At 36.6% G+C, this 64,129-nt stretch overlaps 1 protein-coding gene across 2 annotated transcripts; it reads left to right on the top strand.

Annotated features, from left to right (window-relative positions):
- The first annotated feature begins 22,093 nt into the window (after positions 1-22,093).
- On the top strand, positions 22,094-60,821 carry LOC6047062 (elongation of very long chain fatty acids protein). Of its 2 annotated transcripts, none has more exons than XM_038266816.1 (8): positions 22,094-22,666; positions 54,739-54,887; positions 57,546-57,653; positions 57,732-57,812; positions 57,889-58,051; positions 58,882-59,018; positions 59,079-59,234; positions 59,431-60,821. In XM_038266816.1, the coding sequence occupies exons 2-8, from the start codon at positions 54,747-54,749 to the stop codon at positions 59,638-59,640; spliced, it is 996 nt and encodes a 331-aa protein (XP_038122744.1). In that variant the 5' UTR covers positions 22,094-22,666; positions 54,739-54,746; the 3' UTR covers positions 59,641-60,821. The 2 variants fall into 2 exon arrangements, with proteins under 2 accessions (XP_038122744.1, XP_038122743.1); XM_038266815.1 differs by having other exon boundaries at positions 59,428-60,821.
- Positions 60,822-64,129: the final 3,308 nt, after the last annotated feature.

Genomic DNA, 64,129 nt, shown 5'->3' with positions numbered 1-64,129 from the left:
TGAAATAATGACACAAGGTCATTTACTAAATAATACAACAATCCCTCTCCCAACGATTCCCCTACACACACCACACACCATATTCTATAAATAACTCGAAGTGGTTGGTACGGTATGTCCCCACTTCTTCTTCTTCCCCTGATGATTCCATGAAATGTGGGTTCCGTTCATAGAATCTGTCTCTTGCGGTTAATGCAACGCAGTAGGCCGCTTTAGTGAGTGTAATACATTTCGGGGGGTTCTCGAAAGTACTGCAATCATTAATAATGACAAGAAAGAACTCAAGGCGTAATCTAACCATAAGTTCTTCCCGGATGCTTTCTTCGGACTGGCTGCGCTTGTGTTCGATTAGATTAGATAAAAAATGTTTAAAAAAATGTTCATGCAAAATATAGCAATATTATAAAAATCCATTTATCTACAAAAATTATTTTTTTCGAAAAACGATCAAATTATCAGTAAAATATTATTATTACAGCTAAAAATTTAAGAAACGTATCAAATACAATCTAATCTGAATTGTAAGCAAAATAACATGCTATTATATGGTTTGTTCCTCTTGCCCCAACGGGATGTTCGTCTTGCCCCACTAGTTGAGTAAAACGTACTGAAAATCAATAATTTTATAATCTATTTTTTATCGTGAAAAACTGGATTTTTTAGAAACTTGTTCTATCAAAGTCTTAGTCAAGACCTGGGACAAGATGACTATCAAAAAATTCGACAGATTTGTTTAACGTTTTTAATGGATTTTAACGAGCATTTCCTTAGCTTGCCCCACTTTCCCCTACATGGGCATTGTTTGGCCTACCCAGTACTTGTTTTAAAACAATTCTAGACACAAACTTTAATCTATTAACAATATTTTTCGATTTTTTAAAATATTTAATAACATATTTTTCATTTTAAGTGTTTTTAATAACCCAATGCGGTTTCAAAAACACCCAGGAAGCAAAAAAATTGGTCCAAGATAATTCCAGATTTAGTTTAAATTCTATCAATGTCTCCCGAGTTAGAGTTACAGAACATTGAAACAGATTTTTTTTCTCCAAAATTTATGTTTCTCATACAAAAAAAAAAAAAAACGATATTTGGAATTTAAAAAAAACTCTATAAGCGAAAAAAATTCATGTTTAAAAACTAAGGGGTACCAGCAGCTTAAGCAAAAAGAAAAGGGGTACCTAGCCAAGAAAAGGTTGAGAAACGCTGCTCTAGCGGGATCCCAATATTTACACTCACCCAGAAAAATGTTTTTAGAATCAGCTTGTACGAGGTTTGAATCAACAATTTTTTTGTTGAATATAATCAACGCAGATTTTACGTTGAAACAAACCTTGATTCTTTCAATTCCACAAAAGTCTTTTGTTGTTTTGAAAAAGCTGCTTTGACGTTTAGCGTTGATTCAACAAAAATCATGATTTTCAAATCAACAAAACGTTTTGTTGATTTAAATATGCCATATTTTTCTGTGTGTTTGTTTGTAGGACCTTATACACTCAACCCCCGGTGGTTGGTCACTTTTTTGTTTGACACTTTTTTAGTTTGTACCCCGTTGGTTGGTCAAAATCAAACTAAAAAGTGACGAACTGCCACTTTTTACACGGAGCTCACTCACACTATCAAAACAAACGTTTGGTAGTGTGTGTGAACTCGTTGTAAAAGGGGTGTCAAACTAAAAAGTGACCCCGTTTGTTTGACAACAGTTGGTGTCAAACCATCGGAGTTTGAGTGTAAACACAACAGTTTGTAAGAACGCAAGGAGCGGGCGCTAAAGCAAACTTTTATTTATCTCCGTTTAAGTTACCTCCTTAAGGCCCCCGTCTCGTGACTCGCGCGCGCGTGGTTTATCATTTTTCATATTTGTTATATTATCGTTTTCAAAAATCCAAACACATCACGATTTAGAGAATTTTCTCAGCTTTCTAACTACGGGTTCATTTTTCAAAAAAAATGAGTTTTTCTTCTCCATCGGTGCTTTTTAGTAAAATAGTTTTTCAAAATTCTGGGGTATTTCAAAATTTATCGCGATGACCTATACTTTTTTATACACCAAAATGTTCGTTGGGATGTGGGCAACATATGTCTAGAACATTGTTATAATTTTTGACCAAAATATATTGCCGTTTTTTAGTAAAAACTATAGCGCGCCATCACCATATTTTGAAAATATTGAAAAAGCTGGTTTTTACCTTGGAAGGCAAAAATCTCGAAATTCAAAGCGATGACCTATACTTTTTATCAATGGAGAATGTTCAGAAATATCCTAGAATCAATTTTTAGTACTTTGGAAAATATTTGAGTACATAAAAATATTTATTTTGGGCAAAATATTGAGAAAAATCTATTTTTTTCAAAGAAACTCAAATATATTCCAAGTATTTCGCCAATATCTCGAAATTCAAAGCGATGACCTATACTTTTTATGGATGGAAAATGTTCAGAAATATTCTAGAATCAATTTTTAGTACTTTGGAAAATATTTGAGTACATAAAAATATTTATTTTGGGCAAAATATTGAGAAAAATCTATTTTTTTCAAAGAAACTCAAATATATTCCAAGTATTTCGCCAATATCTCGAAATTCAAAGCGATGACCTATACTTTTTATGGATGGAAAATGTTCAGAAATATTCTAGAATCAATTTGTAGTACTTTGAAAAATATTTTAGTACATAAAAATATTTATTTTGGGCAAAATATTGAGAAAAATCTATTTTTTTCAAAGAAACTCAAATATATTCCAAGTATTTCGCCAATATCTCGAAATTCAAAGCGATGACCTATACTTTTTATGGATGGAAAATGTTCAGAAATATTCTAGAATCAATTTGTAGTACTTTGAAAAATATTTTAGTACATAAAAATATTTATTTTGGGCAAAATATTGAGAAAAATCTATTTTTTTCAAAGAAACTCAAATATATTCCAAGTATTTCGCCAATATCTCGAAATTCAAAGCGATGACCTATACTTTTTATGGATGGAAAATGTTCAGAAATATTCTAGAATCAATTTGTAGTACTTTGAAAAATATTTTAGAACATACAAATATTTATTTTGGGCAAAATATTGAGAAAAATCTATTTTTTTCAAAGAAACTCAAATATATTCCAAGTATTTCGCCAATATCTCGAAATTCAAAGCGATGACCTATACTTTTTATGGATGGAAAATGTTCAGAAATATTCTAAAATCAATTTGTAGTACTTTGAAAAATATTTTAGTACATAAAAATATTTATTTTGGGCAAAATATTGAGAAAAATCTATTTTTTCAAAGAAACTCAAATATATTCCAAGTATTTCGCCAATATCTCGAAATTCAAAGCGATGACCTATACTTTTTATGGATGGAAAATGTTCAGAAATATTCTAGAATCAATTTGTAGTACTTTGAAAAATATTTTAGAACATACAAATATTTATTTTGGGCAAAATATTGAGAAAAATCTATTTTTTTCAAAGAAACTCAAATATATTCCAAGTATTTCGCCAATATCTCGAAATTCAAAGCGATGACCTATACTTTTTATGGATGGAAAATGTTCAGAAATATTCTAAAATCAATTTGTAGTACTTTGAAAAATATTTGAGTACAGAAAAATATTTATTTTGGGCAAAATATTGAGAAAAATCTATTTTTTTCAAAGAAACTCAAATATATTCCAAGTATTTCGCCAATATCTCGAAATTCAAAGCGATGACCTATACTTTTTATGGATGGAAAATGTTCAGAAATATTCTAGAATTAATTTGTAGTACTTTGAAAAATATTTTAGAACATACAAATATTTATTTTGGGCAAAATATTGAGAAAAATCTATTTTTTTCAAAGAAACTCAAATATATTCCAAGTATTTCGCCAATATCTCGAAATTCAAAGCGATGACCTATACTTTTATGGATGGAAAATGTTCAGAAATATTCTAGAATCAATTTGTAGTACTTTGAAAAATATTTTAGAACATACAAATATTTATTTTGGGCAAAATATTGAGAAAAATCTATTTTTTTCAAAGAAACTCAAATATATTCCAAGTATTTCGCCAATATCTCGAAATTCAAAGCGATGACCTATACTTTTTATGGATGGAAAATGTTCAGAAATATTCTAAAATCAATTTGTAGTACTTTGAAAAATATTTTAGTACATAAAAATATTTATTTTGGGCAAAATATTGAGAAAAATCTATTTTTTTCAAAGAAACTCAAATATATTCCAAGTATTTCGCCAATATCTCGAAATTCAAAGCGATGACCTATACTTTTTATGGATGGAAAATGTTCAGAAATATTCTAGAATCAATTTGTAGTACTTTGAAAAATATTTTAGAACATACAAATATTTATTTTGGGCAAAATATTGAGAAAAATCTATTTTTTTCAAAGAAACTCAAATATATTCCAAGTATTTCGCCAATATCTCGAAATTCAAAGCGATGACCTATACTTTTTATGGATGGAAAATGTTCAGAAACATTCTAGAATCAATTTGTAGTACTTTGAAAAATATTTTAGAACATACAAATATTTATTTTGGGCAAAATATTGAGAAAAATCTATTTTTTTCAAAGAATTCAAAGCGATGACCTATACTTTTATCGATGAAAAATGTTCAGAAATATCCTAGAATCAATTTGTAGCACTTTGTAGCACTATTTTTTCAAAGAAACTCAAATATATTCCAAGTATTTCGCCAATATCTCAAAATTCAAAGCGATGACCTATACTTTTTATGGATGGAAAATGTTCAGAAATATTCTAGAATCAATTTGTAGTACTTTGAAAAATATTTTAGAACATACAAATATTTATTTTGGGCAAAATATTGAGAAAAATCTATTTTTTTCAAAGAAACTCAAATATATTCCAAGTATTTCGCCAATATCTCGAAATTCAAAGCGATGACCTATACTTTTTATGGATGGAAAATGTTCAGAAATATTCTAGAAACAATTTGTAGTGCTTTATCTCAATATTACAAAAAACTTAGCAGAAATTCAACAGAAGTTTGATTTTTTTTAGAAATAGATGAAAATGTCCTGTAATGTTTCAATTTCATAACAATTACTGAGATTTAGAAAAGGTTGCCAAAATTGCACAGAATTTTACATCTAAAAATTACTTTTGATTTTTCTTCAAGTGCATTTGCGTTACCTTGCCAAAACATTTTTTTTTTCAAAAAATGTGTTGCTCAAGCAATATATATTTGTCTCAGAAAAATATATTTGAACATATGCTTACATGCACTTTTCAAATAGAATTGCTATATAACATTTTTTTCCTATAATCTTACACTTTTTATTGACTGAAAAACCAATTATGCAAAATTGTATGTGTGGACAAATAAATTTTTTGATGAATGAGTTTCCCCAAACGTTGAAATTCCTCATGATGAATGTATACAATTATATGCAATGTTTTTTGCGGTATATTTATGCTACAAATGAAATCATTAATTAATCCTAACAGAAATAAATAATATATTTTATAGTAAATAATCTTCCAGCCAGAAAAAAAAAAATTGTTTTGAATAGAAAATAATGATTTCAAAAATCGTGAACTGCTTACACGAATTTGAAAATTTACACAGAAAAAAAAAAGTTGAATTTTGGAATGTTGAAAATTTGGTAGGTTGACTATTACTTTTTTTTGAGTAATATTACATAAAAAATGTGTAAAAATGTGAACCTGATGAATATTCATCAAAAACTGATGCAAATTCATGATTTTCTGGGGTAAAATTAATCATTTTTTCACAAAATCTGTCACCATTTCCTGATGAATATTACCATCATTTTTTTCAGTGTACGAAGAAACCTTTTGCTCGAATGTTGCAATATCTCCATACTAATGAAAATTATTCTTAGCAAATTTAAAAATTTTGCGAGGTATCATGTCAAACTTCACAGCAACTGGATAGAAACATGTTGCTGATTTGACGAGCTCTAGCTCGTTCAAGTACAATTATGGTCCAAATTCGCTCATCCTTTGTTCCTAATCATTCTTATGAAAATATTTCCAAATTATAGAACTCGAACTATACTCTCAAAATATATCTATATATTTCAATGAACCATTTAGATATATATTGTCCATAGCTAATATTTTTGTATGGAAATACTTTTGTGAAAAAAGGTCAGTGATTTAAATTTTGAGTCAGGCCGTTGCAAATATTTTGAAATTGAAAGCCATGGTATAAACATTTGAAAAAAAAAAAGTTTTTTAAAATGCATCTTCAACTTGCCCAGTTGTTTTGCAATCATTAGTTTTCAAAATATCAAATTTTTGAGGAAAAAAATCGCAAAAAAAAACTTGTTGCGGTACTGTTCGTCAAAAGTTGATTGATTCAAATAAATTTTAAAAAAAATTCATCGAAAAACAAGTATAGGTCATTGCTTTGAATTTCGAGATATTGGCGAAATACTTGGAATATATTTGAGTTTCTTTGAAAAAAAAAATAGATTTTTCTCAATATTTTGCCCAAAATAAATATTTTTATGTACTCAAATATTTTTCAAAGTACTAAAAATTGATTCTAGAATATTTCTGAACATTTTCCATCCATAAAAAGTATAGGTCATCGCTTTGAATTTCGAGATATTGGCGAAATACTTGGAATATATTTGAGTTTCTTTGAAAAAAATAGATTTTCTCAATATTTTGCCCAAAATAAATATTTTTATGTACTAAAATATTTTTCAAAGTACTACAAATTGATTCTAGAATATTTCTGAACATTTTCCATCCATAAAAAGTATAGGTCATCGCTTTGAATTTCGAGATATTGGCGAAATACTTGGAATATATTTGAGTTTCTTTGAAAAAAATAGATTTTTCTCAATATTTTGCCCAAAATAAATATTTTTATGTACTCAAATATTTTTCAAAGTACTACAAATTGATTCTAGGATATTTCTGAACATTCTCCATTGATAAAAAGTATAGGTCATCGCTTTGAATTTCGAGATTTTTGCCTTCCAAGGTAAAAACCAGCTTTTTCAATATTTTCAAAATATGGTGATGGCGCGCTATAGTTTTTACTAAAAAACGGCAATATATTTTGGTCAAAAATTATAACAATGTTCTAGACATATGTTGCCCACATCCCAACGAACATTTTGGTGTATAAAAAAGTATAGGTCATCGCGATAAATTTTGAAATACCCCAGAATTTTGAAAAACTATTTTACTAAAAAGCACCGATGGAGAAGAAAAACTCATTTTTTTTGAAAAATGAACCCGTAGTTAGAAAGCTGAGAAAATTCTCTAAATCGTGATGTGTTTGGATTTTTGAAAACGATAATATAACAAATATGAAAAATGATAAACCACGCGCGCGCGAGTCACGAGACGGGGGCCTTAACCCGATAAAAATATGTAAACTAACAGGCTCTCGTCACAAATAAACAATCAATTACAATTATTTTTTGTTGATTAAGTTCTATCAAATACATTTGTCCAGTGCACGGAGAAAAAACAGTTCCCAAAATCGTGAATAAGCGTTCATGAAAATGGGAACCTCGAACAAAGTGTTAAAATCCCATGGTACGATTTTGAAAAACGTACCATGAAATTTGAACACTTTGTTCGTGGTTCCCATTTTCATGAACGCTTGTTCACGATTTTGGGAACTCTTTTTTTCTCCGTTTGTGGTTAAAGCCTTACACACACATTCAAAACCACTCAGTTTTCGCCAAAACCGAACCTACTCAGAAAGGAGTAAATGGGACATCTGTCCGATTTTAGAGAATTTAACTCAAATCCGATCCTAACCAAGATGTATTGGTAACTAAGCTAGTGAGGACAATCTTAGTGAATGTACACTCAAAGTAAAAAGTATCCTTTTTTCAAGTTCACCCGTCGTCACCCTTTAAAAGGGTATCGAAAATGTACTGAATTTGACATACCCTTTTAAAAGGGTGACGCCGGGTGAACTTCAAAAAAAGGATAGAAAGTATCTTTTTTGAGGATTGAAAGTACCCTTTTGAGGGATACTTCTGACTTTGAGTGTAATCAACATGTCTTTGAATTCTGAGTGAAACTCGCCAAAATCTGACATCGCCTCACTTACTCATTCCTGAGTAGGTTTGGTTTTGACGCAATATGAGTGAATTTGGGTGTGAGTGTCACACACAGATTCGCTCAGCAATTCAAGACAGGTAATGAAGATTTTGACACGCATGTTTTTACTATGTAATTAATTTACAAAAGTTTTGTCACGTGCGTCTTTTCAAGCGAATAGTAGAATTTGTCGGTCTAGATGACAAGTAATATTGCTCAACATGCAAACCAGGTGCGATCGTTCAAAAGAAAATTGATCTTCGTGTAATGATTACAAAAAAAGATTAAAGACTTCTTCACAAAAAACCATCCAAAACCTATGTTTTGCTTGAGTTTGTGAAATCACAGTAATCGTTGTTTTTGAACTTTCAAAATCATCGTTATTATTTTCAACACCGATTGAGATGGAAGACTTATTGATTTGTGTTTCAATGTTGGAAGAATAAAATAATAACTGCATGCCGAGCGCATCGTAAAGAGTTGAACTTTATTCCTAATCGCGGTGACAGCGCTACACACAACACTTGTCGTTGCCATGACAGTTGAGCGCAAAATGATGCACCCCTCCTCCAGCTGAGCAGTTCTCTCAGATTTCGGTCATTCGATTTTTAATCCGACTGAAACTTTTTTGGTGCCTTCGGTATGACCAAAGAAGCCATTTTGCATCATTAGTTTGTCCATATAATTTTCCATACAAATTTGGCAGCTGGCTATACAAATATGATGTATGAAAATTCAAAAATCTGTATCGATTTGGTGTCTTCGACAAAGTTGTAGGTATGGATATGGATTACACTGGAAAAAATGACACAAGGTAAAAAAAAATTGGTGATTTTTTATTTAATTTTTTGTCACTAAAACTTGATTTGCAAAAAAAAAACATATTTTCAATTTTTTTTTATTTTTTGATATGTTTCAGAGGACTTCAAATGCCAACTTTTCAGAAATTTCCAGGTTGTGCAAAAAATCTTTGAGCGAGTTACAAATTTTTGAATCAATACTGATTTTTTTAAAAAATCGAAAAATTGCTCGCAAGCATTTTTCAACTTCATTTTTTGATGTAAAATTAAATTTGCAATCAAAAAGTACTTAAGTGAAATTTTGATAAAGTGCACCGTTTTCAAGTTAAATCCATTTTTAGGTGACTTTTTTGAAAATAGTCGCAGTTTTTCATTTTTTTAAATTAGTGCACCTCTGAAAAAAATATTTTTGAAAAGTTGAGAAAATTTTCTATATTTTGCTTTTTTGAACTTTGTTGATACGATCCTTAGTTGCTGAGAATGTTTCATATTTTAACATTGAAAATCGGATCATTAGTTGCTGAGATATCGACATTAGAAAATGGTGTGTTGTTTGGGTGGGACTTAGAAAACATCAATTTTCCGGTTTTAAAACCTTTGCATGGCAATATCTTAGCAACTAAGGGTCGTATCAACAAAGTTCAAAATGCAAAATATAGAAAATTTTCTCAGCTTTTCAAAATATTTTTTCAGAGGTGGGCAAACATGTGCTCTAATTAAAACAAATGAAAAACTTCGACTATTTTCAAAAAAGTCACCTAAAAATGGGTTTAACTTGAAAACGGTGCACTTCATCAAAATTTCACTAAAGGACTTTTTGATTGCAAATTTGATTTTACATCAAAAAATGAAGTTGAAAAATTTTTGCGACCAATTTTTCGATTTTTTTAAAAATTCAGTATTGATTCAAAAATTTATAACTCGGTCAATGATTTTTTGCACAACCTTGAAATTTCTGAAAAGTTGGCATTTGATGTCCTCTAAAACATATCAAAAAATAAAAAAAATAAAAATATTGTTTTTTTTTGCAAATCAAGTTTTAGTGACAAAAAAATAAATAAAAAAACACCAAATTTTTTTTACGGTGTATAATTTTTTATTCAGTGTAGTCCATACCCATACCTACTACTTTGCCGAAGACACCAAATCGATCAAAAAATTCCTTCAAAAGATACAGATTTGTATGGAAAATTATATGGACAAACTAATGATGCAAAATGGCTTCTTTGGACATACCGAAGGCACCAAAAAGTTTCAGTCGGATTAAAAAATACTAAAATTAAAATTTAAGAAAAAAGACCGATTTCGTAGAGAATTGCTCAGCTGCTTGTGGTTAGAGAGGTTAGCTACTTGCACGCATAATGTCACTTGATCAACAACTCCCGGAACCCATGCAGCAAAAGTCATTGCTTAAACTGAAAACTGGGTAAAATTTAGTAAGCGTGTGGCAGAAGACAACTCCAAAACATTTAAAAATATACAATTATAAAAGCAAGTTTATGACTTTCGCCTTAAACGGTGGGAAATTTACAGCCAGTACAGAGTAAATCAGCGACGGATGCAAGGGGCTTCTACGAACTGTCAAACCAATACAAACGCAGCGTTATTGTTATGGAACCAGCCTGGTACCCACTTTTTGGATCGTTTACCCCAAAAAAGTTTGAAATAGGGCAAATGTTACACGTTTTGTCACGCTCTATTGTTGGAAATTCAATTTATAAATAATTTTTGTTTGCCTATTTTTCGAAGAATTAGAGTTCGAGAATAATATGTTTGGGTGTTTGAATGGTTTAATTGACGATTCGAATGATTTAGCATATAAATAATAGGTTAATAACAGAACTTTCGGCATTTGTTGTATTATACTTTGTTGTGACTTTGTTTTAGGCATTGAGTGAAATAAAATAAAAATCAAGCTTTTTGTTCAACTGTATTCAAGTACAAAACCAGACAAGTTGAACTTTGAGATAAGATTGAGATAATGAAAACAGTACAATTCAATGTTTTATGATTTTTATTATTGAAATTGGGTACTAAAGCCCTGTGTAAATTTTTATGTACAACGGTAAAAACACGATTAAAAAACGATTTCTGATCACTTTTTTTCATTTTAATGCAAAAAAAAATTGACAAGACAACATTTTTTTCGATGGATCAACTATGGTCCCCTTGGAACGAGCTGTCAAGTAGGAGCTTTTCTGTCAAGAAGGACCGCGAGGTTTATTTTTCAAAATTGATTTAAAAATCCATTTTAAGCTCTTTATGGTCGTACAAAGGGTCATTGTACTCAGAAAAATAAGCTTTATCGCTGTGAACAATAATATCAGCAATCTAAGCTTCATTTTAGGACCCAATTGTTGTAAGAAACCTGAGGAAGTATTTTTCAATGCTTTTTATGAGTTCTTCTAGCTTCGTTTGATTCGGTCTCCTCGGTGCATGACGTACTCGGACGTGTCGTTATTCATTGAGGGTGAGATGCTGCCGGTGCACCGGGTGATACTGGCTGTTCGCAGCTAGTTCTTCCGGACGTTGCTTTAAGGTGGCCAGTCAGTGTCGAATCAGCACGAGATTCACTTGATCATTAATCAGAAGGCAAATGGCTGGTTTTATCGCGCGATTCTGATCACGGCCGAGCTGTTTGGAACCTGACCATCGTTTTTCATTCATTTCTGGAATTCGCCGCTGGAAGAATTCTGCAGCCAGAGAAGTTCCGAGCGCTTGCTGAGGACTGGAATTGCAGCTTACTGTTTCGTGAATCCTTTTCGACCAGGTACGGCTAATGCAGGTGCAAGTGCAACACAGCCGGAAAGATTTCGCTTGCCGGAAACATCTGAAAACATTGATTGCTGATTAATTTACATGCGCTATTGAAAAGTTACCCTGCTGCTGACGGTGTATCACGTATTTCTGGACAGCACTAGCTCATATTTAAATATGAATTACCTTTCAAAACATCGATATCCCGAAAACTTTTCCAAGCCGATCACGAATTTGATTTTCAAAACAATAACATTGGGCGGCCATATTGCTTGAATGAGTGCTACGGGAAATTTTGACAGTTCAGCCCCCCTGGACGGATGCTGTGGGGCACCGCAGGTTATTGACTTAATATCATCTCACATAATCGCACATCGGTTGACGCCGCCGGCTTGGGCATGGTTTAAAGCAAAGCCAACATCCCACTGAGAAATGTAACGATCCGATCAGTTTGATGGTAGAACGAAATCGGGTTGACCAAGGCCGATCGGGGCGTTACATTTCTTAGTGGGATGTCGATCGAGCTCAATGGATGCATTCAGGGTTTGTACGTTCTGGAGTAGAATTTTCCACTCGTTGGGTGATCCAAAATGGCGAAGGTAGACCGACGTCCGCCCGATATCAGTACAAGTTGTACGACCTTGCTCTGGTCAAAAGTGAAGATTTTGTAACTGGATACGTTACACGTTAAAACTTATCACATTAGTATTGAGTTTGAATCGCACAGACCACACACCTGAGTATGCTGTCGCAAGCCGTTTTGAGCAAACGTGAGTTGGTTCAAAATTTCGCGGCAATCAAAAACGTACCAAATATTGAATTCTTTGCTTGGTTTCCGAAATTCGTACGCACTGAACGTCGATCAGAATTCGAAATTGAGCAATGTAAGGGTGGCTACCAAACGAAAAAGAACGCACTGGAACATCAAGCGGATTAGTGCTCATAATCCGTGTAAATTGTACTCAACTTGAAACGACGCTGAGGAGGCTCGCTCAATGTGATGTGCGTACATTAATCATAATTGCGGTTTGCCTTATATTAGCCGCGCGGTCAGATCGAGTTATTACAGTTGTAGAGTGAACATTTTTCCTAGGGTTCATTGACCTGAAAGTCAATATCAAAACAAAGAACTGTCTTCAGTAAAATATTAGTGATTTAAACTTCAATCTACCACTCTTAGTTGAATTCACTCAAAATCGTTAAAATTTTACTTCAGTTTTAATCGAAAGTTCCTATGTTTTTCAGGGAAATTTGATTTCATCAACAACTCAAATGATCTCACTGGGTTCTTCAACTCGCTGGCCAGTTTCTGAAAGATTCTATCTAGAAAAATAAAAATCCTTTGGACTGCTTCTTCGCAACACCAGCTGCACGTTTATTGTGTTCCTGCGAGTTTCAATATCAGGTTTTTCCTAACCAGAGTCAAACTGGTTTTCTGGGTGAATGTCACTGCGAATCGTCCCGTAAGATAGTTCACGCGAATTTCTTCCCGCGGACTCGTTTTGCGACAGATTTACATAAAGAAACATCTGATGTTATTTTGGGATGTTTTGATCGCGAAATTTTCGCAACGTCATGCCTCGGAAACCAGTTGTGGACCGCGCCAAAAGTGGGTTAGAAATGGAAATTGGCTACATCCTCCAGTCGAGTTTTCTGGGTCTGTTTTTTTTTCTTTTGCAATTTATGCATCATCGTCATGTGTGCCATCGTAACACAATTCAATTCACGAGACAAACAGCAGGATTAAATCACAGTTTCGGATAAGGGACCCTATTATGGCACAGTTCAGAAGCAATAGAAAATTTCACAAAGCTTTCAATTTCCAACAATGAATATCCGATCGAAAATTGTTACACTCAAACCCCGGTGGTTTGACACCAACTGTTGTCAAACGAACGGGGTCACTTTTTAGTTTGACACCCCTTTTACAACGAGTTCACACACACTACCAAACGTTTGATTTGATAGTGTGAGTGAGCACCGTGTAAAAAGTGACAGTTCGTCACTTTTTAGTTTGACTTTGACCAACCAACGGGGTACAAACTAAAAAAGTGTCAAACAAAAAAGTGACCAACCACAGGGGGTTGAGTGCATTGGTAAACCCTATGAAAAACATTTTGTTTTCTCAATTTAATTTATCTTCTTTTCTCAATTCACTTATTGAGCTGTCAAACTTCAAAAATTCATACACGCACATTGAAAACCACTCATTTCGTGCTTTCTATTAGTTTAGGGCACAAAACTTTTGGAAACAAGAGTGTATCTCTCTCACACCTTATGCAAACTGTCATTTGAGTGACACTATTGTTTACAAAAGTTGTGTGCCATTTTGAAAGGTTTATTTATGTTTTTTATTTAAAGATCAAACCCAACATTTAGAAAGTTAATTATCTCAGCCCATTCAAAAGGTTACTCTTGTTTTTTTTAAATAATTCTGATATTATTTAAATAGAAAAGAGCAGAAAATGTTACAAAAGTATATTTGTTTAAGAATGAAAATATAAACAACATTTTCTGAGTTATTCCGTAAATAGTACTAAATTTTCATTAAATGCCGATATTTCTATTGTGAAAGCAGACAAAAATCAAAATACGAGCGCAACCTGTCAAAGCTGTTGCGCCACAGACTGATGTACACGCTAACGACAAACCACTACATTTTTGTTTGGCGCAACAGGTTTTTTCGCGCAACAGAAGTGTTGCGCACTTCGGTTTGGTGGTGCGCGGACAATAATTAATCCAATTATCAATGTCAAGAAACAGATGAAACTTTCGCAAAATTTTCCGATTTATCCGATAAAAATATTATTAAACTTTTAAATTCAACACTATCATTTGAAAAGGGCTCAAGATGTAGAACGAGACTCTTTTCAAACATTAGTTTGATTTTTTTAATAATATTTTCATTGGAAAGATCACAAAGTACTTTTTGATTACTGAATTATTGTTTATGGCGCTTATTTCAAAGTACCTATTTCAAAAATTAGTACTTCAATAGTAGTTTATGCAACAAGTTGCAAAAAGAAGATTTTTTCAGCACGAGTCGTACATTTATCCAACGAGGTTCACCTAGTTGGATAAATACGACGAGTGCTGAAAAAATCAAGTTTTGCAACGAGTTCCATACAACATTTTTTGCAATTTCGAAAAACACCCATTGAATGAAATTTAAAGTCGAATTTTCATGTATTTTGTCAATAAATCGTTAAAATCAATTTATTTTGAAAAGTGTTGCTATTCGATTCTGTTATTTTTGGTACAGAAAAGAAGGCTATTTCGTCGTTCAAGAATGACAGGAAAAGTAAGTAGTTTCACGACGGAATTTCACAAAATATATTTTTTATCTTTTAGAACATAGAAAAAACAAATATTTATTTTAAGATATTGTTTTTCGAAATTTCTCTTTGTTTTTGAAATAAAAAAAAGATAATTTTATAGAACGTGTTTATTTTTTTCAGAATTGTCGAAAACACCAAATTCATCGTTGTCAAAATACAGATTTTAGAATATTTATGTTTAAATGTTTGTGTGGACAGCTGTCAAATTTGTACGAAAACAGGTCTGAATGAACCAATCACGCCACGTCAAACGTCAAACGAACACAACATATACAATTCCCTAAAAGACTGACTTCTGGGAGAACTGATCTGCTGTAACTTCACTCATCCTAAATAACTGATTTCTGAGTAATTTTCACTCAGTTTTCGCGAAACCAACCCTATTTTTTTGTTCCCAGACATAAAACCCTCCAACTCATCTTTAACTGTGAAACAAAATGGGTGAAGCTAACACAACATTTAGTTTTTTTAATAAGTAGTATTTAAGGACAGCAACCAAAGAAGTTGGACACATCATAGAGTTAGAGTTCTTGATTAGTTTTTGATTTGAAAGGTAGGTAGAGTTTGATTTACGATTTAACAATGGTTTTCTGCCCATGATTTCATAAATGCCCCATATGCATTTTCATCGCGGTTGAGTTATTGATGCAGTTTGTTCAAAATCGTTTGCTCTTTCACAAAACCCTACAACATTAAAACTTAACACGTCTTAGGTGTGGGACAAACTTCAAATGAGTTTTTCTCAGCTTACTGTTTTTGCATATGGGACATTTATGCGAACATGAGCAGTTTTGTTCCTTGAGCATTGTAGACATTTGTATACGTTGAACGATATCTGATCATTTAATGGTAAAACACTGTTAGAAACACTTCTTGTTAGTTTTTCACGCTTTCTCTAGTTCTAACAAATATAACTTATTTAACTTGAAAAGATTGAGTGAAACAAACAGTGGCGAATGCATGTTTGGTTAAAATGAGTCAGTAGGAATCCCCAAGTATCATATCGAGAAGATGGATCTACTCAACATTCAAATTACTTCATGTTTACCCAATCGTTTAGCCGCACAGACAAATTGTCGAAAAAAAAATTAAATTTAAACGCAAACACTTGCACTGGCGTTTGCCTAGAACTGCTTGCCAGTGCAAAGATCCGACGCTCAAAAGTAGAGCAATTTTAAATAACGGCTTCTGTTTTCGAGCACATCATTCCAAACTCCAGAACAGATTGTGCGCAAAAATCGATGAAAATTCAAACAAACAAAAACAACTAACCCAAGTAAACAAAAGTAACAATTTACATCGAGCCCAAAAGGAGCGGTAAAAATGCCGCCGCACGATGACCCCATAAGAAGTTGCCAATTCACGAAGAAAAATTGGAAGTGTTTGCAAAACTTTCGGCGGCGACCGCACCGTAGCCAACCGGAGAGCCACTGAAACCTGGCGGTCCTCTTCTGACAGAAATGCAACCAACTAAAGGTTGTAACATGTGGCGTTTTCCAAATGTTTTGTGTCAGAAGCGAAACCGTTTTATCGATTCCTTTGAAGTCGTTTTGTTTGCAAAATCAGTCAATTTTGAATTTGAAAGAGAGTGACGCGACATCTACATGTTGCAAGGCAAACCAAAAATTTTAACGCGTCGCCATAATGGCGTTTGCCATAAAACCTCCAAACTTCAAACTTCCGATTCTTCACGTAGCCCAAATGCAAAGGTCATTCGGGTTCTCCGGAATCGAGAAGCTTCCACTGACCGGCACCGATCGGCATCGATTGGCACCGATCGGGGGGAGTAATTATCTACCATGATCCGGTAGAGGGGCGCCTAATCATTGCCAATGGCTGGAACATTCGATTTGAATGACCGAGATCGAACTACTTGGAGGATTGCGCTTGTGCGTCTTTATTGACGATTTTCTTTTCAGGTTGTTTTTACAACCGGAGTTCTTGACCTGGGAACTGAGTGATGAGCAGGCACATTGAGAGGATGTTGGAGGCGCGAAACTTCTGGATGCTGGCTAACACAAGCTGGAAAATTTATCGAAAAATGAAAAAAAGTTTTACAACTGACTTAAGTTCGACATACATTGAGTCAAATGAACCTATTATATACTTCATTACACTCTGATTTCATCATGATTAAGATAAGTGAACTTCGTCAAATTTTGTATTACTCGTAACATCCATGGAAATTGCAAGGATAGTCCTTAAAATACATTTACAAGAGAACTTCATCTCATTTGTTTCAATTACAAAGTATTCGTAATGAAAAATTATGAAACATGAATAAATTGTTACTTTTGACAACAATAAGTCTATTCATCATTAAAAGCATAAAAAGGTTGTGTAATAAAATAACGAAAACGTAAAGAAAATAATTTTTCTCAGGCCTTTCATAATTACATGAAATTGCAGATTTTTTTTTTTAATTTGACAATTTTTAAATTATAAGAAAATCTCTGATTTTCTGAATTTTGGATTTATTTTTAGAATTTATATATTTTTTCAATTTTTAAAACATTCAGATTTTATAGGGGAAATATACCCATTTTAATCACACTAAGCCGTTCGACCAATTCTCATCACATTTGCCGTTTTCCGCTATTAAATCAACATTTTCAGATGTATCAACAATAAATTTTCTAAATTTTCTAAATTTTCTAAATTTTCTAAATTTTCTAAATTTTCTAAATTTTCTAAATTTTCTAAATTTTCTTTTCTAAATTTTCTAAATTTTCTAAATTTTCTAAATTTTCTAAATTTTCTAAATTTTCTAAATTTTCTAAATTTTCTAAATTTTCTAAATTTTATAAATTTTCTAAATTTTCTAAATTTTCTAAATTTTCTAAATTTTCTAAATTTTCTAAATTTTCTAAATTTTCTAAATTTTCTAAATTTTCTAAATTTTCTAAATTTTCTAAATTTTCTAAATTTTCTAAATTTTCTAAATTTTCTAAATTTTCTAAATTTTCTAAATTTTCTAAATTTTCTAAATTTTCTAAATTTTCTAAATTTTCTAAATTTTCTAAATTTTTAAAATTTTCTAAATTTTCTAAATTTTCTAAATTTTCTAAATTTTCAGAATTTTTAAAATTGTCAGAATTTTCAAAATTTTCAGTATTTTAAAAATTTTCTGAATTTTCTGAATTTTCTGAATTTTCAGAATTTTCAGAATTTTCAGAATTTTCAGAATTTTCAGAATTTTCAGAATTTTCAGAATTTTCAGAATTTTTAGAATTTTCAGAATTTTCAGAATTTTCAGAATTTTTAGAATTTCCTGAATTTCCTAAATTTTCAGAATTTTCAGAATTTTCAAAATTTTCAGAATTTTCAGAATTTTCAGAATTTTCAGAATTTTCATAATTTTCAGAATTTTCAGAATTTTTAGAATATTCAGAATTTACAGAATTTTCAGAATTTTCGGAATTTTCAGAATTTTCAGAATTTTCAGAATTTTCAGAATTTTCGGAATTTTCAGAATTTTCAGAATTTTCAGAAATTTCAAAATTTTCAGAATTTTCAGAATTTTAGAATTTTCAGAATTTTCAGAATTTTCAGAATTTTCAGAATTTTCAGAATTTTTAGAATTTTCAGAATTTTCAGAATTTTCAGAATTTTCAGAATTTTCAGAATTTTCAGAATTTTTAAAATTTTCAGAATTTTCAGAATTTTCAGAATTTTCAAATTTTTCAGAATTTTCAGAATTTTCAGAATTTTCAGAATTTTCAGGATATTCAGAATTTTCAGAATTTTCAGAATTTTCGGAATTTTCAGAATTTTCAGAATTTTCAGAATTTCCAGAATTTTCAGAATTTTCAGAATTTTCAGAATTTTCAGAATTTTCAGAATTTTCAGAATTTTCAGAATTTTCAGAATTTTCAGAATTTTCAGAATTTTCTGAATTTTCAGAATTTTCCGAATTTTAGAATATTCAGAATTTTCAGAATTTTCAGAATTTTCAGAATTTTCAGAATTTTCAGAATTTTCAGAATTTTCAGAATTTTCAGAATTTTCAGAATTTTCAGAATTTTCAGAATTTTCAGAATTTTCAGAATTTTCAGAATTTTCAGAATTTTCAGAATTTTCAGAATTTTCAGAATTTTCAGAATTTTCAGAATTTTCAGAATTTTCAGAATTTTCAGAATTTTCAGAATTTTCAGAATTTTCAGAATTTTCAGAATTTTCAGAATTTTCAGAATTTTCAGAATTTTCAGAATTTTCAGAATTTTAGAATTTTCAGAATTTTCAGAATTTTCAGAATTTTCAGAATTTTCAGAATTTTCAGAATTTTCAGAATTTTCAGAATTTTCAGAATTTTCAGAATTTTCAGAATTTTCAGAATTTTCAGAATTTTCAGAATTTTCAGAATTTTCAGAATTTTAGAATTTTCAGAATTTTCAGAATTTTCACAATTTTCAGAATTTTAGAATTTTTAGAATTTTAGAATTTTCAGAATTTTTAGAATTTTCAGTATTTTCAGTATTTTCAGAATTTTATGAATTTTATAACTTTTATTAATTTTATGAATTTTATGAATTTTATGAATTTTATGAATTTTATGAATTTTATGAATTTTATGAATTTTATGAATTTTATGAATTTTATGAATTTTATGAATTTTATGAATTTTATGAATTTTATGAATTTTATGAATTTTATGAATTTTATGAATTTTATGAATTTTATGAATTTTATGAATTTTATGAATTTTATGAATTTTATGAATTTTATGAATTTTATGAATTTTATGAATTTTATGAATTTTATGAATTTTATGAATTTTATGAATTTTATGAATTTTATGAATTTTATGAATTTTATGAATTTTATGAATTTTATGAATTTTATGAATTTTATGAATTTTATGAATTTTATGAATTTTATGAATTTTATGAATTTTATGAATTTTATGAATTTTATGAATTTTATGAATTTTATGAATTTTATGAATTTTATGAATTTTATGAATTTTATGAATTTTATGAATTTTATGAATTTTATGAATTTTATGAATTTTATGAATTTTATGAATTTTATGAATTTTATGAATTTTATGAATTTTATGAATTTTATGAATTTTATGAATTTTATGAATTTTATGAATTTTATGAATTTTATGAATTTTATGAATTTTATGAATTTTATGAATTTTATGAATTTTATGAATTTTATGAATTTTATGAATTTTATGAATTTTATGAATTTTATGAATTTTATGAATTTTATGAATTTTATGAATTTTATGAATTTTATGAATTTTATGAATTTTATGAATTTTATGAATTTTATGAATTTTATGAATTTTATGAATTTTATGAATTTTATGAATTTTATGAATTTTATGAATTTTATGAATTTTATGAATTTTATGAATTTTATGAATTTTATGAATTTTATGAATTTTATGAATTTTATGAATTTTATGAATTTTATGAATTTTATGAATTTTATGAATTTTATGAATTTTATGAATTTTATGAATTTTATGAATTTTATGAATTTTATGAATTTTATGAATTTTATGAATTTTATGAATTTTATGAATTTTATGAGTTTTATGAGTTTTATGAATTTTAAGAATTTTATGAATTTTATGAATTTTATGAATTTTATGAATTTTATGAATTTTATGAATTTTATGAATTTTATGAATTTTATGAATTTTATGAATTTTATGAATTTTATGAATTTTATGAATTTTATGAATTTTATGAATTTTATGAATCTTATGAATTTTATGAATTTTGTGAATTTTGTGAATTTTATGAATTTTATGAATTTTATGAATTTTATGAATTTTATGAATTTTATGAATTTTATAAATTTTATGAATTTTATGAATTTTATGAATTTTATGAATTTTATGAATTTTATGAATTTTATGAATTTTATGAATTTTATAAATTTTATGAATTTTATGAATTTTATGAATTTTATGAATTTTATGAATTTTATGAATTTTATGAATATTATGAATTTTATGAATTTTGTGAATTTTATGAATTTTATGAATTTTATGAATTGTATTAATTTTATGAATCTTGTGAATTTTATGAATTTTATAAATTTTATGAATTTTATGAATTGTATGAATTTTATGAATTGTATGAATTTTATGAATTTTATGAATTTTATGAATTTTATGAATTTTATGAGTTTTATGAATTGTTTGAAATTTCCAGTAAATTTTATTTCTGCTAGAATGTTTAAATTTTTAATAACTGTCAAAGATTTTGGATTTTTCAAAATTTTAAATATTTTCAAATATTCAACATTTTTTATTTTCAGAGATTTTCAAATGTCCAGATTCTCTTATTTTTTTGATTTTTTAGAGCTTTGAAATTTTTATAACCTAAAAAAACAATTTAAGAAGTTTCATGATTTTTAATTTTTAATAAATGTATGAAACTTTAAAAAAAAATCTTAATTTTCATAATTTTTAGCAACATTAAAGTTTATAAAAGAAAGAATTCTAAAAACTTTAATGATACCGAACAAAACTACAAAATCATTGGCCTCAGGAAAATTCAAGCAAACCCAGATCAACTGACCAACGTCAGATTGAAAAAAGTGGCTATGTCAATCAATGTTCTTATCTAGAACTATAGTTCAATTATAATTGTTTAAATATAATTGTAACCCAAAGTGGAGTTTTGAACTGAGTACGTTTAGTGAAGTTGTTCGACTTACGTAGCCACCATTGCTTGTTTAAAACGAAGTCTTTTTACAGTCCACTAATTTACGTAAACCCAAATTCGAGTGTACCTGAAGTTGGCCAACTTCACGATCTTTATATGTGCCGTTTGTTGCACGACAGTCAATTTAAAATTCTTATTGATTTTTAATCGAAAATCACAAGCTTGAACGCACCCACTCTTATTTCATTACTCTATAGATCTTTAAACCAATTAATAAATGTCTCAATTTTCACCACGCGTTCGTTTCGCGCTCATCCAAGTCGCCGGTTAGTTTCGCTTTGTTTTGCTACGACGCCAATTTTCCACGCGTCGCGACGCCCAACGCAAGATCGCGATCGCCTTCGGATGTCGCGCAACACGCTGATCGCGAGTCGCGCGACTTCACGGCACGTTGCGCAGTATAAAACTTTGGTGCGACACGGGGCCCAAAATCACTTCTCGTTTATCTTTCGGCCGTGGCTCAAGTGGCTCAAGCTGAGGGCGTTCTGTTTCGATTTTTCCCCCATCGGCGTTGGGAGCTTTAATTTCATAATTTTGATGTTCGTGAAACCGAATCCCTATGAGTGTGTGCAGTTGTGATCGTGATCGTGCGAGACTCTTTTGTGGTGAAAAGTGAAAATAAAACACAAAAAGTGCTGTGAATCGAAGTGAAAGCTTTCGAAAAAGGACACTTCGCAGGATTGAAAGTCAGAAGTTTTGTGTTACACAAATATACACGTAAATCAGAGGAAAAACTTACGCCAAATGCAAGGATAGCAATTGTGTGATCGTTTCTGGTAATTTAAAATCGTGATAAAAAAACCAAAAGAAAGAGAGCAAGTGAAAAGTGAAGGGACTTTTCGCGGACGAAAAACTTCGAGCTGTTGGTGAGAATTAAAAATTCCAAAAGCAGATTTGTGGATTAATTTTGTTTGCACCGTCACCGCGAGACCACGCTGTCGTAACAGAGCCAAGCAACTTTTGGGAAGCTTCAAGGACGCACGATATCGCGAGTAGCGCAAAGTTGATTAAACAGGTGAGTTTTGAGGTGGATAAAAACGAAAAAAAGAGATTCATCTGTTTAATGAGTGCAAATTTTAGTGACTAAGTGACAAAGTTTATTGACTATCAGATCATTTAAATTTAGTTTTTTAAGCTGTAACATTTGTCTGCAACAGATATGTTTTCTTATTGTTTCGTATTCAATCTCTGTAAATTTAACAAGATTCAAGTAACATTTTGAAAATTAAGAAAAAAAATCAACGTTTGGAAAAATATTCAGGAGGGAAAAAAAACTATTGATAAAAATTAAAAATTTTAACAGGAAAAACTTGTACGATCAATTAAACTATTTAGAATACAATGTAAACGGTAATAATTTGCATTCATTAATTACAAAGGGCTTTGTATTGCGGGCCCACAGATCGGAAAAGACGTGAAACATAATGTTTCAATGTTTTTTTTTTTAATATTAATAGATTCTTCATTGCATTTTGTGATGTTTTTCTTTCGAGGTTTTGAAAATTATACTTTAAATTTAGTTTTTACTAACCTAAAAAAAACTAAATTTCACCTTCAAGAATAATTTTCAACAATTGTAAACAAAAAAGTTTCGCAAAATTCTTTACAGTTGTGTTACTGTGTTACTAATCTGTGGTGAGGATCTCCTAGTAACATTTTTAAACTTACAGGTTTTATCATAGTTCTGAAACCCCTCATACGGCCTAAATAGGCTTTTATGGCTTACTATAGGTTTTATAATGTTATTGCGCGTATTCCCGAAAAAGACAAGCGGCAAATCAGCCTCGAAACGACGCGCCGCACTTGTGGCAAATGCGCGCTGTCAAATCCCATGCCGCGCGTTTTGTTTTCGTTGATCTTCTTCTTCGAATCGCACGGCGTTGTTGCCGGGTATGTTATTTATTGCACCAAAAGTGCAGAAAATCGCTGGCAACAATGTTTGCGGCACATTTTTCGAGAGAAACGGACAGTACTAGGTTACTGATTAGAAAATAAAAAAATAAGGTGCTTCATTTAGTTGTAAATGGAAAAAATAGTTTTTTTTTTTAAAGTATTTTTAGTAGTTTGCAACCAATTGCACTTTTTTTTAATAACGTCTAGTTTTGGAAATCATTAGCTGTTTAGTTTTTTTTTTGAATAAAACTTGAAAAGGAATAAAAATGCTTTTATTTAAAATTTATAAAATAAAAGAAACCTTTTATATAAAAAATATACTTTTTTTTCTGATTTTTGATGTTTGTTCATCATTTTCCGTAAGATAACTAGACTTTTTTTTATTAGGTCCTATAAACATATGAAACACAATAGCCTATAGGATCTTTAAAATAACTCTAGATATACACTGCAATCATTTGATTTGAACTTTTTTTCATTTAGCAAAGCAACAAATAATGTCGAAAAAAATAATCAGTAAATTAATGGCAAAAAAGTTTTATATAATAAAAAAAAGTTATTAAAAGTATGTTTTATCCTAAACCTAGATGTATGGGAATCAAAAGATCGGAAATTTTATGCCCTTTCCGATTCCACATAGGTTGACTTGTGAATTGTGGACCGGTTCGGATGCCGGCGGATTTTCCGACGACGTAATTCCGGGTTGGTACGAAATTCCAACGAAAAATCTATTCTATCGATACTTATACCCCCAAAACGGTGTTATACCCACTCCAAAATGGTTATTTATCGTTTCTATGGTAATATATTGACATTTAGTTAAATTGGAAGTTTGCAAAATTAAGTTTAGATAAGTTTTAAATAGAATTTCCAGAGTTAGATAAACTTTTATACTAAGTAATTAGTAAACTTTATATTCAATCCAAATTATTTTTTCAATTAGTCAAGGATGCCTATTTCAAGTTGGGAGGCTGAATTTATGGTGGTTTGTTAACAATTAACATTATTAATGTTAATTTTTCGAAAGGTGTACAAACTTTTTTTGCACCTTTTTTATTTTTGTAATAGTATTTGTTATATAACTTTTTATAGAAATCTTCTTTTCATGAGCTTTTTGTAGCAAAATGTTCGGCATGAGTTTCTGAACAAAATATAGTACTAGGTTTCTGTCAAAATTTTAATTGTTTACATGTTTCATCACAAAATGTGCATAGTGCCCAAGGGGTGTAAATACTTTTTTTACATACTGTATGTGCAATTTTTTTCAAAACAAATTTATATAAACTGTTAGTACTAATTTTTTATAATTTTTTAAAGCATTTTTTAGCACAAATTTATCAATAATTAAATGGAATTCTTTAGATTGATTTTAAAATCAGCTAACAAAATGAAGTTTTTGTGAAGCCATTTTTTTGTTAAGTTAAATTTAAAATATTTTGTTTCAGTAAGCATTTTTAAGCAGTTTTGCTTATTAAATTTATATCGCGTTTTATAGTCTGTTTAGAAACAAAAAATGTGGAAATATAACTTAGGAAACTCATGAGAATGTGCAGTATTCTAAAAAGTATTTTTAGTTTTGAATGAATTTTTAATCATTTATTTATTTATTTTTTTATGCAAAAGAAGTTTCGATGTTTATTGAACTTAAATTGATACACAAAATTTTCTTCATTTTAAAAGAAAGTGTTTTTGTTCATACGAACAACCATTTTTAGTTTTTATGAAAACAATTTTAAATTTAAAATTAATTTTAAATAATGAAAACAACACTTTTTTCGAGCTTTCACATTTTAGTTTTTAAGGATAAATTCCAATGTTCTTAAGACAATAAAAGTTTAAAAGGTATTTTTATGTTATAAAAATACACTTAACATTGTTTTAAATAGCACAATTCAGAATAACATTTAACAAAAACATTTCTATATTTCTCACGATTTCTTTGTAAACAGTTTGCAATTTGGAAACCATAAACTTATCTTTAGCTACCTATTACATTTCATATTCTTTGCTTTGTTGATTTTGAATTCTATAAGAAATTCTTGCAATTGCAATTTTAACAATTCTCAATGAAATTGTCATCCCTCAATTGTTTTGCCTTCCTCACCTTACTGAGGAAAGGCTAAAAAAATCACTCGAAAAATGAACTTCTTAATTTGACCTCGTAGACCCACCTTCACGTATACCTATCGACTCAGAATCATGTTCTGAGCAAATGTCTGTGTGGATGTGTGTAGGTGGGTGGACAAAAAAATTGTCACTCGATTATCTCCGGACTGGATGAACGGATTTTGACCGTATTAGTCTCATTCGATCCGTCTTGGGGTCCCATAGGTCTCTATTTAAAATCAGCAGGTTTAGTTAAGTACTTCCAAAGGTTATGCTAAAAAACGATTTTGGCGTATGTCCGGAAGATTGTAAAAAGGGTGGTTTTTGCAAGAAACCCTATCATGTTACACATTTTCAGAAAGGTATGAAAAAGACCTTTCCAATGAGCCGAAAACGTTGAAGATCTGACAACCCTTTCAAAAGTTATTAGCACTTAAGTGTTATTTATACACTTTTTGGAGGCCGGATCTCAGATATTTCAGTAAAAATGATGTCCGGATCCATCATGCGACCCATCGTTAGTTAGATAATTGAAAGACCTTTCAAATGAGCCTAAAACATCAAGGATCTGACAACCCTATCAAAAGTTATTGGCACTTAAGTGTTATTTATATACTTTCTGGAGGCAGGATCTGAGATATTGTGATAAAAATATTGTCTTCCATGTGAACTTTCGTTGGATAGGTTTTTTTAATCAGACCTTGCCGATGAGCCAGAAAAATTGAAGGTCTGCGAACCCTATCAAAAGAAATCAGTAATAAAATTGAATTGTTAAACATGTTAAGGGAATGTTGCTATTTTTACTGAATGTATTGACTTTATGAATGTGAGGAAGGCACCAGCCACCTAAAGGTGGATTAAGTAAAAAAAACGAAAAAAAACGTTAAAACAAGTAGAATTGTCTAATATAATTGCTTAGGAAGCTGTGCAGTAAAAAAAAACAGGAAAACTGATCATTCTAAGAAAAATGATATTAACTTTCCTTATTGCACCCACTTTCAACACGTTTAATCGTTCCGACAAGAAGCACAGTAGGCGACAAACGGCCTGACGCTGTTGAAAAACACATCAACTTGAAAACACCTGAGCTAAGCGTTCTGGTTTCGCGTACAGAATACTCACGTTTGTTTTGCCCAGCGCAAAGCCCTCTTCGATCGAAATGTGCTGTTTTAAGCTGAACCAAATCGATTGTTGCTTATCGGACAGGAAACCGTTTAACGAGGCGTGTGTACACTAGTGTGCCCAGAAAAAAATGGCCCACTTTTTCAACCCGCTGATAACTTTTCGGGATCAAGTTTTGGGTATGTTGTACAAAGTTGTAGAGCTTTAAATTTTCAATGAGAATCTCACATTTGGGAATATTTGGATGGAAGTAGCGCACTGTGCAGACCAAAGCGTAAGAAAGTTGGGTTTCCCATACATTTTTTTTTATTTTTTTCATATTCTGGGCACCCTAGTATACACAAACAATTGAAAACAAGCAACTGCTTGGATATCTTGGATGCGCATTGTTGCCAAACTTTGTTCCGTCGACGTGTTCAGGCGATAAAGTTGAACACTGCAGTCATGTCACTGTCATGTTAAAATTAGGCACCTCGGAAAACCAATTGGGTCAACCGACTGGTCATTCATGTTGGTCGAAAATGTGTCCGAAACGTAAACATTAAAATTAAACAAGAAAACACACAAAACCCGAATGCATCTGGGGGCTGGACCCTGCTCTACTTTTGGACGGGTCGCCAGCATTGGAAATCTTTGGCTCGTGTCTGTCTGGTCGGGCCCGTCATCTATCCGACTGTCTGCCCAGTCCGAATTAGATAATCCAAGGTCACACCACTGTTTCTTTTTTCAAAGAAAAAAAAAAAGCGTGTGACCCGTTGAGCTTTTTCCGTTTTCTGCTTTTGATGGGGTCTCTTGCTTCCAAGATACATTCGGAGAGGGGATCGTTGAGCCAGTCCTAACTGTGTCAACAAATGGCATCATCGGAGATGAAGAAGTGTTTGCGACATTTTGGTGCCCCGAAGGACGCACCGCGATTTGCCAATTGCGCGCGATGGGTTTCGATTCTGCGATCCGATATTGATGGACGGTGTTGTGAAATTTTGACAGCCAAGGTGTAGGTTAGTCGATTTTGTTAGTCGATGGTTTGACACCAACTGTTGTCAAACGAACGGGGTCACTTTTTAGTTTGACACCCCTTTTACACGGAGTTTAGTGTGATAGTGTGCGTGAGCGCCGTGTAAAAAGTGACAGTTTGACACTTTTAAGTTTGACTTTGACCAACCAACGGGGTACAAACTAAAACAGTTTTAAGCGAAAAAGTTACCAATCACCGGGGGTTGAGTGTAGTGGCTTGTAAATCAGGTAAATGCTAACGAGTGTTTACAACTGTTTTGGTTCTCATTGTTCATAAGGCTTTCTAGGCCCAGTGAAAAATATATAATTTAACTCAAAAATGACGAACTCCTCGTCACAGTGTCCTGATGCAAACAATGATCGAGCTGTTGCTGTCACAGCCCTGCGAAGTATGTTGGCTGACATATCGGGCAGTCAATCAAAAAGACCAGCTAGAAGTCGCCTGACAAAAAATTTTAGCTAGAAAGAGATAGGAAACCTGATGCAAACAAACGTCCAGCTGTCATGTAAACATACTTTGAATGTGTTGGTAAATTTCTGACTAGAAAGCCTTATTGTTGGAGTGACAGTTCTATTTTGAGTAGTTTTTCAAGCACTGATCTATGAAAATTAATTTCAAGTGTTATTTTTTGACTTTAAATTACCGTTTAAATTAGTAAATCGTGACTCTCCGAAAAACGTCAAGCGAAAAGTGTAAATTCGTCAATATTCAGAATCGATCACCGATCCAAAACGCTGCACGCTAATTAGAAAGTTACCTGCCGTGCCATCGCGTCTCTGAGCAACGTTAAATTTTATAGCATCGTCGCCATTATGGCAGCTTGCGTCACACGTTGACGTTTGGTTTCTAACCGTTTGCAGTTTGCGACGAATCAAGCCCCGAGCCCCAATAAACCGAGATGTTCGATGGGCTTGGGTAATCTAATCTGCGGGTTTTGTTGACGCGCGCGCATAGTTGTGCGCCCTCAGGGGTGTGTGCCAAGCCAAATGATGGCCATGGTGTTGGAATGCTCCAGTCGCGTTCCACTTTCTATTGAAAATCGTTCAATAAGCGAAAATTATTATGATTTGCCATAAAAAAACACGCTTGACCAGACACAAAAAGAAGCTGAATCAGACTGACTTGTGAACTGTGGCAGTCCACTCGTCATAAAGGGTGACAAAAGGTGTCGAAATGTGTCGAAAATGTGCCCACAATTGTCGGAAAACAAGTTTGAAGCCCCTTCACATGACGACGCCAGGCAAATTTGCTGCATTTGCAGCGTTCGATTCATCGATTCAGTTTAGGCTAAATAAATTTGGACGGTCATAAAACTGAATGATGTCTGGGGGAAAAAACCTAACCCGCGGGCAATATTTTGATGCAGAAAAAAACCTGTACGAAATTGTTAAGAGTGTACGCTTTGGGACCTTCAAGAGAAGGCATGATACATTGGGATCATTTTTCACTACAAAAGTACTCTGTCATCAGTGAAACGATTGTTTAGATTAAATCAAGGTTGATTTTAAAATTAAAACGTCAACTCACCTCGGTTAGTTCATTTGCCTCAAAGTTCATTTCTGTGTAAGCTTGTGTTTGCTACACTCAAAGTCAGAAGTATCCCTCAAAAGGGTACTTTCAATCCTCAAAAAGGATACTTTCTATCCTTTTTAAAGTTCACCCGGCGTCACCCTTTTAAAAGGGTATGTCAAATTCAGTACATTTTCGATACCCTTTTAAAGGGTGACGATGGGTGAACTTGAAAAAAGGATACTTTTTACTTTGAGTGTAGGATCTGTTTGATTTTGGATGTCACTTGCACGCTGATTCAAAGTTAATTGATGTATGATCCTTATTCAACGCAAACAGAAAAGAAGCCTTACAAAATTAATTTACTTTGTTTTGTCACATATTTCTATGTTTTCCGTAGTTTTACTAAAATTTGATTATGTGTAAGTTTATTAAATTTGAAAACATTCAAATTACAGTTCATCAATGATTCATTTGACAAAACCTGAGTGAGAATAACCTTAAAATGAGGTTTATCAGATGAGCGTGTAGCTATCCGTCAAATTGATGCATTATTTTTTACTCTTATTCAATTCTTTCACGATTCAAACCCAAGGGAATGATTGAACAAGAGGAATCACAAATCCGCATAAATAATTTCAAGATGGTTAAGGTGTAAACCGAAAACGCGATCAAAAATTAAAGTGAAAGAATAAAGCGTCTAACTGCTTATTTAACCTTCCCTTGGTATTAAAAAAAAAATCACACATAAGGTGTTGGGGTCTTTTTCGACCCCAAACTTTAAAAAATCGTCAAAAATCCAGTTTTTGACCGATTCCGGTTCTTTTGGTCACAAACGAAAGCTTAGAACGTCCCCTTTCCGAAACCGACCTGGAAAACCGGATTTGGTCACTGTGGCCACCGGGAATCGGCTACAACCGAAAAAGGACCTTTTTGAGACACCAACTTTGACGACCTGTATCTCCGGCAAATTTCAACCAATCAGGATGCTCCGGGTTGCATTCGACAGGTATTTACCTGTACTTTGACCACAAATATTAATATCAGGGCCAGGTGACCTACCGGTTCCGGAAATCCGGAACAACCGAAAAGTTCATGTGTTCCTGTTTTTCACATATATGTGATACCAATACTCTCATGATAGTTGAAATTGATCCATAAAACTTACTTAAAACACAATACACGATTGCCAGAACCACTCTGGAGTGTTAGTGGCCACTTCCGGGTAACCTGGAACCGGTTCCCGGGTACCCGATGAACGGCCAACTTGACTTTTTTGGTGAAAACCTATCATGTTGCACATCAAACTCCATGAAATTGAAAGATATGTCCATATTTGGTAATGCCGTTGTTCGCTGAGCCATCCTGGCCAATCTGGAACCGGTTACCGGTGGCCCCTTGGGGACACTTCCGGAATATGAGAGAAACCCTATCATCCGACATATCAAACTTCATGAAATTGAAAGATATGTCAATTTACGGTCATGCCGTTGTTCGCTGACACATCCTGGCCAATCTGGAGCCGGTTACCGGTGGCCCCTTGGGGACATTTCCGGAAAATGAGAGAAACCCTATCATACGACAAATCAAACTTCATGAAATTGAAAGATATGTCAATTTACGATCATGCCGTTGTTCGCTGACCCATTCTGGCCAATCTGGAGCCGGTTACCGGTGGCCCATTGGGGACATTTCCGGAAAATAAGAGAAACCCTATCATCCGACATATCAAACTTCATAAAATTGAAAGATATGTCAATTTACGGTCATGCCGTTGTTCGCTGACCCATTCTGGCCAATCTGGAGCCGGTTACCGGTGGCCCCTTGGGGACACTTCCGGAATATGAGAGAAACCCTATCATCCGACATATCAAACTTCATGAAATTGAAAGATATGTCAATCTACGCTCATGCTGTTGTTTGCTGACTTATCCTGGCCAATTTGGAACCGGTTACCGGTGGCCCTTTGCCCCTTGGGGACACTCTCGGAATATGAGAGAAACCCATCATCCGACATATCAAACTTCATGAAATTGAAAGATATGTCAATTTACGGTCATGCCGTTGTTCGCTAACCCATTCTGGCCATCATGGAACCGGTTACCTGTGGCCCCTTATGGACACTTCCGGAATATGAGAAAAAACCTATCAAAAATCATGAAATTGAAAGATATGTCAATCTACGGCCATGCTGTTGTTTGCTGACACATCCTGGCCAATTTGGAACCGGTTACCAGTTGCCCCTTGGGGACACTTCTGGAATATGAAAGTTACCCTACCATCAGACATATCAAACTTCATGAAATTGAAAACTACGTCAATCTACGGTCATGCAATTGTTCGCTGACCTTTGGTTGAAAAAAAGCAAAGCAATCCACTTTAACGACCCCCGGGTCTTTTGTGGGCTCTGTTGCAAGTTTCTGCTCATTTCTAGGCGTCCGAAGGTTATGTGTGGTGAGTCACCCAAAACCTCTTTTACGCAAATGGACCGACATTTTACTTCCCCATCCGATAGAAGGCCAGGAGGATAAGGCGGGAATCGAACCCGCGCCTCATAGCAACTTAGGGATCGGCAGCCGAAGCCGCTAACCACCGCGCCACGAGGCCCCGAGGTCCTTTGGTTGACATATCCATGAATTTCATGAAGTTTGATTCGTCGGATAATAGGGTTTCTCTCATATTCCGGGAGTGTCCCCAAGGGGCCACCGGAAACCTGTTCCAGAATTGCCAGAATGCATAAGCAAAGAATGGCATGACCGTAACTTGACATATCTATCAATTTCATAAAGTTTGATATGTCGGATGATAGGGTTTCTCTCATATTCCGAGAGTGTCACTAAGAGGCCACTGGTAACCGGTTCCAGTTTGACCAGAATGGGTCAGCGAACAACGGCATGACCGTAGATTGATATATCTTTCAATTTCATGAAGTTTGATATGTCGGATGATAGGGTTTCTCTCATATTCCGAGAGTGTCCCTAAGGGGCCACCGGTAACCGGTTCCAGATTGGCCAGAATGGGTCAGCGAACAACAGCATGACCGTAAATTGACATATCTTTCAATTTTATGAAGTTTGATATGTCGGATGATAGGGTTTCTCTCATATTCCGGAAGTGTCCCCAAGAGGCCACCGGTAACCGGTTCCAGATTGGCCAGAATGGGTCAGCGAACAACAGCATGACCGTAAATTGACATATCTTTCAATTTCATGAAGTTTGATATGTCGGATGATAGGGTTTCTCTCATATTCCGGAAGTGTCCCCAAGGGGCCACCGGTAACCGGTTCCAGATTGGCCAGAATGGGTCAGCGAACAACAGCATGACCGTAAATTGACATATCTTTCAATTTGATGAAGTTTGATATGTCGGATGATAGGGTTTCTCTCATATTCCGGAAGTGTCCCCAAGGGGCCACCGGTAACCGGTTCCAGATTGGCCAGAATGGGTCAGCGAACAACAGCATGACCGTAGATTGATATATCTTTCAATTTCATGAAGTTTGATATGTCGGATGATAGGGTTTCTTTCATATTCCGGAAGTGTCCCCAAGGGGCCACCGGTAACCGGCTCCAGATTGGCCAGAATGGGTCAGCGAACAACGGCATGACCGTAAATTGACATATCTTTCAATTTTATGAAGTTTGATATGTCGGATGATAGGGTTTCTCTTATTTTCCGGAAATGTCCCCAATGGGCCACCGGTAACCGGTTCCAGATTGGCCAGAATGGGTCAGCGAACAACGGCATGACCGTAAATTGACAAATCTTTCAATTTCATGAAGTTTGATATGTCGTATGATAGGGTTTCTCTCATTTTCCGGAAATGTCCCCAAGGGGCCACCGGTAACCGGCTCCAGATTGGCCAGGATGTGTCAGCGAACAACGGCATGACCGTAAATTGACAAATCTTTCAATTTCATGAAGTTTGATATGTCGTATGATAGGGTTTCTCTCATTTTCCGGAAATGTCCCCAAGGGGCCACTGGTAACCGGTTCCAGTTTGACCAGAATGGGTCAGCGAACAACGGCATGACCGTAGATTGATATATCTTTCAATTTCATGAAGTTTGATATGTCGGATGATAGGGTTTCTCTCATATTCCGGAAGTGTCCCCAAGGGGCCACCGGTAACCGGTTCCAGATTGGCCAGAATGGGTCAGCGAACAACAGCATGACCGTAAATTGACATATCTTTCAATTTTATGAAGTTTGATATGTCGGATGATAGGGTTTCTCTCATATTCCGGAAGTGTCCCCAAGGGGCCACCGGTAACCGGTTCCAGATTGGCTAGAATGGGTCAGCGAACAACGGCATGACCGTAAATTGACATATCTTTCAATTTCATGAAGTTTGATATGTCGGATGATAGGGTTTCTCTCATATTCCGGAAGTGTTCCCAAGGGGCCACCGGTAACCGGTTCCAGATTGGCCAGAATGGGTCAGCGAACAACGGCATGACCGTAAATTGACATTTCTTTCAATTCCATGAAGTTTGATATGTCGGATGATAGGGTTTCTCTCATATTCCGGAAGTGTCCCCAAGGGGCCACCGGTAACCGGTTCCAGATTGGCCAGGATGGCTCAGCGAACAACGGCATTACCAAATATGGACATATCTTTCAATTTCATGGAGTTTGATGTGCAACATGATAGGTTTTCACCAAAAAAGTCAAGTTGGCCGTTCATCGGGTACCCGGGAACCGGTTCCAGGTTACCCGGAAGTGGCCACTAACACTCCAGAGTGGTTCTGGCAATCGTGTATTGTGTTTTAAGTAAGTTTTATGGATCAATTTCAACTACCATGAGAGTATTGGTATCACATATATGTGAAAAACAGTAAAACATGAACTTTTCGGATGTTCCGGATTTCCGGAACCGGTAGGTCACCTGGCCCTGATATTAATATTTGTGGTCAAAGTACAGGTAAATACCTGTCGAATGCAACCCGGAGCATCCTGATTGGTGGAAATTTGCCGGAGATACAGGTCGTCAAAGTTGGTGTCTCAAAAAGGTCCTTTTTCGGTTGTAGCCGATTCCCGGTGGCCACAGTGACCAAATCCGGTTTTCCAGGTCGGTTTCGGAAAGGGGACGTTCTAAGCTTTCGTTTGTGACCAAAAGAACCGGAATCGGTCAAAAACTGGATTTTTGATGATTTTTTAAAGTTTGGGGTCGAAAAGGACCCCAATACCTTTAAAGTAACTTTTTTTATGGACGCTCCCCTAGGGGTCGTCCAAGGTTTGTTTGTTTTGTGAAATGTGTATTTATACTATAAATTTAATGTCAGAAAATTTCAAGGCTTTAGCATGTATATAGCAAATGTTATGGCAAATTAAATTTTCAAAAAGGCCGAAAAGGACCCCAATACCGTAGGAAGGTTAATTGTCGGTGTACAGGACGCCGCTCTGTTTTAACATTTTCTTGCGTACATTAAATTTTGCAGCCCAAAGCCAGTAATTGAATTGGAAAATTAAAATTCTTTTTCAAATTTTCTTTTCTTGATTTGTGTGCACCTACGTCGAAGACCAAGATTGTTTACTTTTTGCTCTTTGGTCTGACAGTCTTGGTCTGACAGTCTTGGGGAGCGTTCTTTTATTACGTAACGCAGTAGGGGGTCGGAGGCCGTGTTACGCTCCATACAAAATTTTTAAAATTTGTATGGAAATTTTGTTACGAGGGGGTGGGAGGGTCTAAAGTCCGATTTTTCGCGTTACGTAATAAAAGAACGCTCCCTTGGTCTGACAGATTTGGTCTGACAGCTTTATCATGGATTTTGGTCTGGTTTAGGCGAGGGATAGGACACAGCACCTTGATTCAAACCTCCTAAAAAAAACTATTTTAAGAATATTTCCCATAATTCAATCAACAAGCGTTCCGCAAATTCTTCGGCAAGCAATCCTCCAAATACCACCCAGCGAACCAGACCTGCCAAAGCAAGCAAAACGCCAAACAATCGGACGTGATCTGCCTGCCACCGACGTCCGATATGCCACCGGGCAGAAATCCGGTCCCATTTCGGTTGGGTCGCTCTCATCAACATGCTCATCAAACGCCGCCAACCGGCTTGTTTATGGCCACGTGCCACCGGTTCTGAGGCGGAATCCCGCAGTCTGGCAGCACTGGTCCTTGAAGGACGCGCGCGCCCTCAATTGTCGTTTGAAAATTGCAACTGTTAAGTAGAACAAGTTCAAGAAGTTTACCTGCCTTTGAGGTTATGTTTTGGCGCGAAACGATGGGTCGTTTCTGATGACTATCGGTAGATTTATTGTAGCAGATTTGATGGTTGCCAGACGACAACCGTGCTAAATGGTCGTTAAACCAGCTTTTGCTTGAATGAAGCGCAGTAAATTTGCTCTCAACGTCAAAATAAAGCTTGATTTCTTGAAAATTTGCCATCAATCTCTCTGTGGTATTCAATTTAAGAAAATATTACCACGTAATTTTTGAAAGACAAAAGCTCGTAAAAATCGCCAACAGGCTCGCGAAATGCATAAATTCTAAGCCATTAGAAAACCTGCACGCTTATCACAAATAACATCGCGCCCGGTGACATTGCTGGAGGGGCTGTTGGTCAAGTGTTTAGTTTTTGTTTTGGAGCTAATCAATTTTAATGGGGTATTGATTAAACCCGCTTAACCGGGCACTTCCGCAAACAGTTTTAATGGCGGTGACAGTTTTTGCTGCATTTCTTTTGGTTTGTTGATAAACACTGATAAAACTGACATTAACAGTGTATTTATAACAGCAGGATTGTTGTTGTTTGTCACGGCAAATTTATTTATTTTATCATAAACGTGCACAACTCTGACAGCTTCCAGTGTTGCCAGGATCAGAAACATGAGGAAATCAAGACCAATTCAAAACAACCTCGAAACCGGCACGGCATTCATCCGGCCACCGACCGGGTCCGATCGGTTTGCGCTGACAGTTAGCGGGTTCCGGTGAAATTTACCGCCGGGTGCTAATTGTTTCGCTTCAATCTAGATCGTCACCGACCAAAAGTCACCGAATCGTCTGGATTGACTGCGGCCAGTGGAGATTAATCGAAACTAGCGAGTTGGATCACTTGCCTCAATGGCAAAACAAACGGATTCTGTTGTTTATTGGCCAACATAAAGTTAAACGCCACGGTTGTTAAGCGATTGTTGATTTTATTGGGGGAAAACTTGGGGTCTTGAAACCCATTTGATTGGGCACACTCTTGAGCTGTCAAAATATTTGGTTTAGAGTGCCGAAAGACGTTGGATTCGCTCGTCAAGGTTGAAGATTTGTTTACGTTACTCTGGTTACGCACTCAGCTGAGCAAGCCGTGTGTCGCTCAAGGTGGGCAGCTTCTTTCACCGGGCCGAGAAGTGGGCCGTTTTGCGGTGGCCAATCCCAACCGGTTTCCCAGAAGGGATTTGGCTGTTGAAAGGTAATTAACCGGTAGAGATCATGTAATCTTTTATCATAATTGTCTGCACATTTTTGTTTTGGGTTGAGTGCCGAATTCCAGCAAAAGTCTACTCGACGCCCAGCTGTCAAAAATGTTGTTTTTATTACTGGGAGTTACACGTTCAACAAAAGAGACAAATTTTAAGTGGTAAAATTTCAGTTTATTCTTATTTTATGACATTTCATGATTATGTTGTCTTTTTGTGGTAATGCTGGAGAGTTGCATTTTTTATATTTTTAGTGGTGCTAAAAGGCAATGACATTTGCTTTGCTAAAACGTCCGGTTATTCCGCAATTTTAGGGGTATCGTCCGAGATTTCGTCACCCCACTGCCAAAGTTTGACACCCTCAGTCGGGTTTAAGGTCGTTTCACACCTTGACATTGCTCGCGTTTTGACTGTGCATACTCGCCTAAATCGAGCGCCAGCTTGTTTAAATAACAACAAAAGTACCGACGAAAATCTCAACCGGAAGTTCAATGTGTGCTGAAATATTTATCTTTTTTACAATTTGTGGTGTTCTCAGAAACATTTTCAATCTTTTTTTTTCGTAATGTGCATGAAATATCAATTTCCATAAGGCTTTCTAGTCAGAAATTTACCAAATTATGTTTACATGGCTGCCGGGAGTTCGTCATTTTTGGGTTTAATTTTTTTTTCGCTGGGTCTAGAAAGCCCTATTGTAAAATTGACAAAAATGTGATCTTAGCATATTTCTTCTTAGCATATTTTCAACTTTTAGCCCACATTACACTGCACTCTCTTTATTTACTGTGTCAATTAACACAGCAATATTCCACCTCACCGAAAAGTAAACGTTCAACCGGTAATGTGAGGAATGGCTCAGCCTGGTTTTTATGGCTTCGCTAGAAGTACAAAGTAGCAACCACGCGATCAGCTGTTAATCTTGAATGAGTGGTTCGGTAATTGTTTTATGGGCGTTAGTTTTACGAGAAAAAGTCAAGCAGAACAAAGTAAATGAGCCGAAGATGCTTGTTTCTAATAAGGCTTTCTAGTCAGAAATTTACCAACACATTCAAAGTATGTTTACATGACAGCTGGACGTTTGTTTGCATCAGGTTTCCTATCTCTTTCTAGCAAAAGTTTTTTTGTCAGGTGACTTCTAGCTAGTTTTTTTGACTGACTGCCCGATATGTCAGCCAACATACTTCGCAGGGCTGTGACAGCTACAGCTCGATCATTGTTTGCATCAGGACACTGTGACGAGGAGTTCGTCATTTTTGAGTTAAATTATATTTTTTTCACTGGGCCTAGAAAGCCTTATGTAGACTTGTTTTTATAAGGCTTTCTAGGCCCAGTGAAAAAAATATAATTTAACTCAAAAATGACGAACTCCTCGTCACAGTGTCCTGATGCAAACAATGATCGAGCTGTAGCTGTCACAGCCCTGCGAAGTATGTTGGCTGACATATCGGGCAATCAGTCAAATAAACCAGCTAGAAGTTGCTTGACAAAAAAATTTGCTAGAAAGAGATAGGAAACCTGATGCAAACAAACGTCCAGCTGTCATGTAAACATACTTTGAATGTGTTGGTAAATTTCTGACTAGAAAGCCTTATTCTTAAAGAATTCCGAAAATAAAAGAAATTTGATACGGCTTTGCGATTTTGAGCTAGTCACGATGATTTTGATCGTAACATTGCAAAATGTGACAGCTGTGTGATTTTTTTTATATTTTAACTTGATTAGATTAGATTAGTTTGATTCAACATCATTTAGCACTACTGGCAACACTGTTAAAATCAAGTCGTGGTGCTGTCACTTCTACACGCTGCTTTTTTAAAAATATTTTCAAGAGGTACTTTAATTGCAGGAAAAAAAAAATGAAAAAAATGTAGCAGCTGTCAGATTTGAAAGATTTCATTCAGAATTTAATTTGAAACAGCAAATCTGCCACGCCATAAGCTGTCACTTGTACACGTTTAAACAAAATAACACAATCAAAACGACTAGCTAACCAAATCCTGTGATTTGAATATACTTTGCAGTAAAGTTTGCACTTGTGCATGTTAAATCTAAAAACATTAAATGTTCGAAAACCTTAACAAACTATGAATTTCAAATTAATCATTCCAAGAATCATTCTTTGTTATAACAAGCTTACCCAAAAATGAGTAAGTGAGACAAATGTCAGATTTGAGTGAATTACACTCAGAAAATCACTCATTTGAATAATTTAACAAACAATATTGAACTTTATTGCGACAAGTTTTGGTCAAATTAGATGTAAATCTCCGCAAAGAAGCAAACTTTGAATGGAAAGCCGGCCCCATTTGAGAAACAAGCGCTCGAGATATCAATCACGCGCGAGTTGCGTAACCGACCGGTCAACGAACAAAACAGCAAAAAAACCTCCAAGCTAGTTTTGGAACCGTTCGAATTGTGCCTAAACTTTGGCCGGATCTCAAGGAGCCCGATCGTTCCCCAACTCGCACGTGTTGTCTACTAATTTCGACGAAATATAGTGTTCACGACTAGGCCGCTACGCGGCAGATGAGAAAAGTTGTCAAACCTGATTTTAAACCGACTCCGATCGCCAAAGCCGAGTTAGTAACCGAAAGGTGTAATAAAAAGCAGGTTGGTCATTGACATACTGGGCGGCGAGATGAAATTTGGTTGATCTTTGGGGAGATTGATTTCAATCTGTGTCTCTTGGTCATGACGGTTGGGCAAGGTATAAGAAACCATGTTGGTGCCTAACCGTTCATGAATAGTCATCGCGCTTAAGTTGCGCAAAATTTAGACTAAAACTCGGCCCAACAAACCATATTGATCGTGAGCCCTCCTCTCGTCACGATGAGTTTACTGGGTCAACTCGGACGAGCTTTATGAATGAAGCGAGTTGGCGAAAATCTGGCCTCAAGGCAAGTTGCAAGTGTCTTGCAAGTTTGTGCAACGATGGCGATCTTCACTAACCCTTGACATGAGCTTTTAGCTGCATTTATCGTTTAATTGTAAGTTTATCGTCAAACTGACACACTAATGAAAACGTGCCCATTTTTTGAGTTTAACCCGTTTAAACTTACTTTGTTGCATGTGTTCTGCATCCTTCAACAGTTATCGTTTTCCTGCCACATAATCAAGTACACGTTCAAACGAACCTCCCAATTTATTGAGTTCAACTCCAGTTTGCTGCATGGGCTGAACCCGCAAAGGTTAATACCGACCCTCCGCCGAACCTATCATTTTCGACCCGATCCGGTGGGAAGTCAACCCCGTCATCTTGAAACTATTACCCTAGGTCATTACTGGCATATTTTTCAATTACACCGACCCGTGCACCGTCTAGATCACTGGAACAGGTTACGCGAGAGAGAAAGACTAAGGTCACCGCGACGGAGGAAAGTTACGTAACCCCTTCGTCCGGACCGGTTGTAACAAGGGCCACACGCGAAAGGATGATGAAGGTGTCTTGAGCGCGATCGCGGTTTTAACGATCGTCGTCGATTAGTGGCACGTTTGGCCTTCGGCTGCGACTACGGCGGTGACCTAGATGTTAGGGGGGTCCGGTGTTGGGGATGACATCGCGGTGACCTGTGGCGTGAATGCCTCATTAATCAAAATTTGGGTCGAAGAAGTGTTAGTCATAGGTGGGTTGAGCTTCTGGAAAGATAGTAATTTTATTGTCTTGTAGAAGGGAGTAAAACTGTCACATTACACACTCACAAAAACTTGCAAAATATTGAATTTAAATTTATTTTGCTGTATGGGCCTTTGACGTTCCCTTTTGACCTTTGAACTTACCGTTTATCTGTCATACACACTACCAGAGTAAAAATTAAATTTGAATTAGTTTTTAGACATTTTATCAGACTAAACAATACAGCTAAAGCACTCGAATGCTTCAATTATTACGTCATACTCAAAGTGCAACAATCTCATTTTGACACCAGTCATCTTAACCGTCCCAATTGGTCGTTCGACCTTGTGGGTATTGTTGAACACCACTCTTGACTTAAAATACCGGTTCGCCTTTCCCATATTCAGTCCACGACCTGCTGCCCGGCAGTGAAAGAACCTCACGTGTTGCGCGTTTCGTTTTGGAACACGCCATAATATCCCCCTGATTTTGACAGTTGTCGCCATAATGGCAACGTTTCGAAACTCACTTGCTCAAAGACGCCCATATCTAACAGACTTTATTTCTCTCTACTCTACTCGTAGGTAAGCAAGCTTCGCCAGAGGACTCGTCCTTTTCTCCGTTGTCGCCAAGTGCACGCGGATGCCATAATTGTTCCGAACAACGTCAACTCATCGCGCTGTAGGTAAAGGTCATAAAACGGGTTTCCACGGCAACGCCGCCTACCTTGATGATGACAACAACTGCAAGCGGATTCTATCCGTGGGCGTCATTGGAGTACGTTTGACAGCTGTCAGGGTCGTGCACTTTTTCCAGCGTGTTTTGTTTACACATTTGCAAAACACGTTTCCCCGTTATGATCATGCCGGGTTCTTTGTTATCAACTACTCGTCGCCATTGCTTTCTTCACGAACCACACCCCTGCGCGCAAAATCAAAACAAACCAACTGAGTGGTGTGAGTGTCATAAAGATAAATTGTCACTCGCCGAAGGTGCATACAAATGGTCGCATTACCCTTGGTCAAGTGGATTAGATTTTCGCGACAGCTTGCCAAATTGCTGCTCAAAATTCAAAACTCGTTTTGCGATGCGCAGGGGAGGCGCAAACTGATAAAAAATAATTGGCGTGGCGCCGCAACTGTGTGATTGTTGAAAATAACCTCACTATAGCAGAATCAAAACAAACACAGATGCCACACACGGCGAAATTCACGCTCCTGACGGAATGTCTAATGGGGGTTTCGGCATGTCTCGCCAGGAATTAAAACATCTTTGAACGCGTGGCGGAGCGCGTGTTGCCAAATGTCGTCGTTTTCTATCGTTTTGTGATCAATCAGTGTGCGAAAGTTCCCTAGAACAACAACTATCAACAAATTTACTTGGTCCGATGGAAAAAGGATGTCGGAGATTATTTTAGGCTTCAAATCTCTGGTTTCCGATAAGAGTGTCTGTCACATGAATGTTTTGTGAAACAAGCTCAATCGAGCTCACGACCTCTTGATTGGAAATCCAGCAAGTCGCTAGCCGAAACCCATCCCCCCTACCGGTCAGTATATCCAGTGAGCAGATATACTATTTTAAAGGATCTAACTTTGCCGAGCCAGACAGGAATCGAACCCATCATCTTCCGCTTACAAGACGAAACTCGTAATCTCACGGCTACGGAAGCTCGGCAACTCTTACGATGTTTTGCTCGACATTGTTTTATCATGACACTCTGACGGGAAGATACTAATTTTAAGCTTAATTATCTTGCATATTACTTTACTCGGTGCGTCCAACCAAAGCCACTGTCGCGTTAAAATCATCCCAGCATCAAAGTTCGATTTAAATTGCTCATTTAAATACTCGAAGATGTCTTCAATCAGCGCCTTTGTTTACGGCCGTCAGCGCTATTTTGATTTAGTCATGTTTTTAACTGACTTGGTTGTTTACAAGCGACGAACCCGGTCGCGTCGCTTGCATTTGCTGCCGTTGTTGCTCATTTGATTTTTTTTCTTGACCAGTTCCTTCCGAAGTGCGTATACCGCTTAAGTGTTGATCAAGCAAAATTGTCAACTTGTTGTTTTGACGTTAACTCCCCTTAAATGGGCAGCTCTTGTAATCAGAATTTCTAAAAAATATTCGAAAGTGTTACAGTCACCCCTCATATTCGGAACAGTTTACAGATCGGCCAATGTTCAAAAAATCATAGCAAATCGATAATTGAACTTAATAATTCGCTTTTAGCTTCATTTGAAAGCTTTTCTTGCGATCTTTCGAATGCTGTATCGAACAACTGCAAATTTCAACTTTTAAATAAAGTTTTTGAAGAAAAACTTTGACCCTTGAAATCCACAAATTCGGAACACTTTTCTCTTACGGATGTAAACAAACTTTGGTTCCCTCCATAAGTACATAATTTTTACAAAAAAAATTACTGCACGCACTAAAACCAACGAAATTCAAGCTTTGTTATGTTTTATGAATGGTCTGATAACTTTTTGTGTGAAATTATCAGTTAAATTCAGGTGTTCCACAATTGTGGGAGGCACAATAACATCTCACAATTATGGAACAGGCAATTTGGAGGCGGTGTTTTGCTGCTCTGAATGAAATAGTCTTGAAATGAAGTTTTTGTTCAAAAAGTACTACTTTTACTAGTGAAATAGCAAGAGAATGTCCAAATAAAGGTCCTAAAAATAGTAGGGTGGACAGAAAAGCTGCATTTGGCATGCTATTGACAAATTATCACAAAAGTGTTCCGAATTTGTGGGTGTTCCGAATATGTGGGATGACTGTATTTGAGTTTTCTTTACTCAATTATTGAGTTGAATTTCTGAAGAGTTTAAGTTGTGCTCAAAATATTAACGCAAATTATAGTTTTATTGTTTTGAAAGGGCATGTACTCACCCGTCAAATACACAATTATTGTAGTTAATACCTTCAAGCTGCAGATTTACAACAGTTTAAATGTTTCTAGCCCCGCTGGACTCCCTTCGTTCGCAATATCAGCCTATAATTTCAATATTTCTGCGATTGCTTCCTTTCACGCCATGACGTCAAACTGTAAATGCCATTTCTTACATCAAACCTGCTGCATAAGTTATCGTTTCTCGCTATCTCAATACAAAGCTATTTTTGTACCAGAACCACTTTACGATAGACTTCGCCTAGAACCTGAACGCGGCGAAAATTTTCCACAATCCATATGTATTAAGTTTTCGCGCGCGCATTTCAAGTTTCAAACCATGCTTGTCGCGAACGCGCGCGCGCCGGTTTCCTTCGAAACAACTTGTCATCCGTAAACAGAGAAGCTTGTTTACTAACGGTAATCGAATTCATCGGGATGCCCGAGAGAGTAGAGAACGGCACACTCTGGAATATTTCCACTTGTGGAGGGATCCGAGCGTTAGGTAATCCCACTCGAGATGCCATCCCAGCTAGGGCAGATGACATTGAAACGCAATATCTAGGTCTGATAGAGGAGATAATCACAAACAGAGAGATATTTCGCTCTAATCAGGTCACACAACCGTAAAACAGTACAATTGGTGGCGGGTGACAGAAGTGACAGGTTGACAGAGAGTACTTACCGTTTGCTGCAGCTGCTGACCGACATTCCAAATCCTTGGCGCAAGGTACCTTGAACTTGACGTCCGGAGAAGAGAACCTCAATCCCATGATGCCTTTGACCCTAACCGTTGATCCCATCGAGTCTAATTGGAGTTCCACTCTCTTTCAATAACAGCATTTATCGTCGACACTTATCTTAATTGAGACGGCCGGTCAGTTACGCCATAGCACAACAATAACAACAACAAACCAACACAACTAACGCATTCCTAGACGGTGTCTAGCAAGAGTCCCGGACAAACCCGTTTCCAGAACATTCTGGCTTGCGTCAAACGGCTTGACAGTTGCGGCTACGGCTTGTTTACCTTTCAAGATGCTGGAAGAAGCTCGGCTGCGGTTTGTTATTGTTGTTGTGTTCCATACAAAGCCTACTCTGATTGATGATCTCGCATGAAGCGGCACTTTCTCGAGCAGGACTGCTCGGTTGACCGCCCGGCATCTAATACACTCCATAAATCAGCAATTAGAGTAATTGTGGAGACGGTTGCGGTTGCGGTTTTTCTAGATTATTTAAATTCTGCGCCAAAACCAGACCGCGCGATCAGAATGAACAGTTGTTTACAGTTTGCTTTCCGTGTTAATCCAATAAGTCTGGGCCCGGCTTCGCCGGCAAGTGTCAAGTGGTAGACAAGTTACCATGGCGACGCCTTCAGTAATTGTCACGGTCAACCGTGACACGGTGCGCTGGCTGCGATAATTCTACCTTTTTCAAACCCCCTCTGCATGTCGACGCCATTGACAGTGACAGTAAATTTATTGCCCAGACACGCAAACCTTCCGTCCTTGAAGGTGACGGTGGTTTTCCCTTGAATTTCGGCTCTCAAGAGATCGCAGCAAACAGCGTCTTCAGCGTCGTTGCACGCGCGTCGTGCAACATCCGCAAGATGTCGCAATCGCACGTGGCGTCGCTTGGTGGCTTTTTCTTCAGCGCCTGCTTTGTTCTAATCCGTTGCACCGGCGTTGTTTACAAACATGCTCGAGTAGTGAATCATTTTCCCAGGGTGATGGCGAGTGACGGAGGATGATTGCAGGTTTGGGAACATTGAGGTCAACGGCGACTGTAGTCGCCGTTTTGGAGGGGTAATCGTAGTTCGAGGTTATGTCACTGGGGATTGTGGTGGGTTTTCGCGGATGACTAAATCGGTGCAGCGTTAGTTTAAAAGGGGTTAATCCAGGTTCCTGACTAAACAAAGCTTTTTAAGCTTGTAATTAACTATGATTTAGATTGCTTTATCGGCATTCGTTTTTGACAGTTTACAGAATTTACCTAAGATTTTACATAATCTCATTCTTGATGTATATCAAAATGGCTTGGATCAGGGCACATTTAATTTTTATTTCAGTAAACATTGAAATAGATATCACGCGATCTGTCAAAATTAGACTCACGATATTTTTCTACAATAACGAGTCACTGAAAATACGGAAAACCCCTTCACGTCAAAGAAGCTGATTTCATAAAAAAAATTAGCGAAGCTATAAACATTCCTTACTCTCGCGAATCTTCTTCCAATGTGTTTGACTTTGATTAGCATCTCCTTACACCCTTACCAAAAATCATGATTTTTTGAGTTCAATATCCCACTTTTTCATACGATTTCGGATACTACAACCATGAGAATGGTTTTATGGGTTGAACAGAAAAATTCGTATGAAAAGTGGGATATTAAACTCAGAAACTCATGATTTTTGGTTAGGGTGTATACATTTTTTTTTTCGGTCTGTTGTCTCCCAAATGAGATTGTATGCATCGACTGGAAACGATAAGTTGTGAAACAGGTCGTCTTCTAATGTGAACTCTTGTTTTGACCATTTTACAGAGTGACTAACGCTTTGGGTTTTAAATGATCAGGATTACATGACTTTGTCATGTATTTTTTGATTTATTCTTATTATTTTTACACTAAAACCAGGGTTTTAACAATGTCCTGTTCCAAATAAAGATTGAGCTCGAGCTGTCATTACAAAATTGAATAAGTGTGGTACATCACCCCGTGTCGTGAAAATATAAACAAATACAAAAGTGTCAACAAAATGTTACAATATCCAAAAAAAGCTTTGCTGGAAGAAAGCGATGTTCATTCTTTAATGTTATTATTTTGATTACGATGAGATCTGTCAAATTCAAAAAGATCCGTATAAATCTTTCTATCGGCTTGATGTCAACATATTTCACAGGGGCTGTGACGGCATCGATGACAGCTCTTTGTTTTCATCACGAAACAACCCAGTCCCGAAATATTCGAGCAGAGCTGGTTCTGACAGAATACTGCTAGAACGGTGGAACATTTCGGCTAGAATGCTGTACGTACCACCTCTATTAGTACTCTGCTTGAATCCTGCTAGAACGTCGTGACAGGGAACCAGCGGCTGTGACGACACTCTGGTGAGGATTTGTTAATTTTTTAGTGAAATCCCCAAGGAAATCCCAGTTTTTTTTCACTGGACCTAGAACACCTTATATCATTCATCGATAATGAGGTCCGATTTCTCGTGAATCGAAGATGGTTAATAAATGATTTGACCATCAGTTGAAAAATACTTGAAAATTTCTTGCTGGTTTAGATCCGAGATTAGATCACATGGATTTCGTAGAACCCAAATCTACTCAGAAATGAGTACGTGGCAAATGTCAGATTTGGGAAAATTTCCCTGTATTTTGAATTCAGAGTTAAATTAACCCAAATTTGACATTCACCTCAAAACTCAGTCAAGAGTACGCTCAGTTTTATTAAAATCTGTATTATTGTTCTTTTTCGCCGACCCTGCGGCCTCCAGATCGCAACAAACAACGCGCCCATGGCTCGTGTAACGAAAATTACCGAGCTAGCCTTACGGAATCCCCTTCGGAATGCCGAGAGGGACGCTAAAACTGCACACTTGATGGACGGTGCATACAAATGGTGTAATTTTCCCTCAGCGCCATCTTCCTATCGGCAGGGTTGTCATTTTTCCCGCCAACCAACCAACTGTCAAACGCATCTAATCGCGCGGAATTCGCTGGCAAGTTGGCGGGGGGGCTACAATGAATGTCATCCGCGTAGTTTACTAAATGCTCTAAAAGTTGGTGCTTGTAAGGCAAGCGTGAGCGCACTGTCAATATTGGCAAGACTCGGACCTGTGCAACTTCTAGGGGGATGTTTTTTAAATTCACATTGCTGGTTGATTGAGGCGGAGAGGAGAGGGGCTTGCGGGGATGGATCGGTTTCAACAACTTGTAACAGTCATAATAAATAATCGATTGATATGGGCACGGTGAAGCAGCTTGCGCGGGGAAGATTCATGCGAATCGTTCGTGTCCGGGGCTTGACGATTAGTGCGTAATAAGGATTCACCCTCGGGTACGGATGAGGTACGTGGTGTAATTAATAGTATTTTAAACGTGGGCTTTGAGTTTGAACCTAAAACTTGGAATCACCGACCATGCAGCAAAAGGTATTAAAACTCAAATGATTTGTTATTTGTTTTTGACCGTGTAATCTGTCAACCCAACCCAAATCCAACTTTGTCTAGATTTAATTCAAATTTCCATCGGAGTTAAATTTTGGTTCGCAAGCTCAAATCCAAATGAGAGTTTAATTGCGTAACCTATTTTGATTAGTTAGTATGATCAAATAGTGATTTCATTCAAAGCATCCAAAAAATGACAGATGCGAGAGCGAAAATTAAATTTTCATTACTTTGCTTCTGCGCGGCAGCCAATGAACTCATTCGTTACAACATTTATTGTCATCCTATGTGGAATACCGGATTTAGGCGGTAGACATACATATCATACAGTTCAGACCTAAAAACCATCTAACGGTTGCTTCACTTATTTAAATTTGGAGTGGATTGGTTTTGGCGATATCTGAGTGATTTCCGTTGTGCGTGTAAGAATCGGATTTGCTCTGATTTTGACAACTCTGTGTTTCCTCTGAATCACTACACGCTAATTCCGATTCAACAGTAAAAGTAAGTAAATCTTTCCCTGTTCCTGAGGGGAACACCCGTGAAGAGTATCGGGGCCGGCATTTACAAAGCGCATTCAGTGACAGTTTATTAATTAACTTAATGTTAACATGTTAAGGTTAATGTCAACATTCCAAAGGTGTCGTGATAAGGTCCAGTTTGTGACAATACACTACCTTCCCTTTACAAAAAAATCGAATCCAGAAGGGAAAAGATCACCAGTTGTGTTGGTCCGAGCCGGGATTTGAACCCCGATCTACCGCTTACGAGGCGGAAGCGTTACCACTGAGCTACGTGGCTCGGGTTCAACAGCTTAGTCAAGAAACGGTATAACGCAGACGTTAACGTGTAGACCATTCAAGTACCCTTAAAATTTTAAGCGCTTCAAAGCTTGAAAGCATCCTGCTTCTAGCACGATTTTGTCTAGCGATATTATTATACAAAATATGTTTTTATTGGCATGATTGGCATTAAGTGGACTTGAAAAATCACAATGAATCCTATTTTATACAGCATTTTCGAGGGAGAAGCCTGCTACTTTCTCAACGCCAGCCGGAATTCCCAAGAATCACAAGTTATCAACCCATAAAATTTTAAGTATTTCAACCACCTGCAAAAAACCTTGAACACGTGTTTGATCTAGACGAATCTCGCACGGCTTGTCAACAACAACACCAAGTCAACAACAATCGTCCAAACGAAATCAACAATCTGGCTTGTTTTTCTAGATTTTCGGGTCATTGGCAGCCCCACCATTGATTTGTTACCATGTCTGCAGAAGGGCCCATTAGGTTCGGCTCGACGCCAGACGGCACCAGACTTGAGAGATGTAAATAAGATGAAATTCTCCATGTGGCCACGTGTGTCGTTTCGGTGATTTGCATATCATTGAAAATGTCTGGCGAAATTGTGGCAAAAACGATGGATTTTGTGTGTTTTTATTATATGAAACCTGTTTTGATGAAGCTGAAAATTCCATTTGAATTGGATGTTGGTACAATCTTTTTGAAACAAAAAACAGTTGAGATTTGAAAAAAATACTGATCTTTAGATCAAACGATGTTCTTTTGCTGCATGGGTTTGCTATACTGTCAGTGTTTTGCTAATCAGTACACGCTTACGAAAAGTTAACTAATTATGAGTTTTAACGTTTAATTTAAGCGCTAGCACCTATCTAATTGAAATGTACTCCTAGTGGGCCCCAATTAAGCGTCAATTTCAGTCTTTACAGACCCTAAACAAGCGCATAATCGAGTGGTTCCCCACAACAACAACAAAAAAAGCAAACATCAATCGATAATCCCCACCGGCTAAACAATTAGTGGGCCCGCAATTGCCTAAAATTGAACCACATCGGAGTAAACGATCACTTAGTCACCGTGACAGTGCACATAGCTCGAACCACGCCGCCGGGGAAAAAGGTAAACAAACAAAAAGTACGCAGTTTCAAGTACCGCGAAAATGACGCGTGCCGTCGTCAAAGCGAGCGCGCACTCGCACGTGATTCAAACACACGGGATTTTCAGACTTTGGGATCGTCTGGAACGTTCGATTAGCGGAAGTTTGGTGTTTTTTTTTATTGGGGGAAGGCACTTGTCGAAAGTTTGTTGACGTTTGAATGAACTGGCAGGATTGTTTGAAGTTGGACGTTTTGTTGGTGATTGACAAACAGAGATTGAAGCGAAATTTGTAGCTCTGAAAAGTCCGTCGGATGATCTTCACGCTTGACTGCAATAAACCTATTTCAGTTAAATTTAACCCAATATCTAATCGTAATTTTGCGCAAATTTGACTGATAATTTCTCACCGTGTATGAAAAAAATTCACGCCGAAGATGATTGCTGAAGACCGTGAGACGATGATCAGCTAAGCGGCAATGTCCACCGAGCCAAAACATGTGACACACGTGACGCATGGAAGCTGGTTTTTGGCCCAGCTGGCTAATGGATCGTTCGATTCTGGGATTTGGGTGAACTCAGCTTTCAACAACTGTGCATTTTTGACATCCAACTTTGACGGAAGTCTACGCTAAAACCTTCAACCCAAATTTTCACACCTTTTTACCCACTTTTTTTTTTTTTTTTTTTTTTTTTTTAATTTATATTTATTCAAATTTCTTTTCCATGTACATTCATTCAGTTAAAATATTATTGAGTGTCCAATCACAAACGATGACTTTTCACCTCAATTTTAAATACTAGCAACTTTCATTTATTCATGAAATATTGTAGCTTTCGCTATTCAGTGATTTCAAATGTAGGAGGTCCTACATGTACAAAAGGGAAAAGGGATACCTTAAAACTAACTTATAAACTATATAAAGAGCGGATCAATGCAGCTGAAGACTGCAATGATTTTTGTCGAAATGCATCAATTATCTTATTGGACATAACATCCAAAGTGTCAACTTCGGCTAATTGATGAAGTTCACTGGTGCTGAACCAGGAGGAAGTTTCAGAATCATTTTCAGAATTTTGTTCTGAATCCTCTGAAGTTTTTTCTTCCTGGTTAAGCAACAGCTTGTCCAGATCGGCACAGCATAAAGCATGGCAGGTCTGAAAATTTGTTTATAAATTAACAGTTTATTCTTGAGACAAAGTCTAGAATTCCTGTTTATAAGTGGATACAAACATTTAATATATTTGTTACATTTAACCTGGATACTTTCAATGTGATCCTTGTAAGTAAGGTTTTTGTCAAAACCAAGTCCAAGATATTTCACTTGATCCTCCCACTTTAAATTTACCTCATTCATCTTTATAATGTGATGACTTTTGGTTTAAGAAAATCAGCCCTTGGTTTGTGAGGGAAAATAATAAGTTGAGTTTTGCAGCATTTGGAGTAATTTTCCATTCTTTCAAATAAGAATTGAAAATATCCAAGCTTTTGTAATCTTCTTGTGATGACACGAAGGCTTCTGCCTTTGGCGGAGATGCTTGTGTCATCAGCAAAAGTGATTTCTGACATCCTGGGGCAAATCAGGCAAGTCAGAAGTAAAAATATTGTATAAAATTGGACCCAAAATGCTTCCTTGAGGGACGCCAGCACGTACAGGTAGTTGATCAGATTTGCTATTCTGATAACATACCTGCAGAGTACGATCCGTCAAATAATTTTGAATAATTTTCACGATATAAATCGGAAAATTAAACCTTTTCAATTTCGCAATCAAACCTTTATGCCAAACACTGTCAAATGCTTTTTCTATGTCTAGAAGAGCAGCGCCAGTAGAATAGCCCTCAGATTTGTTGCTTCGAATTAAATTTGAAACTCTCAACAACTGATGAGTAGTTGAATGCCCAAGGCGAAATCCAAACTGCTCATCAGCGAAAATTGAATTTTCATTAATGTGCGTCATCATTCTATTAAGAATTATTCTTTCGAATAATTTACTAATAGATGAAAGCAAACTAATGGGCCGATAGCTTGAGGCTTCAGCAGGATTTTTATCCGGTTTCAAAATCGGAATTACTTTGGCATTTTTCCAACTACTGGGAAAATATGCCAAATCAAAACATTTGTTGAAAATTTTGACCAAGCAACTTAAAGTTGCTTCTGGTAATTTTTTAATTAAAATGTAAAAATGCCATCCTCACCAGGGGCTTTCATATTTTTAAATTTTTTGATAATAGATTTTATTTCATTCAGATCCGTATTAAAAACTTCATCTGATGAAAATTCTTGTTCAACAATATTCTGAAATTCTATTGAAATTTGATTTTCAATAGGACTCAAAACATTCAAGTTGAAATTATGAGCACTCTCAAACTGCTGAGCAAGTTTTTGAGCTTTTCCCCATTAGTTAATAGAATATTATCACCATCTTTTAAAGAAGGGATGGGTTTTGAGGTTTCTTAAGAACCTTTGAAAGTTTCCAAAAAGGTTTGGAATAAGGTTTAATTTGTTCGACATCTCTTGCGAACTTTTCATTTCGCAGGAGAGTGAATCTGTGGTCAATAACCTTTTGCAAATCTTTTGAATTCGCTTCAGTGCAGGATCACGAGAACGTTGATACTGTCTTCGGCGAACATTTTCAGACGAATCAGAAGCTGAAGATCGTCATCAATAATGGGAGAATCAAATTTGACTTGGACTTTAGGAATAGCAATATTCCTAGCATCCAAAATTGCATTAGTTAAAGATTCCAAGGCTGAATCAATATCAGCTTTGGTTTCTAAAACAAAATCATGATTTAAATTATTCTCAATATGATGCTGATACCTGTCCCAATTAGCTTTGTGGTAATTAAACACAGAACTATTGGGTCTGGTAACTGCTTCATGAGAAAGTGAAAAAGTTACTGGAAGATGATCAGAATCAAAATCAGCATGAGTCACTAAAGGACCACAATACTGACTTTGATTTGTCAACACCAAATCAATTGTTGATGGATTTCTAACAGAAGAAAAGCAAGTTGGCCCATTCGGGTATAAAACCGAATAAAGACCAGAAGTGCAATCTCTGAATAGAATTTTACCATTGGAATTTACTTTTGAATTATTCCAAGATTGGTGTTTGGCATTAAAATCACCGATGATCAAAAATCGAGATCTATGCCGAGTAAGTTTATTCAAATCCCCTTTGAAATAATTTTTATTTTCCCCAGTGCATTGGAAAGGCAAATATGCAGCTGCAATCATAATTTTCCCAAAAGAAGTTTCAAGTTCAATGCCCAAACTTTCAATAACTTTTAACTTAAAGTCACGTAACGTGCTATAAGTCATACTACGGTGGATAACTATTGCAACTCCACCGCCATTTCGATTCATTCGGTTATTAGTTATAACTTTATAATCTGGATCACTTTTCAAATAAGTGCCAGTTTTTAAAAATGTTTCGGTTATAACAGCAACATGCACGTTATGAACTCGTAAAAGTTGAAAAATTCATTTTCTTTCGCTTTTAAAGAGCGAGCATTAAAATTCATAATATTGATGGAATTACTTAGATCCATGATTAAACTTCAGGGTAAGAACAACATCATTCGCAAATTTTAATCCAATCTGGATTGCTTCCATCATGGATGTAGCATTACTCATTGTTTGAATCAAACCAAACAGTGAGTTTTGCAAAAAGTCATTTTTCAAACGTAACATCGCCGAGATCAGAAGATCCCAAAGCGTTGCCAGCAGAAAAATTTTCAAATGAGATTTGAGGTACCTGCCCAATTTCAGAAAGATTGGTAGAGGATTTAAAATTCGTGGATGCACCCGAACCCGAAACGACGTTAGCATAAGAAATGCCATTGTTGTTACCTAACTTTTCCACGGTAGGGGTATTTCTAGAATTGTTCGAGTGAGACAGCACGAACGTTTGATTTAAAGATGCAGGTACAACCTGACTTTGAGAAAATTTCGGTTTGGATTTCGGCTGATGCTTAGCACGAGAATCCAAAACCTTTTTCTGATGGGGCAATCCCAGAAATTTGATTTGTGATTTCCACCACAATTTGCACATTTAAATTGGGTGACTTCTTTCACGGGACAATTGTCCTTGTCGTGAGAAGAATCCCCGCAAACCATGCATTTTGGAACCATGGCGCAATGATCAGTACCGTGACCGAATGCCTGGCAACGCCGGCACTGGGTCAGATTCTGGCCATTACCGCCATGTTTCTTAAAATGCTCCCACTTTACCCGTACATGGAACAAAAACTGAACTTTGGCCATAAGTTTCAAATTGTTGATTTCATTTCTGTTGAAATGAATCAGATAAAATTGTGAAGTCAAACCAAAGCGAGAAATATTCCCGTTTGATTTTTTCTTCATTGGTATTACTTGGGATGGGGCAAAGCCAAGCAACACCTTAAGTTCGTTTTTGATCTCATCCACCGACAAGTCGTTGGAGAGACCTTTCAGGACCGCCTTGAATGGACGAGCATTCTTGGTCTCATACGTGTAGAAATTGTGTTTGTGGTTTTTCAAATAACCAACAAAAGTTTGGTGATCTTGTAAAGATTCCGTCAACAAGCGACATTCTCCTCTTCGACCAAGCTGGAACGAAACTTTCAAATTGCAAGTTTCCTTGCAATTCTTCAGTTGCGTTCGAAAGCTGGCCAAATCGGAGACGGAAGTCACTACAATTGGCGGAGCTTTTACTCGTTTCTCGACGGCAGAAGGCTCAGTACGAGGAGAAGGTTCCTTGTCTTCAGTTTCGGATAAAACACCGAAACTGTTTGTCAATGGAATTGGAGGATTGACCTCACATTCAGAATCAGAATCAGACCTCAGAAGAGGCTGTTTTCTTTTTCTGTTTCCGTTAGCCGGTTTAGCGTTCAAACGCTTCACCGACGTAACGACCAAATCTTCAGAAGATTTGCGTTTACCTTTGTTTTGACGCATTTTGCAAGCAAAGTTCTCTTAAAAAGATGGCTTCGTTTGTAAAATACAACAAAATTTCAGGCGGGGTTAGTCTTGAAAAGACTGTTTAGAATTTTGGAAAATAACACAGGTAGTCTTTAAAAAGACTGTGAATTTTGTTTTGAAATAACTCTGAGCTTAGGTAGTTAAAAATACCGCAGCTCTAGTGTCCGTTCACCACGAAGGTTCGCAAGACACTGTTACCCACTTACTTTTCGCGCCCTTCAGCTCTGCGAGTTCCCCCTGGAAACAAAAGTCCAATTTACAGGTTGTTGGATCCAGCCGCGCTGCCGTCAGCAAGAACAAACAAATTTCCAGCGGAGAATTCAAAAACGTGACTCGCTGACGTGAGTTGCGCCTGGCTGTCAACTTTTTGTACACATGTTCTGCGGGGAGGAGGGGAACAAATTGAACTTTGATCGCTGATGCTCCAAAGTGACCGATTTTGACAGCTGACTAACTTCTCTTTCTCTTTTCTTTGCAGCCTACCAGATGGACCTGGTAAACAAAGTCTACGGAGGATGGCGGTACCTGATGGACGACCTGTCCGATCCCCGGACGAACGACTGGCCCCTGATGAGTTCCCCCTTTCCCACGATCGCCATCAGTTTGACGTACGCGTACTGTGTAAAGGTAAGCTGGCAGCACTGCTGCGCCGCTGACAGCTAGTGGACACGCTGAAATTACATAGATCAGAGTTTGTTTACACGATAAATCATCCCTCTTGCTGGCAAACAAATTACCCTTTTCAAGATCAAATTGACGAAACCAGATTCTAGTAGGAAGCTGTAATTGCATTCTTGCACCCTATTTAAGGGAGCGAGGGGGGGGGGGGGGATTCAACCTTGATTTGCTCACCTGACTTTATCTGCGCGCTAAGAACTATAAAACTGCAGTGCAATGACTCGCAGTGCAGTTCTGGTCAGACCACACAACAAAGAGGATACCGTGCAGCCAAGGTCGAGTGAAAGGCTCAGCATTCCTAGGCGCTTTGTCGAGATGCAATAGCACCGGACTTATGTTGGCGTCGAGTTCAATGCCAATGACAGGTCTGCTGCATGGGAGGTGGTTTTGCTCACTTTTTAGGGAAGCGGGTAGAACCCGACCAATCAGGAAGCGTATTACAACTTGGAGTGGGTTCTCTCGATGTTCTTTGTACGGCGAGCCTCCTCTTACAAGTTTTGAAGACAAAGAAGTTGGCAGTGATTGTCAATCTAAAAACTAGTGCCATTTAAAATCATGACATAACCTTCAAATAAGTGGGTTGTTTTAAGCTGATTCTAACTAACACCTCAACAGCGTGCACTTGACAGCTACATCAATGCACGATGAATGAGGATGACCTAACATTCGATAAATGTTAGATTGATTTCTTAATTAATCTTTTACTTTGATTCTGTAACAAAGATTAAATTTCGTGTCGAATCTTTGTGAGTCATCGTTCGATTAGCTCTCGGATGGTATGCTAATGAATTCTGGAAGCAATAATTTCCCTTGGATCCTATATCGTCAAACACCGGCGTAGAAGGCTTTTTTAATTAGTTTCGCGAATATTCACGTGTTAATTGAACTTGAATTCTAATTAAACACCAACGAGGAGCGTTAAAATTTATCGCTTAAAAATATTTCATCAATCATTCCATGACGGAACTTCGATCTGTCAAAATGGACAAATTTATTGACCAGTGCCGCCATGTTATTGGCCGTAAATAACCCTGGGCCCGTAAAACCTATATGCATATCAAGCAGAAATGGTAAACAACAACTTTTAGTAACAATCCAGTAATTGAAACCCAATAAACTCCGTCACTTTACGGTCGAGCGCGCGTCTTGCACGACTATTTAGGAAAACCCCAATTTATTTCCCCTCAGGGCGTTCGCGCTTTTCTTCCATCTCCTTGGCCAAGGTTGTGCGTTGCCAAATCCAATTTCCACCTGACGTGGTTTCATTAGTCGCGGTTCCTAGCCGGCGCGTGTTTGACTTTGACCTTCAAAGTACGGGCCGTTAAAAATTGGGCGATGAATGCCGCTTTAAATCGAGATTTGACTGCGGCTTTTGGGGGCATTTCAAATTTGGAACCAATTAGAGGGGGTTGTTATGAAACTGCGAGACCTGCGCCACCTGCTGTCAAAATCCTGAAGCGATGTTTTCCCCATACATGTTTGCGATTGTCCCCATATAAACTTCAACGATAAAAGCGACCACTTCACCGTTACCGATTAGGCTCAAAATTGGCACAGTTACTTATTATTATCTAAAGAATCTAGCCAAGGGTATTTCTTCAGATTTTCCAAAATTTTGAATTTTTCTTGTCACCATAATGAGCATGCTGATTTTTTGGATAAATTAAAAAAAAAATGCATCTGCGTTACAGACAGCGTTAAAACTTTGAAAAAAAAAAAAACTTCACATCAACGCGAAAAATCAATCAACCAGAGTAAACCACGTCAACGAAAAATGAATTCAATTTTCTGCCGCCAGATTCCGATCCGGTTCCGGTTCAAGGTTAGGCCTTAATTTTGTTTGCTTTTCCGCAAAAACTTGAATAAGCGCGCTTGATTTGCTTAAAATCTAGCCAAATTTGCCTGACCGTGACCAAAACATGGTTAAAACCAAGTGCACTGATGAAAAAGACTTGTGTGAGTTTGTTGGATGTACTTTATGGACATTTCCGGTTGATTTTTCTCAGTGCATTCAAAGTAATTTTGGTTTGTTAAAAAATACTTCCATACGACTTCTGTTGTTGTTGTCTGTCGAATCGTAAATTTCCAGTACCGCGCACACGAGTGGATAATTATTGTAGCACTTTTTTATGGTTTGTTTGGCGGCGTCATCAGACGCGAACCCCATAGAGTTCAACGCCACGCACAGATGAAGTAGGCGCTGACGACGAACTTTTTCTCAGCTTTAAAAACATTTGTCGCGTGAAAGTGACAGTTTGTTACCTAAGTGTTGAATGACCTTGCGACCTTGAATCAAGACCTCAAATATGAGGTGACATAAATTTCTATTGGATACTATCAAAAAAGATCGCCGATGAAAGATTATGCTGACATAATGGCAGCTACTGCAAAATTACATCTTGATTTGGACCCGTTTTGACGACAGTCGCGCTTAAAGTAAAGAGCTGTCATTTATAACGCGCTAATCAACCTAACGCATAAGCCCTTAAAAAGCAATTTGACCCTCATCAAACGTCATAATCTTCTCTGCGCCGCCACCATGGCGGCCAGCGGTGACAATAGCCAGTGTCAAACGACTACTAATGAAAGTCATTTTTATGTCGCCAGGTCCTGGGCCCGCGGTTGATGGAAAACCGTAAGCCGTTCCAGCTGCGAAAGGTACTGATCGTTTACAACGCCATCCAGGTCGTGTTCAGCGCGTGGCTCTTCTACGAGGTACGTTTTTGACGGCTACCGGTTTGAAGGGGTAGTTTGGGTAAATCACGTGTCATTTTTTTGTTGTTGTCTTTTTAGGCATGTGCAGCAGGTTGGGCGACGCACTACAGCTTGCGGTGTCAACCGGTTGACTACTCCCGGTCACCAACGGCTCTGCGGGTAAGTTTGGTTGCAAGCGCCATTGTGGCGCAAACGTCAAACGAGGGGTGATTCAATTTTTTTTTGTTTTCTCAAGATGGCACGTGGCTGCTGGTGGTACTTCTTCTCCAAGTTTACCGAGTTCTTCGACACGTTCTTCTTCATCATGCGGAAGCGGTACGACCAGGTCTCGACGCTGCACGTCATCCACCACGGAATCATGCCGGCGTCGGTCTGGTGGGGCGTCAAGTTCACGCCAGGTTTGTAGACAGGGGGTGGGAATTGGGGTCCTTGCTGGTTTGGAAGGGTGTCAAAAACTTCAAGAATCTGGTAAATAACAGTTAGCGCGTAAAGAATATTACCTCAAGGTTGATCAAGGTCAATCAAGGTCAATCAACATCAAGGTAACGTACATCGCAAACTGTCAAAACCACGTGGGTTACCCCGATAAAAAGATACTTAGCGTGTGGTGAAGCATGCTGACATCCGCTCAACACACTGCGCCAAAACGTCACCTGCAAAGCACTACTCTATGATCAAGCTTTTTATTTACAATTTCACAACGGCTTTGTTCTTTGGCCCCCAACAACAAATATCACTGGGTCACCACCAGCAGCCAACCCCCGTTCTCAAGCGATCTTTAAAGGGGTTGGTTCGCTGCAAGTCATCTTCGCTACAATATTAATAAAGAAGTCGACGACGACGACTTCGAGGGGCCGGTTTCTGGGTTGGGTCCATTGGTGACCGACTGTTGACCCTGTTTGAAACGGTCGTAAATTACCCCCGGTGAACTGCGCAGCCCACAGCAGTGCTAATAGAAAATAAAATAATCTTCCGACCAGTCGCCACAGAAACCGATTAGTCGTTGGAAGAAATCTGCAAGTTGTCGTACAGAATGTGGCAATCGTCAGGTCATGGACGGATCAAACTTCTTGCGGGACGGGGCGGGGTCAAGTCTAGCGAAAACAGATTCTTGGGCAATTCCGAATCGGCTTGAGCGTCGTAAGACCCAAAGTGACACACCCTCATTAACCTTTTCTTTCCGTTGGTCTTTCTTAATCGCGCGACCTTCCTCAACACAATAAAATAGGTGGCCACAGTTCGTTCTTCGGTCTGCTGAACACATTCGTCCACATCATCATGTACGCGTACTACATGCTGGCCGCCATGGGTCCCAAGGTCCAGAAGTACCTCTGGTGGAAGAAATACCTAACTGTGCTGCAGATGGTAAGTCCATCCCTTTCCTTTGAATGTTTCTGGAACCTAAACCTAACCTCATTTTTTCAGATCCAATTCGTCCTGGTGATGGCGCACGCCTTCCAGCTGCTGTTCTGGAACGAGTGCAACTTCCCGAGCGCGTTCGCGTACTTTATCGGCGCCCACGCCCTCATGTTCTACTTCCTGTTCTCGAACTTTTACAAGCGGGCGTATGCCGAGCGCAGGGTAAGTTGGCGGCTTTGAATCACCCCTCGCCGGTGGTTGAACAAGTTTGGCTTTGTTTGTAAACAAACCAATCAAAAATTAATCAGTGTTGTCAGAGTTGTTTACAAACAATGTCAGTGTTCCCAAAAGTCCTTTGCAAACAACTGTTTGTCCCACGTTACCTAACCCCAAAACAAAAATCTTTTTCCTCCAGCAGCCAAAGGAGAAGGTCGAGAAGCAGCAGCTGGTGGCCAACGGCAACCTGGAGTCGGAGCCGAACAAGAACATCGAGCAGCACAGCTCGCCCATGTCGGCGCACTTCCAGTCTAACGGCAAGAGCAGCTTCTACCAGGCCGTCGGCAAGACCGTCGAGGAGAGCTACTCTTCGACGCGGCACCGAGTGTACGTGGGCGCGGTGAACAACTGAGGCGGAGGTTTCCAGCTTTAATGACGACTCTAGGTTAAGGACCACCACCTCGTGTAGGGGGCGCTGTACAAGTACTGCTCAGTTTTGGGATCCTTTATTGTGGTTCCAGAAACATACACACATTTCTGTTTCTAATTTTCTAAAGAGGAAAAAAGTGATAGCTCTTTGTAATACCGTAAATGAAGTCCAGTTATTATTATTACGATTGTTTAGCACTATTGCCCTGGAAAATTTTTGAGACACAGGTAAACGAGAATCGAAAAACAAGCCAGAATAAGCATTCAAAGCCAAACTTTTAGAGCTCTCGGAGCTTATGGCAGTTGAAGTTTGCATTTTCGGGCAGCTTTGAAATACCCCTCGCGGCCAGCTTGGCAACACTGGCTTAGCATCATTTAAAAGACGTAGAAAATGACAATTTCAACTGTTTTTAAACCGCAAGGGAACCGGACATTGGGAAAGGAGCTCCTAATCGAGTTGTCAAAAAAGACGATAACATCAACTGCACTGCACTTAAAACTTTATCCATTCCCGTTCAAAACCAAGCTAGATATAGAAAAACGTAATTTGTGTTGTTTTTTACGATTGGTAAAAAGAACGCAAGCTGCACGCCCTGCACCCACCGCCAAATGCTTTGTAAAATCTTTCAAATTTGCAACAATACCAAAAAAGTATCTCTTTTTTGGCTAATTTGAATGTTGGGAAACCCCCGCCCCCCTTTAATCCGAACTGCCCTTGCTCTTGTCTCTTCGAATGTTATTGGATAAGTGACTTTTATTTAGCTGATAGTAATTTAACTAGCCTCTAAGCTGCGCGACGCGAGAAGAGATCTGTAAATAGTTCCCATTTTATGAAAACAAAACAAAAAAAAAACCCGAACAGGTGACCCTCTTTTAACCCTATTTTAAGGTTGATCGTGAATGCTGGATTGTGTGCAACGCATTTAGCGTGTAGCGAAGAAAAAAAAAAGATTTCTACACACTCACACACACTTTTACTCTGTACTTGTTTTATACACCGTAAGAAATTTGCACGCTTTTGCTCGGGATGAAGGTTTGTTAGTTAATCGAGAGAGATAGCATACGAATTAGCAGTGAGTGAGCGGGAACTGAGTATGTGTATGAGTATTTTTTTAAACTGTATGAATGACTGAAGTGCAATAAAATGTAGCGAATAGTGTAAAATGGGTGCGCGTTTTTCTTTCAGTGTATGTATCACAAAGTGCCGTGCGTTTCCATTAAAAATATTGCAGATTGCAGCGATTTTCAGATAAAAAGCGAAAAAAAAACGTTACTTAATCCACCCTTAGGTGGTTGGTGCCTTCCTCACATTTAGAGGGTAATGCTATCCAAAATAGATACAAAAGGGCGGACCTTTCAGTGTTCTAACTTTTGATAGGGTTGTCAGATTTTCAATCTTTTGAACTCGTTGGAAAAAGGTATTTTGATCACCTATCCAACGACAGATCTCATGATAGACCCAGATAACGTTTTCATCAAAATAACTGAGATCTGGCCTTTAAAAAGTGCATAAATAGCACTTAAGTGCTTATAACTTTTGATAGGGTTGTCAGATCTGCAATCTATTGAACTCATTGGAAAGGTCTTTCGATTACCTATCCAACGAAAAGTCGCATTGATTTTTTTTACTTTTCTGAATATCTTTATATAAAATCCGGGTTTCGTGCTAACTATTTTGACAGCTGGGAATTCCCGCCTTACCTTATCTAATCTACATACCTTTCAGCGTTTGTTTGTATATACATGAGATGAACTCATGCCAAATATGAGCCCTCTACGACAAAGGGAAGTGGGTTAAAACGGGCATTGAAGTTTGAGGTCCAAAAAAACATGAAAAATCATAAAATTGCTCCCATTCGAATAAAACTTGATCAATTCCAATTCTCTTAGATGAATTCTAAAGTTCTTTCGAAGCACTTCAAAATCACGGCTACGTCACGACTGTCATCCACATATAAAACGAGTGAAGTCACAATCGAACCAAGATCGAACCAAGTTTTTGGCGCATGGCTTTTGAAAATGTCGTCGGACATGCACTGCAAGATCAAAAAAAGACTTTTTTTTAGTTTTGTTTTTTTACATTTAATCTCATAGGACAACTAATTCCGTGAATCACATAATTTTGCAATACCAGCACTGTTGTGTTCAGTGACAGCTAGTTTAAAGCATTTTCGACTGAAATTATTTCAAAATCGCAATTGATTTTAAACCAACGGCCAGGAAAAATCAAACAAATTTCATTTTATTTTAATGAAACTGAAGCTTTTCAGTATTTTTAGCTAAGTTGTGTCAAGTAGAACTTTTTTTATTGATCTAATAATTGTAAAATCTGAAATAATGTACCTAATAATTGTGATTATCTCGCAAATATATGCAAAAGATAGTAAAAGCTAACAAAAAAATAATTTGGGAACAACATTTATTAAATAAATTCATACGACCTTTTCAAAAACCACACGTAAACAATCGATGCTGAGAAAATATCGCCCGTTCTTCGGACATTGGCAGGAAGGATGTTTTAATTGGGTCCTAAAATGAAGCTTAGATTGCTGATATTATTGTTTACAGCGATAAAGCTTATTTTTCTGAGTACAATGACCCTTTGTACGAGCACAAAGAGTTTAAAATGGATTTTTAAATCAATTTTGAAAAATTAACCTCGCGGTCCTTCTAGACAGAAAAGCTCCTACTTGACAGCTCGTTCCAAGGGGACCATAGTTGATCCATCGGAAAAATGTTGTCTTGTCAAAAAAAAAAATTTGCATTAAAATGAAAAAAGTGATCAGAAATGGTTTTTTATCGTGTTTTTTACCGTTGTACATAAAAATTGACATAGGGCTTTAGTACCCAATTTGCCGATTTCTAGGCTGAATCATCCGAATTTGGAAGCGGTCATGACGTGGTCGTGGTGCCCCTGCTGCAGGTTCAGGATCTTTCAGGATAGTGTTCAAATAAATCGGCTACTCCGCTCGGTCAGCTGAGTCGGTAAAGTGGTAAACAAACTAAAAATGTTGACATTTTGCAGGGGTGGAATAACAACAGTAGAGACCAACTGAAAATCAGAAATATAAAGTCCAAAATCAGCTGTAAATCGGCTGCAAAAGCGCTTTTGATGCAGATGTCAAAACACTTTAGCATTAGCTCGCAGCTGTAAAAGCGCTTTCAGTGCTGAACAGTGATTTGTTTTAGTGCTGGATGGTTACTTGAGCAGTGACAGCGCCACTGGCGAGGACTTCAGAAAACTGCATGCGTGTCAGATGCATGTTCAAAATGTGCTACATACCAATTTCTCATTTCTGAACTCAGTTAAATTTACTGAAATCTGCACTACTGAAATTTTCAGTAAATAAAAACATGCTGAAATTCCAGTAAACTTTGAGAGCTCCATACAAATTTTAACTGATGACGTAAAACTAACTGAAAATTTCAGTAGTGCAGTTTTCAGTAAATATTAACTGAAAACGAACATCAGAATTTGCTGTGTATATACATCTAAGATTTGTTTGACTTTTCTCATATCTTTTGCAAATTATTGGAATTTAATCAAAACCTTAATATCTTTTTGCAACAGCCTCAAACACCAGTACTTCCATAGGTCAAAAGATAGGTAATTTCATGGACTAAAAGCCTAAGGAATTAACGTTTTGGCCAATCGCAGTTTTTCTCATAGATTTACGATTTTTCTATTACTTACTTTTTACAACGTTAAATTTTGCCCTGTAGCCCAAGAAGACGGAACTTTTTGAGCTCAATTTTTACATATTCGGAATCCTCGGAAAATTCCACATCCAAATCGAAGCACCTCTAGAACAAACCGAGCAAAATCTACAAATACTGCCTCTTAATTGATTCAAGAAAGATGCATAAAGCTATATCACATAAAGCTGCTCTGGAAAGCAGCACGGAGAGCTTTTATGACAACTTATGCTACGCTACATTCATTCGTGCAACATGTTTTGTCACGACCGACTACGGGCTGGAAAAAATAGTTGCATACGATTATAATAAAATGTTTGGTATCAAAATATTTATTCTAATGTACCGTAATCTGGGGCGAATCGGGACACATGGGGTGGTTTGGGACAACTGTTTTAACCAATAATTGGTTATTTTTGTAGGTTCGGATTGAACAGATACACATTAACAAAAAGGTGCATCGATTTCTAAAATTCAAGCTTTTGAGTTCTCTAAAACCTGCTGTCCCTATTCAGACTGTAATCCCGATTCACCCCAGATGACGGTATAAATAAGGATTTTATGAAAAAAAAACAAATATTACAAGGATTCTCAGTAAAAAAAATCATAGAAAATTAATTTATTAAAAATTAACATTAATGTTCATTTGAAGAATCATCTTACAAAGCACTGTGGTGAAATATCGGTGCATAATGTTTAAAAGGGTCTTATGCGACCCCAAAACAAACCGAATAAGGCTAACCCGGCCAACATCAATTCAGCCAACTTTGAGATAA

Source organism: Culex quinquefasciatus, chromosome 1 (genome assembly GCF_015732765.1).
Source record: "Culex quinquefasciatus strain JHB chromosome 1, VPISU_Cqui_1.0_pri_paternal, whole genome shotgun sequence".
NCBI lineage: Eukaryota > Metazoa > Arthropoda > Insecta > Diptera > Culicidae > Culex > Culex quinquefasciatus.
This window is presented reverse-complemented; position numbering and strand designations above follow the sequence as displayed.

Excerpts from the sequence above, each read along its gene's own strand:
- LOC6047062 (XM_038266815.1), top strand. The coding sequence starts at position 54,747 with ATGGACCTGGTAAACAAAGTCTACGGAGGATGGCGGTACCTGATGGAC. Across the intron at positions 54,888-57,545 it reads CGTACGCGTACTGTGTAAAG|GTCCTGGGCCCGCGGTTGAT; the intron begins GTAAGCTGGCAG and ends TTATGTCGCCAG. Across the intron at positions 58,052-58,881 it reads GGGCGTCAAGTTCACGCCAG|GTGGCCACAGTTCGTTCTTC; the intron begins GTTTGTAGACAG and ends ACAATAAAATAG.